The sequence below is a fragment of the Bos javanicus genome, chromosome 18 (genome assembly GCF_032452875.1).
Source record: "Bos javanicus breed banteng chromosome 18, ARS-OSU_banteng_1.0, whole genome shotgun sequence".
Taxonomy (NCBI): Eukaryota; Metazoa; Chordata; class Mammalia; order Artiodactyla; family Bovidae; genus Bos; species Bos javanicus.
This window is the reverse complement of record NC_083885.1, coordinates 25085937-25138436: the sequence shown is the minus strand read 5'-3', so window position 1 is coordinate 25138436 and position 52500 is coordinate 25085937. Positions and strand designations below refer to the sequence as shown.

Genomic DNA, 52500 nt, shown 5'->3' with positions numbered 1-52500 from the left:
GGTAGAGTTCCCTGTGCTATACAGTAGGCTCTTGTTATCTAATATATATATATATGTGTGTGTGTGTATATGTTAATCCCATTCTCCCAATTTACCCTGCCCCTCTTTATCCTCTGGTAACGATGAGTTTGTTTTCTATGTTTGTGACTCTACTTCTGTTTTGGAAGTTCATTTGTACCTTTTTAAAAAAAAATATTCCATTTATGTGATATCATATGCATATAATATTTGTCTTTCTGTGTCTGACTTACTTCACTCAGTGTGACAATCGCTAGGTTGCTGCAAATGGCATTATTTTGTTCCTTTTTTATGACTGAGTAATATTCCTCCACTAATGATCTTTTCTAGGCTGCTTTGTTGGCTGCCTCTTCTTCCTGCCCCTAAATGGAGCCCTTCTGAGGTCCAGCCTCTAGCCCTCTCCATTCCCTTCACACTCTTTCTTGGTGATCTCACTCAAGCTATGACTTTGATTTCCTGTCCATGAGTGTGACTCCCAAATCTACTTATGGTCTCTGCTTTCAGAGTTTCAGGCTGAAACAGTGGACACCATGAGCTCTTCCTGAGCTCCAGGACCACATTTCTGACCCCTGGGGTGTCTTCGAAACCAAACCCACCTACTTGCTCATTTCCTCCAGCAGGAAGCCTGATCCCTTATCCTCCATGTGACACAGTTTGTTCTTACAGCTGCACAGGCTCAACTTCTGGGGCCCTGTTCCGTCTACACGTACATCCAGGCCATTCTCAGTTCTGGAAGATGCCATTTCTTCCTCCTCTTTCCCCTGCCCTTTGTCAATCTGAAGACTGTTGAGGCTTGCTGGCTTGCTTTGGCAGTTCTGCATATCGTCCTCTCTGGGCACCCTGCCTTCTCTCCTCCAGCCTCCTCTATCTCCTGTCTGGCCAAACTTCCTCAGGCTCAGGCTTCCTTTACCCTCAGTGGCTCCCTAGTGCCTTTGAATCAGTTCTGAGCTCCTCAGCCTCCCCATGGGGGCCTTGCACTTGAAGACCTTCTCTATCTTATTTTCTCCCAGTTCACAACTCTCTTAAACCAGGAAGAATGGTTTATTTCTTGTTCTCCAAACATACCTAGTTTGGAGAATTACAAAAGCGAGTCACATAAGAGAGTCACAAAAGAAAATGCTCTAAAGACGCAAAAGAGGGAGCAAAGACTAAAGTGGAAGGGTGGAGGGAATTATTATTTTTTATTATTTATTTATTTGGCTGTACCGGGTCTTAGTTGCAGCATGCGGGACCGTCAGTTTTGTTGTGGCACGTGGGATCTTTAGCTATGCCATGTGAGATCTTTAGTTGCAGCGTGTGAGATTTTTTTTTTTAGTTTCAGCACGGGAGATCTAGTTGCCTGACCAGGGGTCCAACGGGGAGCCGCTGCCTTGGGAGCATGGAGTCTTAATAGTCCCTGGGAAGTTCCCTCCACTCTCCACCTTAGTCTTTACTCTCTCTTTTCCCTCTTTTGCATCCTTAGAACATTTTCTTTTGTAACTCTCCTATAAGCTGGAGCAGAAAACACTTATCTTTTCTTGCTACTGTCTTTTAACCGTATGACATTCTGCTGTTTTGCCTCCCAGCCAGGTGGTTTTTCTTAACACTAGACCACATGGTATTTTTAGAAACTGTGTTTGTTATGGCTCCCTTTCAGGCAGGGGCGCTCATGTCACGCTTGTGCTTTCGGTCATAAGTTTGACCCTCATTTCAAGTGGGCAATTACCAACAAAGCTGGTGGCTGGACTTTCCTGGGCCCTGTTTCTGTGAACACTTCGAAAGTGGCTGGTACTTTTTTTTTTTTTTTTTTCCTGCTCTCCTGAGCTATACACAGCTACAAGCAAAACCTGGCTGCTTTGCATGTACTTGGGGACCTCTCAGCCAGGTGGTGGTTCAGGAACGTTCCAGCTAGTCTCATCTGTGTGAAACCCACCTCGCCCTCCAAGCCACACTATAGGCCAGGTAGGTGTGTAAAAGGGAATTCAGTCCAGACGGGGCTTTCCATGTTCTTGTGAGACCCACAGCTCTCTGCCTGAGAGGGGAGCTCAGAGAGCCTATCTTACATCAGAGCCACAAGTCTGGGCAGGAACTGAAAGAGGACATGAAATCTGGAGGCTGAAATGCCAGGGGGGAAGTCAGGAGCTATCTGAGCAGTGGATCCTGGGGGAGATAAGTGAGGAGTTCCTTCTGCAGTGGCAGGGTGGCTGCTGGCAGTGTTGGGCTCCAGCTCTGATGACCACCTCTCTGTGGTTTCCCGGGCACAGTGCCAGGCTGGACTCCTCACTGACGTGGAGCATCTTATCATCCAGACACAGACACACACACAGCGGACCAAAGTCTCTTCATCTCTTAGTGCTTCACATGCCCAGCGATGACTTGGTGGTGGTGGTGGGTATCTTCACAGCCTCTGAGCACACAGTAGCGCCGGAAGTGGTGTGCCACAGTGGGGGTGGGGGTACTGAGGAATGTGTTCTCCACCCCACCTGGTGCCCCTCACTTCCATAACACTAATCAACCACACTGGGGACTTCCCTGATGGTACGGTGGCTAAGAACCCGCCTGCCAGTGCAGGAGACACAGGTTCCATCCCTGATCCGGGAAGATTGCACATGCCTTGGAGCAACTAAGCCCCTGCGCCCTCTAGAGCCCTCGAGCCACAGCAAGAGGAGCCACCACAAAGAAAAGCCCGAGCACTGCAGCGAAGAGTAGCCCCCGCTCACCACAAGCAGAGAAAGCCGGCACAGCAACGAAGACCCTGCACAGCCCAAAGAAATACACACGTAATTAAAAAAAAAACAACACGTGGGCCAAACCAGTCAGCAGCAGGCCAGTTGGCTGGTGACAGCTGCCTCAGTCCCATTCTCTCATTTCACAGACTGCGGCTCAGAGAGGGTAAGGGGCCATATCTGAGGTCATAGTCAGTTTTGGGGGGAACACAGAAACTCAAGTCCAGGTTCCTTGGTGGCCACGCTCTGGCTCTTTCCACTCAATCTCTCTGCCCGTTGGTTTGAGGCAAGATTGAAATTCCTGGGAGACTTTTTAAAAGATTAAAGAAGACAGGCTCTCTGTGCATCTTCAAGCACATGTAAGAGAAGCAAAGGGAAAAGTAAGTGACCCCTGTAAACATCCATGTGGAAATCCGGCACTGTGACCTATGGGACCAGTGGAAGCACAGAGAAAAGTTTAATCCAGGGTCGAAAAAACAGTACAGTTAATTTTTCCAAAACACTCAGCGGAGTTGAGAAACAGCCTGTTCCAAAACAAATAAATTCTGTTGACTGAGTAAATGTATTTTTTATTCTTTTCATTGTTTTTGACCTCACTGTTAACTCAAGACTTTTTTTTTTAAACAAAGCTATTATCATTGTTCAAAATTTAGATTCCAACATGGTGAAGTGTTTTATTTAAGTTCCCAAAGTCAAAGCATTCTCTGTTCTTGGATCAGAGTCTCCTTGAGGTCAGAAGAGGGAGCAACCATTTGCCAGGAAGTGGTTTTCCATGTGGCTCTAGAAAGGCTTTGCCTAATCTGGAGTGGGAGTTGGTCCCAGTCCACTGCATGGCTCAAAGGCAGCCCCTCTCCCTCCTTCAAGTGCTCGGCCAGGAGCTCTGTCTTTCTCAGCAAAGGATAAAGATTGTTTTGTCACACTTTTGTTTCATTGTATTTGTTCCAAGTTTCAATGTCAAATAGATTTCTTACTGTGGGTTGCCATCTAGAAAAGTTTGAAAGTCTCAGTTTACCAAAGAACCAACCAAAACACTTCAGACACATTATTGAAAGTGAAGGAAGTGAGAGGCAGTTAAATAAATTTGCATTATTATGGAGGCTCAAGGGGCCCTGTATTCCTCCTGCAAGGGTTGCAGGTGCATGTGGGGTGCCCACTCGCCTGACATTGGTATGGGGAGGCGTGTTTAGGGGGTGCTCCCAGGAAAGGTCTGTAGAAACCGCCAAGATACACATCCAGAAGTCTGTCTCAAATTTGTACACAAATCAAAGACTGAAATCTTAATTTGTTGTAATCAAGAGCAAAAGAAAACTTAAAAGGGATATGGACCCGCCAGATAGAGCAGACAACTCTATCTGCTACTTCTTGAGCCCATAAAAACAAAACCCAGAGCACAAGTCCAATGGGAGTGGGGTCCAGCCGATGTTTGAAAATCTACCAACTTCTTCCATCAGATCATCAGATACTACATGTGACAGGGTATGCCTTCTGTGCCCGTGGATAGGTAGGCATCCCCTGCGCTCAGGCTTTGGGCAGGTGCAGCCAAGCCCAAAGTTACTGGCAGTAAAAGGTGAGCACGTTCTCCTGGTTTCCTCGGATCAGGATGACTGGAGGTCTGAGGTCCTGGGACAGCGTCTCCAGCCAGGCCATGTAGAGTGAGCTCGGGCACTTCCCCTTCCTCCCTATGGGCAGGGTGCTGTGGGGCAGGAAGAAGCAGCAGATGGGAAATTAACCAGGGGCCTTCCCCATGAGGCCCAGCTCCCGGTCTGCTTCCTGAACAGCATCTCTGTTTGTTGGCCCCTTCAGTGCTCCTTCTTCCCAGCCACCCTAGGAATGACCTGTGGCTCTTCTTGAAAGCATGACTTGAAATGTAACTTCACCCACAAAGCATTTCTAAACAAAGCCATGGCTTGTGAGGCCCCTGTGATCCTGGCCCCACCAGCCTCCACAACCTCCCCTCCCACTGCCCTCAGGCTCCCTCATACCCACACAGCCACAGAGGCTTCCTTTCCACTCCTGAAATAAACGGCCAGCTTGTTTCTGCCCCGGGGCCTTGGCACATGACATTCTTTCCACCCAGATGGCAGAGCCAGCTCCCAGCTCTTCAGCTTGGCTCCCTCGGGTCTTGGCCCAAGTGCACCTCCTTCTCGGATCAGCCTCTTCAATCCCATCTCCCCCTCTTTATCATGTCACCCTGTTTCATTATCTTTGTAACACTTCACACTTGCAAATCCTCTTTTCATTTATTTGTTGTCTGTCTCCCTCCGCTAGAATGTTTGTTCACGCATGGGCAGGTGGGGTCTGTCTTATTCACCTGTATGGAGAACAGTCTGAGGCTCACGGCGAGGCTCACGGATCCCACTCCTGCAGCCACTCGGATCACGCCAGCCTCGCCTCTCCAGCCACACCCCTGCCTGCAGCCACAGCAAAGTGATACGTTCATGGGTTTCAGCTGAGTGGCCTAGTCCTGGCTCCTGCCACATATGTAAGGCCTTGGGAGCAGGACTCTGCCGTCTCCCTGAACTGCCTTGTCTGAACTGCTATGCTAAGCAAATAACCACATACCCTCGGAAGGCTCTTCAGCCACATTTTCATGGCTATTTCAGGAAGCGACTTTTCCACCATCTTGAGATTCCAAAGACACCTGGTGATGACTGCCACCGCCCTGCTTGCGGCTCTTGCGGGAAGGCGGCATCATACCGATCCCACTGGCGGTGCACAAAGCTGGGGCACCAGCATGTTACATGGGCCTGAACCTTGTTTGTTTTCCCAAAGTACACCCACAGGTACTGTTTCATCTGAACCTCAAAACTACCCAGGGGAAAAGCTGGGGGAACCGGCCAGACAGGAGGATGCTGTGCAATGCTGGGCTTCAGAGGCTGGCTCTGGGTCAGAGAAGCTGCTAGAGTCGTGGCTTGCCGCTTCCTCAGCCATGTGGCTGTGACAAAAGGCTCATTGACCCTAAGCCTCAGTTTTTGTTTCCCCAAAGTGAACACACATGATTCTGTCATAGGCTTATGAGTTCCAAAGAAGCCCCAGGTCGTGAAGGGTACTGCACAAAAGCACTGGCGTAGAGTGAGCACTTTGTGACGTCAGCAGTATTGTCACCACTTATTACCATTTGCCAGCTCAAGATGACCCAGCCGGTGAGTGGCAGAGCTGGGACATGACCCAAGGTCTTGGGATCTTTCCATCCCCATGATCCCAGCTCACTGCAACCCCTCCTCTGCTGAGAATCGACATCCCCAAACAGCTGTCCCTTTGTTTAAAATTCCCTTCTCAAAGCTTCTTTTGGGACAAACAGTATCCTCCCTTATAAAGCAAGGTCCCCAGGATCAGGGAACACCATGGGAACAAGCACATTCCATGAAGCCAGTGTCACCTTAGTTAATAGACTGAGTTTGTGTTTTTCTGCTACCTTTCCCAGGAAAAGGGAAGTGGAAATATTGAAACCAAACTTTCCTGATTTGACAGTCACACTAAAGGCTGGAAATGCCCACTGGTAACTACTCATCGGAAAAGACCCTGATGCTGGGAAAGATTGAAGGTGGGAGGAGAAGGGGACGACAGAGGATGAGATGGCTGGATGGCATCACTGACTCAATGGACATGAGTTTAAGTAGACTCCAGGAGTTGGTGATGGACAGGGAGGCCTGGCGTGCTACAGTCCATGGGGTCACAAAGAGTCGGACATGACTGAGCGACTGAACAGAACTACTGGTATTATACGTTCTTTTCAGGGACTGCAATTAGAAATGTCTAAGGCTTGGGGGCCTAGTAACTGCACTATCCAGGGCAGGGGACCTCCATCACTCCTGCTGTGGCTTTTCAAGCCCCAACATGAAGTTCCCTCTCAGAGCAGAGCCTGTCCATCTGTCTGCCTGTCCAAAGGACAGACTCCCTTGGCACTCTCCCCCAGTGCCAGCGAATGACACGCTCTGTTTCTGCCCACAGGATGTGTGTGGTGTAAGCTACTAATCTTTTGAAATCAAGCTGCTCCAGAACAAAGGAGCTTTTTGCTCAGAAGTGCTTCGCTTAGTCACAAGGAAAGGCAGCCTTGGATCTAACCTAGATGCAGAAAGATAACCGAGCTTCAGAACCGGCATCTGGGGCTTCAAACCCTAGTCACCACCTGGCAGATTCTGAATCTCTCTGAGACTCAGCTTCCTCGTCTCCTAAGGGTGTGTGCTGCGGTGGGGATGGGGGTAAAACAGAGTCACTTCATAGAGTTCTGAAAATTAATAGGCCCAGTGGATTTAGGAGTTTGGGATTAGCAGATGCAGGCCATTATGTGTAGGCTGGATAAACAGCAAGGCCTTACTCTGTAGCACAGGGAACTATATTCAGTTCCCTCAGATAAACCATAACGGAAAAGAATGTGAAACAGAATGTGTATATATGTCTAACTGAATCACTTTGCTATACACCAGAAATTAACATAGCATTATAAATCAACTATACTTTAATAAAATAAATTTTTAAAAAAGTTAGGACTGCCCTTGTGGTCCAGTGGTTAACACTCCATGCTCCCAATGCAAGGGGCACAGATTGAATCCCTGGTGGTAAACTAAGATTTCACATGCTGCTCGGTATAGCCAAAAAATAAATGAAAAAAAAAATTTTTTTTATTAATAAACCCCAATGCCTTGAGTGTCACAGAGGCTCAATCAATAAAATGCACTTTGATTGCTATTATTCTATTACTATTTGTCTTTGGTGACTTCCAGGTGCCACTAGTGGTAAAGAACTTGCCTGCCAAACAGGAGACACAGGAAGCACGGGTTTGATCCCTGGGTCGGGAAGATGCCCTGGAGTAGGAAACGGCAACCCGCTCCAGTATTTTTGCCTGGAACATTTCATGGACAGAGGAGCCAGTGGGCTACAGTTCATACGGTTGCAAAGAGTCGGACACAACTGAAGCAACTTAGCACACACGCATTTAGCTTTGAGGAGGGAGTGTTTATAAGAAAAAAGAGGGGTCTAGACCCAAAAGTTATGCCAGAAATATGTGCTTAGTGTGGTCAAGGTTGTTGGGCTAGTTACAAGGCTGGTTTATTAGTGTGCAGTTTAAGTTGAGCTCAAACAAGGACTGTTAATCAGATAAACCACTGATTAGTAGACAGCAAACAAGCCAGTTCTGCCTCAAAGCTGCTCTAGAAAACAGCCCCATGTGTGCTCTCTGATGTGCTAGAAAATGTGATTTTTGTCATTTCCTGGAGGCTTGGGAGGATTTTCTCATTCTTGGGATTTCTGGGAAATGTGGGCTCCTGGGCTCAACCCCAGACCCTGATCTAGAAGGAATTGAGGAATTTGCTGTTTTCCACACCTCCCCGCCCCCTCAATGGTTGAAGCAGGGGACCCTCAGGGTGAACTTTTAAAGGCATGTCTCCGGGTTGGAGGAGCAGAGCAGCTGCTCCCCGTGGTGCTGGCTGGACAGCCAGGGCCCTTTCAGGCAACTGTGGCAGACGCCCTGGGGTGCACCTGTGTGCCGCTCTCTCCTCTCCCGTTTATTTGTATCAGCTAATCCCGGAAAGGCTGGGGGCGGGGATGGGTTTCCCCTGTGAGATCCAGAAGGTGGGGGAGTGGGAGGGGAGAGGTGACAGCAGGTGGTCCCTCCCCAGATGAAATTCCTCCTCTTATGGCCTGAGTCTGACTCATTTTAGTGGCAAACTTAGGGTCATAGAATGTTAGAGTGAAAGAGAATCTTCGAAATAATTAATTTAACTCTTCTCTATAATCAGGGAGGGACTTCCTTGATGGTCTAGGGGTTAAGAATCCACCCTGCAGTGCAGAGGACATGGGTTCTATCCCTGGTCAGGGAACTAAGAGCCCACATGTCTCTGGGCAACTAAGCCCAAGAGCCACAACTACAAGTCTGGGGGTCTTAACTAGAAGAGAAACTACAGAGCCCACGCGCCCTAGAGCCCGTGCACCACAACTAGAGAGAAGCCCGCACGCCACGATGGAGAACCTGGGTGCTGCAAGTGAGACTCGATGCAGCCCCAAAAATAAACATTCAAAAAAAATGTATAATCAGGGAAGCTGAGGCTCAGAGAAGGAGAGTTACTGGCCCAAGGCCATACAGTGGGCTAATGGCAGAGACAAAATGCAAATCTGCTTCTCTGAACAGAGGTGGCACTCAGGAAGAGGTGCTTTGGCACACCTATGCCCCAGATGGCACATCCCAAGTACCACACCCAGGGAAAGTCGGGGAGCCATCCCAGGATGAAGCCGCTGTCACCGTCTTACTTGCTGACCCGGCCCACAACCAGGCTAACCTGGCCCTAGAAACGTTCTCTGAAAGATATTGACCAGCGGCTTGGAGATCAACTTGCTTCCCTTACACTACGGTCCCCACACCAAAGGAAACATGGAGCACTTTCTTTGTAGAAAAGATTATCTCCCCATGAGCCCCAGAAAGAACGGCTCCAGGCAGAGCCAGCTTTGGGGGCAGCCACCTGTGCGGTCACGAAGCCCCGCACTGAGACGGGTCCCAGGCTGGGTTTCACGCTCTGCTGTTACCATTCTGAAGTTCTTAATCGCCTTTGAACAAAGGGCCCCACATTCTCACTGCGCACAGCCTCACAAATTGTGTGCTCCATCCTGGTCTCAGGGTGTGAACAAACAGGTTCGGCGGCTTTCCCCGCTGTCCTGTGGAGTCTGCGGTAGCTCGCCCCAGGAAATGTCAGGGGCTCCTCTGGGCAGAGGGCTGCATTCCCTCTGAGCCGGCCTGTCCCTGGGAGAGGGGGCTGGGCGCCTGGCTGACCGTGTTCTGCCTCTTGGCCTCCATGAGACTGTCCGCACCACTGTCACCTTCCCCTCTTCTTCCACTTATTCAGCCTGGGTCAACGGCCAGCCGAGGCGGCTCCTAACCAGACAGGGCCAGCAGCGAGAGAGGCTGGAGCAGCCCCGGCCAGGGCAGGGTTCTGATTCCACTGCCCAGACCTGGCACCAGCATCAACTGGGGGTGGCTGGTGACCAAAGAGAGCTGGCCAAACAACTAGGAATCGATTTTCTTCCAGAACAAACTGGGTCCCCTTTGCCAAGCTGAGTTTGGCAGGAAAAAGCAATGGACAGGGGAAAGCAGGGGTGGGGGGAGTCGGTGAGGCTTGGGACACAGGGACCCAAGACCTCGGCCAGCTGGTGCGCTGGCGTGGGGCGTGGGGCGTGGGGCACGGGGTGGATGCAGGCCCGGTCAAGGAGTAAGAAGCCACCCAGATTGTGTTTCTATGGGCCTGGGGCCCTTCATCCTCACAGAGGAAGGCTCGGGTCCTCAGCCAGTGACCAGCCCTCTAAAGCTGACACTCTGGCCTGGGCATCAGGCTTCTCCAGCACACAGGTCACTACTTACATGACAACCAGAGCAGCATCTCGGGAATAATCCAGCAGAATCTCGTTCAGCCTCACCTGCCGCAGGGACTGGGCAAGGAAAAGCCATGTGGTCATTTCCCACGTCCCCTGAGCGATCCCCGCCAAGCCCAAGTCCACATTCTTGAACATCTCAAACTGGGTGTGTGAATTGTCCCCCCTAAATTATGGTAGATTCTCCCACCTCCAAGAAGGTGACTGAAAGCCAAGCTTACCTCCTGGAGGAGCCCCTGGGGTGTTTTCTTCCTGACCTTATTATTGTGGGATTGTGGTGGCAAAGAGCACCTCCCGTGGGGTGGGGAGGGCTGGGTTCACATCTCAGCTCTAAGAGTTTCCGACATCGAGCAGGCACCTTGCCTCCCTGAGCTTCAGTGTCCTCAGCTGTGAAATGGGTGCAACAGTGCCCTCCCCGGGGAGTCTGGGGAAGCCTGAGTGAGATGATGCACACAAAAGCTCCAGGGGAAGCACTTGCTAAGGTGCACTCAGCAATGGTGATGGCTCGATCTCCCCTGTGACAGAGTAGGCAGGAGCCTTCTGTGGACACGACACATTACTCAGCCTTTTCTCAGGACTGGGTGACTCTGGAAGGCTCAGGGGCCGGGTCAGGGAACTCCCCAAAGCTCAGGTGGGGCTGAGCTGAGGGCGGACTCCCTCCTCCTCTCCAAGGCTTGTCTCTGAATTGTTCGGAAGTGGTGGACACTCAGGGTCTGATTGTGGATACCCCATTGGAGAGAAAGGAAAACTGAGGGCAAGTGAGTTCACCCAGATCTCACATGGGCAGCATTTGGGTGGAATCACTCTGTGTTGTGGGTTGCAGGATGTTTAGCAGCATCCCAGGCCGCTACTTGCTAAGTGACAGCGGCCATTCCTGCTGGCAGGTGACAGCCAAAACTGTCCCCAGAAATCAGCAAATGTCTCCTGAGTCCTCAGAACTACTACCACCATGGAACTCACAGGGAGCAGAACTGCTCTCCCCAGCTTAAAATGGGCATGGCAGCCCCCACTCTCCTTTAGGCCTGAGCAGAGTCCTGAAGATGCTGCCTGGGAAGGGCGTGGGGTCCATAGCCTAGGGGAGAAGCTCAGGCAGCTTTATGGGCCCACAAAGGACAAGCTCTACCTTGACCTTCACCATCTGCCTCATGAATTCCTTCCTGCAGGCATGGAAGAACAGGGGAAGAGAGGGAGAAGGGCCCCAGGCAGTCCATTGCCATGGCCAGGAGGACTCAAAATGGACCAAGGGACCAGGTTCCCACACCAAGGATGGCTCTGAGATCAACCCCTGGGTCACTCGTCAGCCTGAGCGTGTGTGGCTTGAGGACACCTCAGAGGCTTGGTGCAGGGAGACTAGAGTTGAGGGTCAGGGGAAGGGGTTCAGAAGCCCAGGACAGATGGGGGCACAGGCCCTGACCCAGGGGAGCACCTCGGTCAGGAGCACCCCCACCCCCACCCCAGCAAGGCCCTTCTTTCTCCCGCACCTTGATTCTATTCTTGTTAATCTCCTCATCCGAGATCTTCCAGGGGCAGTCCCGCCTCATCTCAGTGACCGTGGCCTCGTCCTTGAAGCCGTCATTCAGGCGGAAGGGTGCAATCATGTCCTCAAAGCGCTTGATGCTGGGGGCAGAGAGAGCCAGTGAGACTGGGCAAGGTGCCCATGTCCAGGGGAACTGGGTCCTCAGAGGGAGATGGAGGTGGGGGCCGTGGGGACATACATTTCAGGCTGAAACCCTTTCTGATGCTGCTGTTTACACCAAGCAGCCTCTGTGTTGAATTCAGCCCTGACAGCTGCGTCTGACTTTGAACAGGACTTCCACAAGTGGTCCGTGAAGCCTGACTGGGATCCATCTCCACCCCCTGACCACTCCCGCCCCAGGGTGTTTACCGAGCACTGCTCTGTTCTATACAGCAGTGAACAAACCAGACAACATCCCCAGGCCGCACAGAGCTCGTGGTCTGCTGGGCGACAAATAAGCAGGTGGATACAGATCAGAAGACTTATGAAAGCATATGCTGAGTCCTGGGATGGGAAATACTTGGGCAGAAAGTCCTCTCTGGACCCGAGGATGCCCTTCCTTCCCAAGCTAGCTATGCACAAGGAAGGGGGTGTTGGAGCAAACAGAATGGAAGGTGCAAAGGCCCCGAGGCAGAAGTGTACTTGGGCTGCTTGAGGAGCAACAGAGAAGCCTGTGTGGATGGAGCAAGGTGAGTGCAGGCGTGAATGGGATGCCCTCAGGTAAGTCAGGGAAAGGAGGCAGCACCAGCAAAGGAAGCTGAAAGAAGGATCCCTGAAGTGGGAGGGATCCAGGAGAGGGCAGCATCTTGGATCCAAAGGGGCTGTTTCAAGAAGGACCGCTGTGTCAAATGCGGCTGTGAGGCAGAGAACGAGGAGGACAGCCGCGGGCTCTGCAGACCTGGTGCTGCAGAGGTCACGGCCCAAGCTGGAGAGAAGGATTTCAGCGGAGCTGCAGGAGGGCAGCCAGACTGGAGTGAGCTGGAGAATGAGGGAAGGGTGGGAGGAAGCAGCCACAAAGAGGGTAGCGTCACTTTGGAGAAGGTTGGCTGTGCAAGGGAGGAGAGAAATGGTCCAGGAGGTGAAGGCAGATGCAAGGGGAAAGATGGGGTTTAAAGACAAGATGGGCTGGGGGGTTCTGCATGTGGCTCCCACTGTCCTCTCCATGGGGGAAGGTCTCCCCCTCCCATCTCTGTTCACGGCCGTTCTCAAGGCTCTGCTCCTCCACTAGCAGAGATGGCCCTGTTCTCCTTTGCATCTGCGTCCATCTCTGCACCATTCTGATGCTTCTTGACATCCTCCCTGTACCTCAGCCAAGGTAAACCATGCAGGGCAGGGCTGCAATTTACTCACCTCTGCCCCTGTCGCTCAAGCACAGCCCTGAGAGAATGGGGGAGTCAGTATATCCATCACTGTTAACTAGTTCCTTCCTTCAAAAAAATATTTATTTATTTGGCTACTCTGGGTCTTAGTGGCAGCAGGAGGGATTTTTAGTTATGGCCTGGGGGCTCTTACTTGCAGCATGTGGGATCTAGTGCCCTGACCAGGGATTGATCCCAGACCCCCTGCACTGAGAGCTCGGAGTCTTAGCCACTGGCCCACTAGGGAAGTCCCCTTTCTTTTCTTCTTGATGTCCTTCCTTCTCCAGGTAAACAAGGGCTAAAGAGGTCAGGACAGACCTTACTTTACTGAGAAGACAGAGTGCTGGAAAACCTCATTTCGACAGATTTACATAAGGCAATCCTATCATAAATGTCTTCTTTTAAGAATGTGCAACTGAATCATTAGGAAAGTAACTTATTCCTTCTGGCCCCACAATTGAGCCCTGCTACAAATTCACACAGGAGTTTGCTTCAAGTCTGCCCACTTGCCATTGCATGGGTGAGCAGGGGAGCGGTTGCCCAGACCATTCGACATCTTCTACTCCCCAGGTGCCAGTGAGTTAACATAACATCAGGGGCTGCAGCTGCCACGCTTCTGCCTCAGGGCCCGGGGAACTTCCGTTCTGTTTGCTCCAGTGCCCCTCAGCCCCATGGAGGGGACGTGCCTCTGCCGTGGCCTCTGCAGAAGGAGCATCCTTCCAGTGGTGTATTTCGGGGCATATGATCCTGCCACTCGTGGCCATGGCCAACTGGACTAAAGGTGGCCAAGAAATAGACCTTCCGGTGACCTTTACCTCAGCTTGGCAGGAAGCAATGAGCTGGGATGGTCACAGTCCCTTTTTCAGACACTTAATTTAAGCAATGTCCGGAGAAGGAAGGAAGCAGTCTGTAGCAGAGTTAGGACTATAGGGAAAGGTGGAGATACAGAAAGAGCTCAGAAGCTACAAGCGGGCAGAAGCCACAAATCCAGCCTTGACTGATCATTGACTCTAGGCAGGGCGCCCTGTTAAGCATGTTACATGGATCGCCTGAGACTGTGGTTCTCAAAGTGAGGTGCCTGCATCAGCACAGGAGAGCTTGTTAGAAGTGCACATTTTCAGGCCTCACCCCAGACCTAGAGACTCAGAATCTTGAGGCTGGGCCCCAGAGTCGTGTGTTCACAAACCCTACAGGTGATGCTGATGTTTGAGAACCACTCCTTTATGAAAACGATACAGGGGTTGGAGAAAATTTAGAAAATCAGAGTAGATAAATCAGCCTTTCATGAGTAGCCAGCAGCCTGAGCTTGAGAGGTGTGAAGCTGGAGACTTTCTCAGCCCCAGGGTGTGCGGGGTGGGTGGGAGGCCCCTGGCAGATGAAACACCAGCTCTGCTCTAGGAGCAGAATGGCCATGAAGAGCTTCAAAAACACTGGGTCTGTGAAAAGCATGAGTGGGAACTTTCTTTGACCTTCAGCCCAGGTATTTTTCTGGCAAAGACCACAGTTCTGTTATGCAAAGGACCAGGGGGCAAGGGGAAAAAACTCAAACAAAAATTAATGGCTGCAAACTCTTTCTTTCCAAGAGCCCAGTGTAGGCAGGGGCAGGTGAACCGGGTTGCCCTTGGTTTACCAAAGGGCCAACCCTTCTCCCTGGAACCCCCAACACAGAAAACTCACTGCTCGGCCCGTGGCTTCTGGTTGATGTCGGGAAGGACGTGAACTTCGTGGAATCCCAACCGGAACTTGCTCAGCAGAGAAATGATCCTGGAAGACAGAGGTTTTTTTTTAACGCATTCATTCCTTCAGTGAGTTTTCACTGAGCACCTGTGGAGGATATGTATGTTAGTTGCTCAGTCGTGTTTGACTCTTTGTGACCCCACGGATTGTAGCCCACTAGGCTCCATGGGACTCCCCCAGCAAGCATACTGGAGTGGGCTGCCATTTCCTTCTTTAGGGTATCTTCCCAACCCAGGGATTGAGCCTGGGTCTCCTGCATTGCAGGCGGATGCTTTACCATGTGAGCCACTAGGGAAGATATAGCAGCGAACAAAACAAACTCTGCCCTTGGGGATTTCACATTCTAGCCGACGAGGGAGGCAGACAGTAAGTGAATATTGATAAAGCAGGTCAGATGATGACAAGTGACAGGACAAAGGAACTGTCCTTAAGTCTCAGGTGGCCATCTCTGGGCTAGAGCGCCTCACATTCTAACGTCTGCGCACCTGCTGGGGAGCTTGTTACGACGCAGGTTCTGATCCAGCTGGCCTGGGTTGGGACCTGGGATTCTGCATTTCCTTTTTTTTTAATCTTTATTTTAAGATTTATTTATTTACTTTTGGCTGAGCTGGGTCTTTGTTGCTGCATGTGGGATCTTTCCGGACCAGGGATCGAACCCGTGGCCCCTGCATTGGCAAGTGGATTCCTAACCACTGAACCACCAGGGAAGCCTGGGATTCTGCATTTCTAAGAAGCTCCCAGGTGATGTGGGACTGCTGGTTCACTGGCCACACTTTGAGAAAAGAGGGTGTAAGGAATGGGAGGTGAACGGTAGGAAATTCCTCAGGGTGGCTGAGGGAGCAGGTAACACATATGAGCTGAGTACAGAACCAGGAGTGGCAAGCCAGATAGCCCTGACTTTGTGTCCACAAGGAGGAAATGGCAACTGTGGTCTGAAGCAGTCAGGGGAGGCTTCACAGAGGAGGTGGCAATCTGGCTGGATGGTGAACAGTGGGTAAGACTGTTATAGACTAAAGAGGGTGGATAAGGGTGTTCACACCGGAACCACACAAGGAGGCTTCTAAACGGTACTTGTGCCTCGGCCCTAGCCCGCCCATTCCATCAGAATCCCTGGGCAGGACGCGGTGTTGGTGACCAGGACTAGCCGGTGGGGAGTGAGCACCCCAGGAGGAGAGTCCAAATAAGCAAAGACATGGGGGTGCAGGGGATGGGGTGGGAGCAGCGAGGGGCTGCCTGGGACGGTGTGGAGCATGCCAGGGAACAAAAAGGAGACAAACTGCCATCGCTGGTCCCGGAACTTGGGAGTGAACTTAGGAAAGCACAGCTGGGGGCAGCACAGGGGTGGCCTGGGGTCACAAGGAAGGCAGAGGACTTGGGCTGGTCCAGAGTCAGCTGGGAGGAGAGGAGATTTCACAACCTTTGCTTGCAAGACATCCTGTGACCCCACAGTGCCGTGGCCTCGATCTGAACCAACACCCCCTGAGCCCAGCTTTGAGTGGGAGCTGGAACAGGAAGCCAAGAGGGCAAAGCAGCCTTTGCGGTGTGTTTATCTTCTGGAAAGGAGCACAGAGAAGCAGATGTTGCGTTTCCCAGGCAATGTTCTCCTCCGCATTGAGGAGAAGGGCCCTCCAGTGGAGAAGCTCTCAATGGGGGTGAGGGCAATAAGATGGGGTTGCTAGTCACCCTTAACTCATGCAGCAGGGGTCATGGGGATGTATGAGGTACTGGCATAGGACTAGGGTGGCACAGGCCATGGAGTCCTGTCCCTGGGGTGTCACAGCAGGCACTCAAGGCTGTGCAGGGTTTTCTCTCTGGCTAATTAACTGCACAGTTTGGGGCAAGCCACCCACCCCATCCTCCCCAGCCTGCCCACACCCTCCAGCAGTCCTCGGTCCTATGGCCTTCGACCTCACTTGACCTTGCTCTAAAGCAACAGGGGCCCAAATCTAGCCCACGTGTGCCACCTGCCCGACTCCTGCCACCTCCACACCTGTGTACGTGCCCGACTGTTTACTTCCGTCTCAGCTTAAGTCAACTCACATTCTCACTTAGATATGTCTTGAAAGGAAATGGCTTCACAATTTAATCAGCAAATCAGCAACCCTTGCCAGAAAGATGAGGCCGATAAAACCAGTAAACCAACATCACTCAGTTCTGGCAGATGCCATCACCTGCCCAGCACTTGAACCAGGCCGACTTCCTCTTGTTCAGACAGAGAATCAGCCATGGAGTTGGAGAATGGAGTCTCTTCTCACCAAGAGATTCCAGGGGATTTGCTGCCCTTCATCCCGGCCACTTAAGTCACCTCTGGCCTCACCAGGGGTGGCACCTGAAGCTTGGGAGTTGGGGGGTGCGGGGGCTTGGGTGGGGAGTGGGGGACGTTGCCCCGAAGGATTCTAAGCTCTGCCCTCATTTCTGAGGGGCAGGGCCTTCTCCATCCTTCATTTAACTGCAAATCTCCTGGAGATTTGTGGATTTAAAATTTACCAGCCCTCCCTGCCATGGCCAGGACTAGGACATGTGTATCTTATTAAAGGGGACAGGACACCAAAACCGCTTCTGAAATGGAGAGAAACCTCCTCCTGTCCTAAACTCTCTCACCGCTGCTGTGACCCGAGAGCCCTGAGGGGTGGAATGGGGAGTAGGGGCAGGTGTGGGCAGGCACGGGTAGCCCTGGATGGTCGGCGCTCCCCACTTACGCCTTCCTCTCCTGGTCCATCCTGTTGATCTGGCCCCCCACGAACACGCGGATCCTGCATTTGCTCCATCTCTTCTTGCGGCCGAGGAGATAGGGGATGAGGAGGGTGAGGCCTGGCAAGGAGGGTGCCGTGAGTTAAGAGAAAGATGCTCTCAGGATACAGCCTTGTCTGGGTCCCGCTCCACTCTGCCTCTAGCAACCCCATCCCTTCTCTTGACCTCAGTGTACTCATCTCTATAATGAGTTTGCCAGGTGAAACCAGGGTGAGACATGGGCTCTGTGGGCTGGGGTTTACTTGAATGGCATGATGCTTTTATTTATTTTTTAAAAATCTGGGGGGCTTCCCTGGTGGCTCAGTGGTAAAGGATCTGCCTGCCAATGCAGGAGACACGGGTTTGATCCCTGATCCAGGAAGATCCCACAGGCCTTGGAGCAATAAAGCCCGTGTGCCACAACTATTGAGCCTGTGCTCTACAGCCCGGGAGCTTCACTACTGAGGTTGCATACCCTAGAGCCAGTGCTCCGCAACAAGAGAAGCCACCACGATGAGAAGCCTGCACACCACAAGAGAGTGGCCCCTGCTCGCCACAACTAGAGAAAGACCCACACAGCAACAAAGACCCAGCATAGCCAAAAATAAAAATGCTGCTGCTGCTGCTGCTAAGTCGCTTCAGTCGTGTCCGACTCTTCGAGACCCCATGGACTGCAGCCCACCAGGCTCCTCCATCCATGGGATTTTCCAGGCAAGAGTACTGGAGTGGGGTGCCATTGCCTTCTCCGAAAAATAAAAATAAATTAAAAAAAATTATTTTGGCCTTTCAGGATCTTATTTCCCAGAATCAGGGATCCAACCTGTGCCCCCTGAAGTGAAAGTGCCCACCAGGGAATTCCTGTGCACAAGGCTTTTAAATATGTGAGCCAGCATTTAGGGGGGCGGATTTAAACAAAGATCATGGCATCCGGTCCCACCACTTCATGGGAAATAGATGGGGAAACAGTGGAAACAGTGTTAGACTTTATTTTTCTGGGCTCCAAAATCACTGCAGATGGTGACTGCAGCCATGAAATTAAAAGACGCTTATTCCTTGGAAGGAAAGTTATGACCAACCTAGATAGCATATTCAAAAGCAGAGACATTACTTTGCCAAAAAAGGTTCGTCTAATCAAGGCTATGGTTTTTCCTGTGGTTATGTATGGATGTGAGAGTTGGACTGTGAAGAAGGCTGAGTGCCGAAGAATTGGTGCTTTTGAAGTGTGGTGTTGGAGAAGACTCTTGAGAGTCCCTTGGACTGCAAGGAGATCCAACCAGTCCATTCTGAAGGAGATCAGCCCTGGGATTTCTTTGGAAGGAATGATGCTAAAGCTGAAACTCCAGTACTTTGGCCACCTCATGCGAAGAATTGACTCATTGGAAAAGACTCTGATGCTGGGAGGGATTGGGGGCAGGAGGAGAAGGGGACGACAGAGGATGAGATGGCTGGATGGCATCACTGACTCGATGGATGTGAGTCTCAGTGAACTCTGGGAGTTGGTGATGGACAGGGAGGCCTGGCGTGCTGCGATTCATGGGGTCGCAAAGAGTCGGACACGACTGAGCAACTGATCTGATCTGATTTCACATGCAAATCTAGATCGCTGTCATTTATCACTGTATGATCCACACATGACTTCTCCACTCTGTGCCTCAGTTTCCTTATTTGTAAAGGGAGTTAATAATCATTTTCACCTGGGGACTGCATTAGGTTAACCTATGTAAACCCTTGGTATCAAGCATATAGTAAATGCTCAGAATATCTTCTCTGTATCTAGGACTCTATCAAGGGTGGGAACAATAAAACTGAGAGTCACAAGAAAATCAAGAGAGCGTGTTTTTCTTTGGTAAGTGATGAATATGCCTACAGCTTTGCTGCGCTCCAGCTCATGTCTCCCACTTACATCACGTGCCCGTGACCCCAACGGCCTGTCCAGTCTGAAGTCCCTCCTCACGCTGACCTCACCTGCTCCTTTAAGTCCCTCATTTTACAGCTGAACACAGAGGGCCACAGGAGGGACCTGGCCAGGCTCCCGTGAGCCCAGTGGTGGGCCCAGGGGCCCCATTCCTTTTAGCTGGGCCCCGAGGTCCCACCAGTGGCCTTGTCAGCGGCCAGCGAGGGAGGCCGAGAGTGGAGGTCATGGAAGGGAGGCAGCCAGGGGAGAGCCGGCATCCTGGGGCACTGACCTCCATCGTCGAACAGCCAGTAGATGTCGATGGTCTTCTTGCCCTGCTCCGACTGGAAGACTGTGCTGGCCTGCTCCTCCTGCACCAAGGCCTCGGGGTCCACTGCAGGAGCAGAGGGGCAGGTCAGGTGGGTGCGGAGCACAGGGAAAGGCCTGAGGCTGTCTGGGAACACAGCATGGGCTTGTGCACACGGTGGCCGGAAGCCCTTGCTGTGCGCATGCGCTGGGGACGCCCTCCTATGGGAGACTCCCCGGGGCAGGGACCCCGGAAGAGCAGTGCTGGGATGTGCCCCTCCTCTGCTCCCAGCTTCTCTCTCCCTGGATTCTGGTTGGCTCCGGGGGTGGGACCATTCTCTTAAAAACTCCCCTGTGCCCCTCACAAATGCCCACAGGACACTCCCAGCCCCTGCACTGTTTCCCTGCTTCCCAGAGTGTTGTTGCCCCTCTGCATTGGAGCATGGCCAGGGGGCCCTTGGAGGGGCAGGACTTGGGCCCCAGAGCCTACTGGATGGTGTCCCACGATGCCTGGACTCTGAATTCTCCAGCAGGGCTGGAAATCTTTACCTTGCCCCTAGCCCCACTGCCCTACCAACTCCCTGTGACCCAATCCTAGGGGTTTCAGGTCACTGCCAAAAACAAAAATCTCCTGCCCTTGGCCGAGTTCCCCCGTGGCCCATCACTCAGTGCTCCCCAGGGTGAGAGCTCCCTGTGCCTCTGAGTTGGGGTGGGGGGACTGACCTGTGCCGGAGACAGACAGGTGGGCCCCGCCGGCCCTGGCTTCCTTGCTATCCTCTGCTGGATCAAACATAGGGTTAACTGAAAAAGAGGGGGAGCTTTGTACCCAGGCTTCTCTGGGGGCCCTCTTACCCTGGGGGAAGGTCCTGACTCTGCAGCTTCCACTGATCTGGTCTCTACCTCCCTGCACACTCCATGCACCCCCCACCAGCTTCCTGTCTGCTCAAACAAGGCATGCTCCTCCCCACCAGGTCTCAGCAGTGGGTGGGTGGCCTCAGAGCCAAGCGCCCTCTTTCCCCAGCCCTCTCCTTCTAGAAATAAGCGCCCTCCTCAGAGAGGCCCTCCTGCCCACATTCCCCTCCGTGTGGGCTTCCTCAGGACACCTCATGAGCTATCACTGCCTGCAATGAGTCCTGGGTCCACTGCGTTTCCCCCAGAATGTCAGCTCCTCCAGGGCAGACTTGGTTTTGTTCCCTGCTGCACGCCCAGCACCTAAAGCCACCTTGGTCAGGAGTGTGGCTGCTGCTCTGCAAATTCTGGTTGTGTAAATATTCTTTGAACTACCAGCTGCCAGGCACACCCTCAGCCCATCGGTGACCTGGGTGAACAAGACCCAGGCTGGCCTGCAGCATCCGCTCCTCTCAGCATCACACCCCCCACCCCCATTGTCTTTATATGTGTTATTTCTATCACGCTTCTAAAAATAACGAGTTCAGATCTATTTACATGTGGCCTTAAATGTAGCACATCTCCCTACTCTATCCCCAGCTTTCATGGCCTCTCTGTGTGTGTTTTCATGCTCTGGGGTCTTCACGTGGCTCTTCTCCCCATCTTTTTCTCTCTCCTGTCTTAGTTCCTCTTTATCCCATCTGGTTACAAATGCTCCCACGGTGATTCGGGGAGCTGTGGTCCAGTCAAGCAAGGCCTTGAACTAGTCACATCCCCTTTCAGGACCTCAGTTTCTCCTTTTAGAAATCTGATGATTTCCATCAAAAACTGACTTCCTAGGAGTCTGTGACCTTTTATTCCTTACTAATTTCCCCCTGTCCTCCCTGAACCACTTGGAAAAAAAAATGGGTTCTAGAGCTTCCTGGGATCCTGTTGTCTTTGACAGGGGTGTCAAGAAGGGGGGTACTCACTGTGCGCCTGCATCACCTCTGAGATGTTGAGGCCCTCACGCATCCTCATGACACAGACACCGTAGTTGAGATCAAAAGCGTCGCTGGAGAGAGAGGTCATGGGGTCAACCTGCTCTCGGCCCCGCCCCAAGCCCCCAGCCCCCAGGAGGCCTGTCTAGAGCTGACCCTGCCTCCCACCATACCCTTCTCCTCTCTGGGCCTCAGTCTCCCATCTGTATAACGTGCAGGCAGGACCGGAGAGGTGGCCAGGACCCCTCTAGCTCTACTGTCTGAGGCACTGTGGATCCTGCAGACCCTCTTGGGGGAAACTGAGTCAGGCCAGTCTCGGAACCAGCCCTGTCCCCCTGATTGTTGCTGTTGCTCAGTTGCTAAGTAGTGTCCGACTGTCGACCCCATGGACTAGACTGTAGCATGCCAGGCCTCCCTGTCCTTCACTATCTCCCAGAGTTTACTCAAACTCGTGTCCATTGAGTCGGTGATGCCATCCAGCCATCTCATCCTCTGTCACCCCCTTCTCTTCCTGCCTTCAATCTTTCCCAGCATCAGGGTCTTTTCCAATGAGTCAGTTCTTCACATCAGGTGGCCATAGTATTAGAGTTTCAGCTTCAGCATCAGTCCTTCCAGTGAATATTCGGGGTTGATTTCCTTTAGGATTAACTGGTTTGATCTCCTTGCAGTCCAAGGGACTCTCAAGAGTCTTCTCCAGCACCACAGTTTGAAAGCATCACACGTGGCTCATCTTCACATCTCTACCAACAGAGGTGGGGATGGGAATTGCTACTCCCATTTGACAGATGCAAAATCTAAGTTTTAGGGAGTAACTTGTCTATGACCACACGCTAAGGAAGTGGCCAGTTCAGATCGGCCTCACTCATGAAGACAGCAGTGGGCTGTCTGTATGGTATGTCTGGAAGACTCCCACCTCACAAGTATATTAACTGCCTGGTTGACAGGGTGCCCAAGAGCCCACCATCAGGGCTAATCTACTAGGCTAAGCACTGCCCTCTCTGAACTCTAATCACAAGTCTCTGGGACTTTAGGCTTCAGCAGTTTGGAGTTTTGGCATATTGAAGCCACTATGTAGGGGTTCCTACAGAGCGGGTATGTACTGCCTCCTGTTGTGATTTTGCTAGAGACGGTGAGATGCACTGCTCAGTCATACAGCTGGTTCCCAGCAGACCTGGAAGCCAGGCCCAGGTCCCCAACACTCAGCCTCATGCTTGTTAAATGCCCCAGCACACTGCCTCTCCATACCCCATCAAGGCAGAAAAGCAGCTCAGGCAGGCATTTTCTGGACTTTGCACAGCAAGAAATGAAAGAGAATGGGTTTGGAGTTAACCCTGAAATCCCAGGGAGTTTATCCCCTGGTCCCATTCCCCAGCTTGTCGCCTCCTCGGAGGCCTGGTTTCAGTGGTACCACCTCACAGCTTGAGAGCTGGGTATTTGCAGGTCTTCTGCAGCCCCCAGGTAAGCACACGATTTTCACCTAAAAACTCACATTTTTGACTTTCTGAAAAACTAGAAGACCTGGCAACACTGGGTCCTCATTTCTGCCTGGCACAATTAGCTGGAGCCAGGGAACACCTGTTCCTTTCCGTTTGCCACAGTCCCCACCGTTCCCTGATGGCCCACACCTGGCCCACTTCACTGTTACTTGCCTGTTCTCTGCCAATCTGGGTGCCTATGACCCACGGGACAGAGTGGGGGACCCTCCGTCTGTCTTTTCTTCCTCAGCTTTGAACCAGTGGACTCAGCTTCTTACAGCGCCCACTGCTTCCCCTCTCCTTCCCAAGGCCCAGGAAACGTCAAAGGCCCAAGTCAAGAGGCCTCAGGCCCTGCCCCGCCTGGTGACCTCACTCACTGCAGGATGCCAATGTAGTCTTCCACCGTGGCTGGGTGAGCCGACTGCCAGTTCTTCTTGAATCCGATCACCAGAATGTTGGGCTTCATCCTCCCGAGACCTGCGGCCTGCCACAGGGTGGGGATGTGGTGACGGGTCAGGCCTCTGTTCTGTGACTAGGGTGGAGCTTGGTCTCAGCCCAGTTTCCCTCTCCGCCATGGGGTGGGGGCTCAGGAGAAATATCTCCCAGTTCAAGGTCCTCGTTGCCTGGATACACCCATGAGAAAGGTGAAGCTATAGCCAGAGTTATTCCCTGAGGCATCTGCAAGCAGGGCTAACAGCTGGACTGTCCCATTAGTTCTGGATTATCCCAGCTACTGTTTATTTATGGAATTATTTCCTGTAACAGGGCACTTGAATTTGGACGTCAAGCTTAGAGTACTCCTGGGTCACCTAATCCATACATCTTTTATATTTCTCTTTTTTTAATGTTAAATTTTTTTTTTAATTTTTGAGGTAAAGTTTACATAACATAAAATCAACCATTTAAAAGTGTATAATTCAGTGGCATTTAATACATTTAAAATATCACACAATCATAACTTCTACCTCTGCTCCAAGTAGTTTTATAATCCCAATAGGAGACCTTGTCTGCTCTTTTTTAATCTTGAGAAATACTGGAAACTATTGAAAAGGAGTCCCCTATGTTGACTCAGAATTAACAACTGTTATTTTATCCATGCATCCCACTTTACAAATAAGAACACTGAGCAATAAAAGGAATTGCCTGAATGGAATGTTCTAGAACTTGACCCGAGTGGTGGTTTCATAGCACTGAGTGGTGTCTGCATTTGTAAACATATATCAAACTCTACACTATTTCACTTTGCTGTCTGTAGATTATATCATTAAAAAGTCCCCAAACCACAAAATGTGTCAGCAGCTCCCACCGGTCTCCAAGGCAGTGTCCCCGGGGTCCTGGGCACTTGGAGAAGGTGCCCTGAATCAGCACATCCAGAGAGGGGGAGGAAGGTGAGACTCCCATTGCAGCAAAAGGGGCTTAAACTAGCCCACCGGGGCATCCCACTTCCAGGTTGCCAAGCAAGTAGTAAGGCCTCTGGGGAAGCCCCAGGCCCACCCACCTGCATGAGAACCTGGACACCGCTGCGGAGGTCCTCGGCGAGCACGTCGGAGTAGAAGGCTTTGATCTTCCTCTTGTTCAGCCACTTGGTGTGCCCGTTGGCGATGAGCCGGAGCTCAGGCATCCTCTGTTTGCGGGGGCCCTGTGGGTGGCAGGGACACATGACCTCAGGGGTGGCCTTTACCCTCTGACCTGAGACACAGTTCCTCTCTTGCCCTGGAGGTTGTCCCCTGGGCTCACTGCTGGTTTCCTTTACAGAATTAGGGGAAAAAAAGAGGAGGAGGAGGGCTTCCCTGTGGCTCAGCTGGTAAAGAATCTGCCTGCAATGAGGGAGACCTGGGTTCGATTCCTGGGTTGGGGAGATTCCCTGGAGAAGAGGAAGGCTACCCACTCCAGTATTCTGGCCTGAAGAATATAGTCCATAGGGTCGCAAAGAGTCAGACACACGAGGACTGAGCGGGAAGGCCAGGAGGAAGATGGAGGGAGCAGGTGAGGGGCTGGGCAGTGGGGAGAAGCCAGTGACAGGGACAGGGAAGGGGAGAGAGCCTGTCCAGGCTCCACAGCCCCTCCTTCAGCCCCTACCTCACCCTACCCCACGCCCACCCTTGGGGGTGGACCCGGTGCCCAAAGGCTCCTCCAGGAACACAGCCCCACCCTCCCTGCAGGGGACACTCACCATGAGCACATGGCCACAGATCATCAGGCTGAGGTTCCGGGTGAAGGTGCCCACGAAGTCCACCAGGGCCGGGCGGAAGTTGGGGGGCCCCGTGAGCACCAGGCACTGGGGGCTGAGGAGGGGAAGGGAAAGAGCAATTAGGACAGAGTTGGGGGTGTGGATGCCAAATAGAGTTGCTCCAGGCATTGTCCCATCTCCAGGACTCCTTTCCTAAGCAGAGGAACCAGCCCATGGTCCTCCCATCCATGACTCCTTTCCAGCTCTCTCTGTGGCCAGCCACCACACTGGGTGTTCCTTGTCCCTCCTGTTCAGGCCACCACAAGCTCCCCTGGGGCGAACCTCCCTCCTGCTGCTCCACCTAGTGTCCCTGCTCCGCCCAGCACAGCATGGTGTGAGCAGAATCAAGACTGCGAGTAGGGAGGCCCCTCACTCATGAGATCACTGTGTTACTGGGTAGAAGAGGCAGCCAAGGCTCACAGTCAAGGGTCACTACCAGACTCAGTTGGAACCAGACAAAACTGGCCATTCACCAGCTGTGTGAGTTGGGGCCCATTACTTAACCTCTCCTTGCCTCAGTGTTCTCATCTGTGAATGGGGTTAGCAGTTTCATATACCTCAGAGGGTTGTGCCGACGCTGTGTAGGTCACCTAGCATAGGATTGACACCTAGATACGTCCGATCATTAACATTGTGATCTGTTGGGAAAGGGATTCTGGAGGTACAATTTCCTTCACTTAGGAGGGGAATCAGCTTTGAAGAGTACTTGGGAGAGGCTCAGCACAGTCAGCCTCACAAATTATAACATCAGAGCACCCTTACGAACACAGGTGGCACTTAGAATCTGTAGGTTCTACATCTGCAGGTTCAACCAAGTGTGGCGGGGACTTCCCTGGCGGCCCAGTGGCTAAGACTCTGCACTCCTAATGCAGGGGGCCCGGGTCCACCCCTGGTTGAAGAACTAGATACCACATGCTGCAACTAAAGATTCTGCACACTGAAACAAAGATCAAAGATCCCACGTGCTGCAAATAAGACCCAGCGTGGCCAGAAAATATTTTTTAAAAAATCAAGCATGGAGATTGAATCTGGATGTGGGACAGTGGACAGCAAGGGCCAAAGGTTCTAGGCTTTCTACGTAAGGGACCTTAGCACCTGAGGATGTTGGTATCTGGGCAGGGGATGGGAGGTGGGGCTGGATCCAGGCCCCGGTGGACACGGAGGGATGTCCGTGTTGTTTGTTTGTATCGCGCAGAGCATATTCCACTGTGGAACTTAGGTACAGAGAGGCCACTAGACTTGCTTGGGCCCCACTGGGCAGCATCTACTCTGGTCTCCTGACTGCTGGGCGATGCTTCCCGACCCTGCTCCCTCTCCGAGAAGGGGCCGTGCCCATCCTGGGTCTGCTGGTCAGGTGTCAGGTCTTGGCTGGGGATCTCCAGAGCAGGGTCAGAGCCAGCCCTGCACCCCAGGCACCCCGAGCCCGTGCTCACCGGTAGTTCTTGATGTGGTCCTCCACCTCATTGAGACCCACAGAGTAGCTCAGGGCCAGGTTGTAGGAGCCCGCCTGTACCGAGGAGCCCCAGTTCACCTCTGAGGTTAGAAGTCACGGGAGAAACCAGACATTAAGTACAAGGGAGGGAATGTTGACCTTTAGGAAGCAAACACTCATGGGAGCAGTTGACAGCCTGTAGTTCTGTTCCTAACCTTTGCACTTACAATATGGCTACACGCTCAAACATTATACATTACATCAAGCTATTGAACTCTACAAACTAGTCTCCTCCTTTGACAAACAGACCTTCACAATGACCTGGAAGGCCAAGTTCAACTTGAAAGTTCTAGGCTTTCCTGGAGTTCTTTATCTCACTCTGAGAGTGCTGTCTCCTGGGATCCTTGCCTGCCTGCGTGTAGACACCCCTGCCCCTGTGTCCAGGCTCTGACTGCCTGCCTTTCTATCAGGCAGCCCCTGGTCTGGTACGCACACCAGCAGGCCAGCCACTCTCCGGAGGTTGGACCTGAGCAGGCAATTCCAGGTCCTGGGTGTCCAGCAGGAGGTGGTGTGGGCTCTGAGTGGGCACACTCCCTGGGGGCTCCTCACCCCATGGGGAGGGATGAGGCTGGAGGACCAGAGGGAGCCCTTGGGAGCACAGACTCTGAGACAGGCCCTCTGGCTGAGCTGATGGGCAGGCTGGCTCAGCAGCCTCAGGGCGAGAAGGGGACGCCTGACCCCCAGGGCCGCCTGAGACACACACCTGGCTTCTTGTAGATCACATAGAGCAGGAGGAAGAGGACCACGCCGATGGCGATGAGGGCCGCCCACCAGGTGAGGAGGAACATGATGACCACGGAGATGATCGCCCCAAACAGCGCTGCCCACTTGCTGTAGTATCGGAACGAGGGTCTCCACCCTGGTGGGGGGCACAGGGCATGGGAGTACACTCAACACTCTGGAGTCTCCCTCTGAGCCAGCACAGCTGGGCAGGGTCGGGGTGGCAATGCCCATAGTGCCTAGAGCCGGGGTCCCAGCCTTTGCCCACCCATCTTGCTTCCTGGGATTGGGCTTAGAAGCACTGATAGAGCCACACGCCTGCCTTGGTTGGCACCCTCCCACGTGAACAGGCTGTACCAAAGGACAGGCATCCGGCTCTGGCCAAATACGGCCACAGGACACCCAGCGTCAGCAACACTGCTGGCTTCCGGGGCTCGCACAGAGCCAAGGGGGTGAATGGAGGGGAAGGAGTTGATTCTGCAAGGCCCATATCTGCAGCTGTGCCAGGGCCACCACTAGTGAAAGCCACCCCACGGCACAACTCCAGGGCACCGTGGTCCACGGCCTAGGGAAAAGGTGGCTCGGGGACCAGCTTATCAGCAGTTTCAGGCCAATTGGAAAAAGTCTTCCTGGAAGACTCTTTGCTGCCATCTGCCAGAAAGTATTCATAATAAACATATAAATCTATGATGTCGTGAGTGGCGCCCCCTGGAGTTGGGCAAGTGCAACCTGCAGCCTCTCTGGTGATTTTCTTCTCTCTCTTGGGAACCAGGTTCCTGACTCCCTTAAATCTGGGGGAGGAAGGCAAGAGAAAAGTCTCTGCACACTGTAAACAGTGTATGAATCCATGCAGAATGTATGTACATTGTAAGTGCCTGATAAAGGATAGCTGTTATTATTATTATTGGAAAGTTACCTTTAATTGACTTCAGTTTGACAGATGGATGACCTTGGTCTTCCCACCTGCATCCATGTCTTCCACGTCCCCTCTCCATACCCCAGCCCCAAGTGTCACTTCCCGTGGAGAGAAGAGGGCCTTGCTTACCAGGAGAGTTGGTGATGGAGGCATGGAAGCAGCTGAAGTTGATGAGGGCGTAGGAGCACAGGAAGAAGTTGGAGATGATGGGGGCGATGGTGTTGAGCTCAGCTTCAGGGACCCAAGGGAGAGAGGAGACAGTCTGTTGGGCAGCTCCATCACAGAGTCCCCAGAATCCTCCCTCTCAGGGTAAGGGAATGCCAGACGGGCCACCAAGGCTCAGTCTCAGCTTTCTCATCTGTGAAAGGGGCCCATCATTTTGTGAATCTCAAAGCCCATTGTTTCGTAACAATGGAGGATGGAGAGGAATGCAAGGGTGGATCCTGTCAGGCTACAGGATGACCCAGGACAGTGACTGTCACTTCTTTTGTGACCACAAATTGTAATAAGAAATACATCTTACAATGCAACCCAAGACACATGCCATCTGTTATCTGAAACCTTGGGGCCATATCACAGTTCCATCTGCAGTGGAAGCCTGCTCAAGACCTGACTCCTGCCCTTCCCTGTCTGGCGAGCCCCCTGCCCTGGCACCCCGGCACACTTCTGCACATGAATCCTTGTCTCAGGGCCTGCTTCTGCCCGATCCCCGAACAAGACAAGCGCCTCTGTGTGCCGGGTCTTCTGTACACAAGTCCATTGAATCAGCACAAGAACCTGACCAGGAACATCTGAGATCACTGTCCTCCGTCTGAGGTCCAGTCAGAACCACCCAGATGAAAGGACATCAAATTGGAGGAGGGGGTGGACCGCAGGGTGAGCAGGAAACAAGCAACAACATCCAGGACCCCGGGCCTGACCAGGTGTTTCCAGCCCTGGGTGTGGCCCTCCTGCCTCTTCATCTGGTGTAAGACCCAGTCTGGAACGTTTCCCTCGAGTGGAAGTGGGGCTAGACCATGAGGCTACGTCTCCTGGGTTGGCGGTGCTGGCCTAAGTCGCAGGGATTCAGCTGTGGCAGGAAAGCACCCCCCAGCCAGGGGAGGTTCACCAGTCACTGACCCTGGCCCCATTCCTGCATTGGGAGGAGGGCCAGGGGTCTTCATGGCCACTGCTTTTGCTCGGTCGGGTCACCTCTCTCCTGGCAAGTTCTGCCTTGTTGACTAAACTTCAATAAGTACTGGGGAGTGGGCACACACGAGCGTGTGCATATATGAATGCGTGTGTGTGTGTGTACATACGTGGTCTATTCCTGCCCATCAGCGACACATCCTCTACGCATTGTTGCTCCCATTTTGCAGACAAAGAAACCGAGGCTCTGGGAGGTGAAGTACCTTCTCCAAAGTCACTCACCTGGCACATGGCAAAGCCAGGATAGAGGTCAATCTAGCTAGCTGATTAACTGGGCTCTTCCTCCAAGGGCATCCCCTGTTTCGGACCCCAAGGGACCCAAGTAGCTCAAGGTCTGAGAAATGAGGCTGGTGTAGCTTCTGCACCTACAGAGATAGTGACCCAGCTGCTTGTATCAGCTCCCGAGGAGCAATCAGTCGCTTGCCCTGTGCTCCCAGTGTTTCCTGGGGGCTGGTTCAGACCTGGGGAGGGAGGGCCCAGATGCTAGCACACAGGAGGGCAGAACCAGGGAAAGCAGGTCGGGCCCTGCCCTGTGGCTGGCCAGACAGGTGGCGGCCCTGCGTGCCCTCGGCCACTCACCGATGATGATGAAGGCCACGGCGATGGCATAGGCCAGCAGGTAGCCGCGCACTGGCTCGTTGTTCTTGCCATAGCCTTTGCCGAAGAAGCCGATGAGCGGGTACAGCTGGTCCAGGCACAGGCACTGTGGGCACAGGGCGACGCGCTCACCCCCGGCTGGGACCTGCCCGTCCCCTCCCCTGCGGCCACCTGGACTCCAGCCCCTGCTTGCTCTCTCTGTGACCTCAGCAGGGCACTTCCTGGCTTCTGTCTCTGTGAAAGCGGGGGATATCCCACCTGCCTTCTGTCTCTGTGAAAGTGGGGGATCTCCCGCCCTCTCCACTTCACCACGAAGACTGAAAGGGCGCTGATCACATCGGAGAGAGACTGGGAGGGTGGGCTGCAGACGGGGTGCCAGACTGTGCAGGGAGGGTGCAGGATGGGAAAGGTGGGTGCTCTTCAAAGCTCAGCGCAGCAAGAGGGCTGCTTCCTGCAAGCCTTTGGTTTCTCAGCTCCTTTCCCTCCCATCTAGACACCAGGTCACATGACTCCTCCGGCCTCTGGAGGTCACCTGGCCTCTCAGACTCTCCCGCCCCCTCCTGAGGCCTCACCTGGAAGACTTTGGCGGCAGAGACGAGACAGGCCAGGGCAGAGGAAAGGGTGGCTCCAAAGATGCCAGCTGTGATCAGGGGTGCGAAGCCTGACACCATGCTCATAGTCTGCGGGGACATGGGGTTCAGACCTCCGAGGTGAGGGGTGGGCCCAGAGCCCCCACCCGGGTCACCCCAGTCCCCATGGCAAGCAGAGGCTCTGTCTGGAAGCTTCCACCCGAGCCTGCAAACCTCACTGGGGACCCAGTGCCTGCGGGGGCAGGAACTGGGCCCGGAGCCCCTATCTGAAGCTCTTTCCCCAACCTTGAGCCATCCTCCCAAGCCTTGTCTTCTCCAGCCCGTTCCAGCCTCCACCCGGCCCTCCTGGGGTCCGGCGGGGCTGCACGTGCCTGGTAGTAGTTGATGAGGCCGTAGCGGCAGCTGCGCTGCTGGGCGCACTCGGTGAAGTTCCAGCCGTAGCCACAGGCCAGCCCCTCGCAGGCGCCTGAGCCGGGGGTCACCGTGTCATTCAGCCCCCCAGAGGCATCTCGAACCACACAGGAGCCTGGGGAGGAAGGAGGGTGTGGGGAGGTCTCCCTCCCTTCCTCCCTCCTCCCCTGCCACCCGGAAAATGCTGGTCACTTCTGCAGAGGGCGAGATGCTGCTGCTGGGCCAGCTCTTCCTTTACTTTGTAATAATGATAATCATTTTAGCTCTATGTGGGAGCACTTTCGACATGCCAGGCCCTGTGTTAAGCATATTAAACACTCCTGGGAAGCAGGTATTTCTATTATTTTTGTTGTTGTTGCTATTCTATAGAGGCACAAGGAGCCTAAGTGACCCAAGGTCACAGTGTCCTCCTTATGAGGGAGACCTGACTCTAAGGCCCCGAGTGGCTATGACTGGGCCACGTCCCTTGGCCATCTGTGAGCAGCTCACCTCGCAGGGTGGTTACTGAGAGCAAGAGCGTGTGTGAGGGTCTCAGTGAGAGGCGAGTGTCAACAGCCCAGGCCTGGGTCCAAAGCCCACCTCTACCACTCAGGCTGTGTGACCTTCGGCAGGTCACTTGACCTCTCTGAGCCCTTGCTTTCTCCTCCATCAAAAGGCAGAAATGACCAGTGCCTGGATTAAATGTAATAAGGCATGTAAAGGACTGAGCACATGATAATAAGTCAGTTGCTAGAATCATCTTCCTCATCCTCAGCATCACTATTTTTATTATTATTCCTAGGGTTGGAGCTTGATTTTTCCTACAGGATTTTACACTCTTGAATCTGTAACCTGAGGTTTGAAGGGATCAGAGGAGCCTCGTCTGACCCCACATCTCCACCACAAACTACCTCCCACCATAAAGATGTTCTGGTTGCCACCATGGTGCCCCCCACAAAATAAAATCCACGGCTCCACTTCCTGGTGTTGCCACGCCTTCCCGGCTTGGCCCTTCCTGTTAGAGAGCCGACTGCACCCTGTGGCCCCTCCCTCTAGCGCTCTGGGCTGTCAGCTTACCGATGGTGGCCGAGATGGCCAGGTAGGAGACAGTGGTCCAGAAAATGGCCATGAGTGTTCCCTTGGGGATGGCTACTGCAGGGTCCTGGAGGAGAGAGGGAGGGAGAGGGGGGTCAGGCAGCCCCACCCAGGCCCTGCCCTTGTCAGGCTGAGGGTGGGGCCACCACCCCTGGCCCCTCAGAGCCCTTTCCCAAGGGGCATCTAGAGATTGAGCACCCACAGAGGAGGACGGGAAAGAAAGAGGGTGGCGGCTGAGACCACACCCAGGGCCCTGGGAGCCAGAGGCAGGGAGAGGAACTCCTAGCAGTTCCTCTGGTCCCTGAGGACACCTGGCCAGTGCTTGCCCTGGGGGCGGCGAGGGGGAGGGCTCCGGAATCAGCTTGTGTGCGTGCATGAGCGCTCAGCTCTGTTTGACTCTGTGCGACCCCATGGAATTCTCCAGGCAAGAATACTGGAGTGGGTTGCCATTTCCTTCTCCAGGGGATCTTTCTGAGCCAGGGATCGAGCTCATGGCTCCCTCGTCTCCTCACTGCCAGGCAGATTTCTTATGACTGAGCCACCTGGGAAGCCCCCTGAGCCATCCTGCCTGCGGTCAGATTCAGATGATCACTGGGCAGCCTGCCTGTCCTCCCAGGCCTCGGCCCCTCCAGCCTCACAGGGATGCTGGCAAAACAAACCCATCCTTGTCAAGCTCCTAGACCAGGACCCAGCTCATCAGTTGGGTTTGCTGCGTGTAATCCCCATTATGTGTCAAGTGATTTGTTTGATTACATAGCCAGGAATATATAGACCAGGCCCCAGCTTCCTCCTTCCTCTCAGAAGAAGAACTCTGCTGGTGCTTTCCTGGCAGCAACAGCAGACGTTCACAGCCACATCACGTGCTTCTCTCTTCCAGGCGCTTCTTCAAGCACAACTTCCTGAGAGGCGGCTGGTGGGGAAACTGAGGCCAGGGAGCCAGGAGGAGGGCCCAGTTTGCAGAGCCTTAAGCAGCTCAGCCCTGACATGTCGAGGTCCATAGCCTCAGGCCCACCCCCAGGCGGCACTGGTCCTGGGTGGAAGGATATAGGCTGGGGGTTTTACAGCAGGTTTCTGGTCTAGGTATGGACCCCAGCCTGGAGGGGAAGGCCACGTCAGCCATGGGAAGTCAACCTGCCCGCCTTCCCTGGGCCATTCTGCTCGCCACTCAGCTGGCAGATGCAGAAAGCATCAGAGGTGACATAACTTGGAGGGACCGTGACACTGTTCAAGTTCATGGACAAGTCAAAACAAAGCTGGCCATGGTCTAGCTCTCTGCCTCAAACACCGGGGGCCTGAGGTGGAACCCGTGGTCACTCTGTGATGATGAGGCCCTGAGGCCTGGCCCAAGGGAGGAGGTACAGTGGGATCTTGCCCACACAGGGCAGATGGTGTGCCCACCACAGGGAGGACCACAGTGCACTGGGGAGCAAGGTGAGGAGACGCTGCCAGAACCCCAGAAGGCCTCATGGTGGAGGGTCGACTGAGGGCACTCTGAAGGCGCTGGGTGGGGAGGAAGGGGGTGGCAGGCCAGAGAGAAGTGGGAGCAGAGGTGCCGAGCTGAGGGAGGCTGGAGTCTCTGGAGCATCCTAGCTCTGAGGTCTCTGCTCTGCAGCTGTGGTCCAGCCAGCCCTGCCCTGAGAACCAGGAGGGCTCGCTAGGTCAAGCACACAGGGTCCCTGGGCCCAAGGCCAACAGACCAGGTCAACGTCCCATCTCACCTATGATGGGATGAATAGTGTCTCCAAAAATTCACATTTATCTAGAACCTTAGAATAGGGCCTTATGTGGAAATAGCATCTTTGCAAATGCAATTAGTTAAGATGAGGTCATACGGGATGAGGTGGGTCCTCCGTCCAATGACCTGGTCCTTGTAAGAGGAGGAGAGACCACAGAGACATGCAGAGGAAAGAAGGCCACTTGAGGACAGAGGCTGAGACTGGAGGGAGGCAGCTACAAGCTGAGGAGCCCTGGGATTGTTGGAAGCCTCTAGAAGCTGGGAAAGATTAAAGGCAGGAGGAGAAGTGGTCAAAGGACGAGATGGTTGGATGGCATCCCCGACTCAATGGACATGAGTTTGAGCAAAGTCCAGGAGATGGTGAAGAACAGGGAAGCCTGGTGTGCTGCCGTCCTTGGGGTCGCAAAGAGTCGGACATGACTGAACGACTGAACAACAAAAGAAGTTGGAAGAGGCAGGGAAGGATTCTTCCCTAGAGCCTTCAGAGGAGCACAGACTCTACAGACACCTTTGTTTGGACTTCTGGCTCCTAGAACTGTGTGAGAATAAATTTTCCCTGTCGTCAGTCACCAAGTGGGTGGTAATGCATTATAGCACCCATGGGAAGTGAATACACGAGGCCTCCATCCCGCCCTCACATCTTGGTCTGAAGTCTCAGAGCCCAGCTCACAGGTCAGGAGTATCTGGATCCACATCCTGCCTAGCTCTCGCTGGCTGCGCACCTTAAGACCAGTCCCTTACCCTCTCTGGGCCTCAGCACCCTCCCTACTCACCTGTGAAATGAGAGTAGGCTGGCACATAGCAAGTGCACAAGCAAGCTCACCAATGTGAGCGGTGAGGTGTGAGCTGTGTGGTCACACAGCCTAGCACAGATCCCACGGCAGTCACTAGGAAGTCCCTCGTCTCAGTCCCCATCTCCCCATCAGAAAATCGACTTCATAATAACGCTTTCCTTGGCTTTAGCACAGGGTGGTTGTGAAAAGGAGACCTCCCTGATACTGTGGTCATGAGACTGCTCTGTAAGTGCTAAAGGGTTGGGGGATGCACGGGGTGAATGGAGACAATGACATCTTTGTCATCACCCCTTTAGGGCTCGGCTCCCATGTCACCTTCTCAGGGCTCTCTGGCCACTTTAGCCCCACCGCCGCCCCAGGGATTCCCTCCATGCTTCTCTGCTTGCTTTCTCTCCCCATCACTCAGCCACCATCAGGCAAACTACACATTTCACTTATTTATTTGCCGATTGTCTCCCCACGAGGCATGTGAGCTCCGTGAGGGTGGGAGTCTGTGTGTTTTGTTTACTGCTGTTTACTTCCTGTCCACAAGACACTGGCATCAAACCAGGGGCTCAAAAAATACTGGGTGAGTGATGAAGTTGTGATGAAGTTGAGCCTTCGGTATTCTAGAAACTTGGCATTCCAGATCCTCTGCCCTCTGTGTGCAGGGCCCTGGGCAAGCCCCTGAGCCTCTCAGAGCTGGGTCTGCTCCTCTGTAACGTGGGGACAGTGAAGCTAGAAGACTATGGTGGCACCAAGGGTATTATTTGTAAAGAAGGAGGCACCCGGACTTCCCTGGTGGTCCAGTGGCTAAGACTCCGAGCTCCTAATGCAGGGGGCCTGGAATTGATCCCTGGTCAGGGATCTAAATCCCACGTGCCTCAGCTAAGGCCTGGAACAGCCAAATAAATAAATTAATTTAAAAAAAAAAAAAAAGGAAGGAGGCATTGTGCTGGCCACAAAATGACACTGACCTTGACAACTGGCCCTTGGCACTTCCTCTGGGCTGGGCACCGTGCTAGCAGATTATGTAAATTAGCACGCTGAACCCTTCCTGCCCTCTGAAGACATGGCTGTGTGAGTCCCATTTTACAGCTGGGGAAGCTGAGGCCCAGAGAGGTTTTTAAGGGACTTGCATGAAGTCCCCACGAACAGGACTACTCTTTGCTGAGGACGTGCTGTCCCAAGGAATGGGCAAGGGGCCAGAGCCAGGAGGAAAGGGCCCCTTTAGGGCGTGAAGGCATTTAAGACAGAAGAAGGTACCCCTACCACCCCTAGCTCCGAAACAGCTGCTGGGCCCTGATGACTGCACACTGGGCTGGTCAGTAATCTAAGAAGCTTGATGAAACATCTAGATAAATCCCCAGGCTGCGATTTCTACGACAGGGCTGGGAGAGGGAACCAGGCCACTGAGCACATGCCTGCTCTCTGCCTGGAGCTCAGGACAGGCAGACCAAGCCCCTGCTGGCCGCTGCCCAGAGAAGCGAGGGAAACGGCAAACACAGCCTCCCTCTGAATTCCAGAGCCAGGCTGCATTCGAGAATGCCTCCAACGCACGATTCTTAATTCATTCAAGAACGTGATCAGGGAGCACTTTCAAGTAGACCTGGAGGTGGAGGGTGAGGGTTCCCAGCACAGAGCCAGGCTCCTCTCTCTTCATCCCCATGTGTGTGCCAGCTCCTTGGTTAACCCCTGCTGGAGAGGGCTCCGCCGGCACCAGCTTCACCTCCACCCAGAAGTGTTGCTGGAGCTCCTGCCACCTCAGCCCGCACGTCTCCCCCACTTTATTACATACTCAACTTCTGCTCTTACACTTCCCGTTTGCCATATCCCACCACTATCCACTCGACAAACAGGTCAACGGAGGAGACCAGCCCATTTTGGGGGTGGCATTCAAGGCCTAGAGCGTTGTGGTGCCAGTAAACATCCTTGGAATTGAATGGCCTGAATGGGATGGATTTGGGCTGGTCTGGATTGAGTTGAGCTGAAGTTTAAAAGCTCTGGCCCTGGGGGCTCAGTGCCCAGCCCAGTAGGACATCCTGGGAGGAAGGAGCAGGAAGTGGGAGAGATGGACATCCTGCTCACCTTGAGGTCCCCAGAGATGTTGGCTCCTGCCAGGATACCTGTGGCCGAGGGGAAGAAGATGGAAAACATCCCGAAGAAGCTGCCGTCCATGCCTCTCCATTCAGGCACCAAGTTTTGGACAAAAATGTCCGCTGGAAAAATGAGGCCTGAGTCAGGGCCTCCTGGAAGGTCCGGCACCCCTTGCTGGGCCCAGCCAGGCAGGCAGGGGGCTCCCATGGCAGCTCGTGCCTCCCCGTGTAACTGAGCAGGATCCTACGAGGCCTTCCCAGAATAGACCCCTGCCCATGTCCTCTGCCTGCCTTTTGTCTGGTAGGGAGAAAACTTTAGTCAAAGACGAAATTTAATCAGAGAACTGAGAAGATGTAGAGAGAACGGAAAACAGTCAAGTAAGACAAAATAATAATAATTTAGCCATTAAACAAAGTACCTCCTCTTTTGCCACAAGGGCTGTAGATAATATTCTGAGCCAAATCCTTTCCAACTGTTCTGCAGCCACTGACACCCCCACCAGGTGGGAGAAGTTAACTGCGTGCTGCCCACAAGTACGTAGACCCCAGACCAGCTGGAACCAGAAGGTTGATGATGCTGACTCCCGACCCACCTCACCACCAGCCAATCAGGAGAAGGTCCTCGAGCTGGTTACACCCCCACAGCCCCCTCCCTCTCCCTGTCTTTATAAACCTTTCCCTGAACGCCTTCAGGGAGTTTGGGTCTTTTAAGCATTAGCTGTCTTGAACTCTGCTTGGTGCCCTGCAGTGAACATTGCACTTTCCATCACCACAACCAGTAGATGGGGTTTACTGCACACAGGCAAGTGGACACAAATTTGGCAAGGTAACAGAGCCCTCAGAATGGGCCAGATAGGTGGGGCAGACTGTCTCTATCTCCAGAGCCACAGGCGGGGCTCCAACCCACACGTACCTCGGTAGCTGAAGAAGCCTTTGGAGGCCTTCTCCTCGGATGGGGGGATCAGTGTCCCCACCAGATAGTTGGCGAACGAGACCATGATGACGAGGAAGAAGAGCACCTGGGCCTGGGGGGAGAGGAGCCTGGAGGTCAGACAGTCTGGCCCTGCCTGTTCAGGGAGTCCCAGCAGGGAAGAGCTTGCCCAGGTCCTTCACTCTCTCATTCATTCAACACCTATTATGCTGCAGCCAAGCTCCTGTCTTGCAGACAAATAAGGAAGGTGAATCTAGTGAATGAACGGGGGTGTTACGGGGACTGGGTTGGGGCTCCTTTAGCAGGGTGGCCTGGGAAGATGTCTTCAGGTTCCTAGAGGAGGAGGGTAAGGGAGCAGCAGCATGACAGGGGCATTAGCTTGCTGCGTTCAAGGAACTGGGAGAAGATGTGGAGTTGGAGGTCAGAGGGTGAAGGTGAGGAGGGGATACAGGGCCATGCTCGCCAAGCTTGCCGCTGAGGCCTGACTTCTCTCCCCTTGTTTCATGCTGAACCTCTGATCTGGGGCTGGGCCCAGGTTCAGAGGATGCTCACATTTCCCTAGGCCCTGTTACAGTAAGGTGTGGCCATGGACTGCGTTCCGGCCAATGGGATATGAGCAGAAGGAATATGTATAACTGCCAGGCTGGGCCGGAAAAGTAAAGGGAGGGAGGACAGGGATTTTCTCCTTTTCACCCCCTTTCCCCTTCCTGGGGCTTCCCTGGTGGCGCAGTGGGAAAAAATCTGCCTGCCAATGCAGGAGACAGAAGATTTCATCCCTGGGCTGGGAAGATCCCCTGGAGGAGGAAATGGCTGCTGGCTGGGCTGTGGCCATGGAAGTGGGGGCCGTCACGGGCCAGGCAGATGAAGGCCGCACCCCAGGGGTGGAGAGGCCACAGGATGGAAGGAGCCTGGGTACCCACCATACACCCTGCGGCCACACACCTGAGAGAGAAACAAACAACTCTGGCTTGAGGCTCCCTTCCTTGGGGTCTCTGTCACCCGGCAGAGCTCAGGACCCGGCTGATACACACAAGAGACGGAAGCAGGAGCAGGCCCCAGGACTCCGGCTTCTGCACTTGACCTTGCCCAGCCCCCTCTCCAACCTCCTGCCCTCACCTTGGACTCCCACTCCATGCCAGCAAGGGAGATGGCCAGCAGAACAGTGACGGTGACCACGCCGATGATGCGGATGTCATTGGTGGGGTCCACGATGGGCGAGCCATACTCCTGGGGGAGGGGACAGGCCAGGCTGCGTGCTGTCTCCACACACCCCACCCCTCCAGGCTCCTCCACCTTGATTTACCTCATTTATGGGTGTCTGCTCACAGGAACACACACACTCAACCCCCTTCCCTGCCAACAGGCCCTCCATAGCAACTGCTGCATGGGCCTGGCAACTTGGCCCTAAAGGCAACACGCACCCTGGAAGGTGGTTTCTGGGAATAGTCTTTATTTGCTGAGATCATCATAGTCACCTGCAGTTGTCAGACTGTGGCTTTGGTCCCTGATGGGAAAGCTGGGCAGAGAGAGGCAGGAAGGCCTGGCACAGATGGGGTGGGGGAGGATGCGGCAGGCCACCTGAGCTCCCTCTGCCCAGGCTCCCGCCCCTGCCTCACCTGGAGCAGGTCCCGCACAGTCTCTGCAAAGCCCACGGTGTGCATGGCCACGCCCACGGCATTAGCAAAAGCAAAAATGAGGCCAATGGAGCCGCCTAGCTCTGGGCCAAGACTCCGGGAGATGAGGAAGTAGGTGCCACCTGTAGGGGACAGAGTCAGGAGCCATGACACAAGAGGAATTGTCTGGCTGGGATGGACTTGGGGTAGGCAGAGCTGAGGCTGGGAGGAGGTGAGCATGGGACCCAGCGGTCCATGGGGGAGGAAAGACCCAAGGCCACCCCGTGGGTGTGGAGAGACTGCCCAAAGCCTACATCTGCAACCAGAAGAAGCATTCCCCGTTTGGGCCGGGGTGGAGGGTAGGGAGTGGTTCAGAGATCTGCCCCCGGGGTGAAGACTCAGGGTCCTACCAGAGGAGGATCTGGGGGCTGGGGTGGGGCCTACCTGACTTGACCTTGCCGTTGGTGGAGATGGCGGAGATGGAGAGGCCCGTGATGGAGGTCACGGTGACCGAGAGCAGGATGATGATCCAGGTCAGGACTGTGGGGGCGGGGGTGTGATTGCCCCAAAACTCAGTCAGAGCATTTCCAGAATGAGAAGCCTGAGTCAGCCAACCGATTCACAACGGGACTTAAGTTACTTTCCTTCTCTGAGTTTCAGTGTTCTCATCTGAAAAACGGGTCTCTGTCTACCTCATGGTATATTCTGAAGAGCCAGGGAGTTGATAAGCCAACGTGTAAAGGATCTTAAGATATGGATGGGGAAGTATTTTTTTTTTAATAATAAATAATAGTTACCTCTTGCTGAGCACCTCTGGGTGCCAAACCCTCTGCCGTTTTACGCACATCAGAGGAACAGTTATTGCCACAATTTGCTAATGAGGAAACTAAGGCTCAGAGAGGTTAAATGCTTGTCCAAGGTCACACAGCATGCTACAGAACCAGCAGCTGCTCTGTCCTTAGTGAGAGGTCCTAACCCAGAAGCTCTGTGGGAGAAATTTGGCTCCAAGAGGTTGACTTCCTGAGGGCAAACTGAGCCAGGGAGAGCCCCCAGGCCTGCCGACCCACATGCAGTGCTCCTCGACCGCACTGCCCTGACCTCAGCCACTGCAGGGCCCCGGGGGCTCCATAACCCGAGTTCAAGCCTGGGAGGACCAGACCCCTTCCCCCGCATGCCAGAGGCAGCACTTACCAATGCCCGCCTGGGCGGTAATCCAGGGGAGCCGCAGATACAGAATCACACCCCAGATATTGAGCATGCAGCGGATCTGGGAGGAGAGGGGCGTCAGAGGCCACCTGGGGGCCGGGTACCCCAAGATCAAACACATACATCCCTGTCCCCAGTCATGGCCCGGCATCAAGCACCTAGGGGACACCTGGGCTCTTTCTTTGCTTCACCCACTTGAGCGGGTACCCACTTCAGTGCCTCTCTGGTTCTATGGGGCAGGGAGGGGAGGGGTACCCAGAGACCCACCTGTCCCTCCCACCACTCTCCTGCCCTCCTTCCATCGAGGCCTGAGGATGGGCGGCAAGTCTAACACCCGTCACCCCGCCCCAAGCCCAGGGTCCTGTGTCTGCCAGCCCCAGTCATGGCCCAGTGGCCAGCTGTTGGCCCACAGCCTGGCATTTAGGGAGAACTAGGCAAATGCCAGCTGAGCTGATGCCCCACATACAAGCAGAAGTCATGGCTCAGGTTGCTGTGATGTCAGCTTCCAAATTTAAAGCCAAGCTGGAGACCACAGCTGAGGCTGGAATTCCCACATGGGAGGGAGGTGGTGGTCTTTGGAGTGGGACAGGTGGCAATTACAAGTTCTGGAGATTTCTTTTTTCTTTTAGTCTTTAAAATTTTTTAATTTAATTAAAAAAAATTGAGGTATAGTTGATTTACAATATTGTATTACTTTCACATGTACAACAGAGTGATCCAAAATTTTAGGCCAGGAGATGGCGAAGGCCTGCATATGTGCTGAGGTACTGAATGGGGCCCACACAAGGCTCTGAGCACCAAGGGAGGGAAGGAGGCCAGACGCTGGATCTAGGGGGAGGGGTGACCATTCAGATGGAGAAAGGCACAGCCTGCAGAGAGTTGAAAGAGTTAAGGTCAGAACCCAGGCCTCCTGCCTCCCAGAGTGGGACTAAAGCTTTCTCCTAGACCTCATGTGACCCCCTCTGTAAAGTCCCATAAAGTCTTTCAAAGCCAAATTCATTAGATTGTTTGCTGTCTCAGTGGGACCTAACACGGCAAACCATCTCCTCATCGTGGAGAATGAGAGAACAGTTGTGGAATTGTGTGTTAGGTGCTGCCCTCTCGTGGCTCTTAGGGGGAAAAAGTTTCTCCCAATAACTCCAAGGCAGGCATTGATTCATGCACTTTATATCTATTAATTTGTTTAATGCTGATCATTTCATAGATGAAGAAAGAGAGGCATGGACAGGTCACACGATGAGTGGAGCAGTCAAACAGAGATCCACCCCAGGGCCAGGCCTCAGTCTCGGGGGGTAAATGGAGGTCAGGAAACAAAAAGGGAGAGAAAATCTGAGATTGCTTTGCAGATGGGGAAACTGGGTCGTGGGTCTGCCTTGACCACTGCCTAATGAGAGTCAGAGCTGAGTTTGAATGGAGCTCTGTCTCCCCAACCCCCATCCCTGGACGTTCCATCCACTCACCATCACCCCTTTGACCCAGCCAAAGCGCACGGGCTCCTCAGGGTTCTTCTCGCCATTGATACCTGCCTCATCCTCCACCAGCCCATCAGTCATCTCATGGCTGGGCCGGCTGTCAAAGGCAAGGGCATGCAGGTGGCTGCCTTCCTGCTGGGAGCCCAGAGACCACGGGTCAGGCAGGCCGGGGTCAGGACAATCCAGCTCCCTAGCTCCTCCACCATTCAGCCTCCGAGGAAGCACACCTAGTAAGCCCCCTCTCTGCTGCAGACCCTCCCTACCCCTCTTTCCTCATCTCCTTTAGGTGTGTTAAACCTCTCTAAACTACTGGGAATTCATTACTTCTCTGGGAAACCCTAGATTGCTTGCCTGGGTTGCCAAAGACTGGGCAATAAACATTACAACATGTGCCCAGAGGCTTACAGCTCCCATGCCCACATTTCACATGGGCCTCTCAGCCCACGAGGAAGACCGTTCTTGTCTTCCATGGAGACCCCTCTGTGTCCCTATGACACAGATGACAGAGCTGAGGCTTAGAGAGGTTAGGTAACCGGTCGAGGTCACACAGCAGGAAGGTCTGCTCCTCTGGGATGGTGTTTACCTTAAGGAAGGAGTGCAGGTCGGCCAGCGTGGGCCGGACCTTTCGGGGCTCACCAGGCAGGGCGCTGTTGGCATAGTGCTCGTAGGCGGGCACCACATCGATAGTGTTGTAGCCAAAGGTGCGATTGTAGAAGGTATTGCCGTGGGTCAGGTGGCTGGGGTGGCTGCTGTCATAGGCGGCCGGTGGGGGGGGTTCTTCGCCCCCCAGCAATGTGCTGATGGTGAAGCGCCCACTGCACAGAGCAGGGTCCCTGGGCGCCTCCGACACTGGCAGCTCTGCCATCGTGGGCTCTGGGCGTCAGGGGAGGGGTCCAGGGTCGACGGGGACACACAGGGTGGCTTTATAGGCTGGGTCCACAGCAGGGAGGAGACGGGGAGGTTGGCCCAAACCGCCCACAGCTGGTCAGCAAGGTCCCTGGACAGGGTGGGAGGCAGAGCACGTGCCCATTGCTGTCCTGCCCACCATTTGATCACAGAGATAGCAACTGGCCTTGGACTGGGAGCCGGGGCTGGCGCAGTCCCTGGGTCCTAGGGAGGCTCTCCTGAGTCTGGGGGCAGCAGACATCTGCAGCTGAATCCCAGGAAGGAGTGGACCCATAGGGACACTATGAGGGACCCCAGAGACAGCCTGATGACCCTCAGAAACTTGTGTCAGTTTTATTTACTTAGCATTTTGAATAGCTGAGTGGTGTGACATTTAAAACTGTGTGTGTGTGCTCACTCAGTCGTGTCCAACTCTTTGCGACCCCTTGGCCTATAGCCCACTAGGCTCCTCTCTTTATGGGATTTTCCAGGCAAGAATACTAGAATGGGTTGCCATTTCCTACTTGAGGGGATCTTCCCAACCCAGGGATCAAACCTCCATCTCTTGAATCTGCATTGGCAGGCAGAGTCCTTACTGCTGTGCCACCTGCAAAGCCCCATTTAAAACAATACACACACACATATATAAAAGGTTAGTCTCTCTTACTCAGACCCGAGTCTAATACGTCCTCCCAGAGGTATCTCAGAATGTTTACGCCCTTAGGTACCAGCAGCCCTAAGCAGAGTTCAGCAGGTCCCAGGTGTTATCTGCAGTTACCAGGGGACCAATGAGCCCCTGGGGCTTGTGGCTGCAAGACTCGTGGACACCGACCCCACGCACACTGCTTATAGGGCCACTGGGGTATGGAGCCCAAGGAGCCAGCCCTCACCCCCTACCCTGGGCCAGCCCATGAGCAACCAGCTCCCACGGCAGGCAGCGGGCCAGGCAGGCTTGTTTTGCCAGCATTCCTGAGGTCAACCTTTGAATGCACAGTGGCCATGAGGGCATCAGTCTGGTCACCAGAGACACAGAAGCCAAGGCAGGGTGGGGAGCTGAACTTTGAGTCATAGAGGATGAAACAGAAGTAGCTCAGGGTTTGAAGAGATGAGTTAGTGTGGTGGATGATGCTCTGCCAGAAAAGGACATCCCCCAGCTGCTGGGAGGAGTCTCGGCATCTGCCCCTATGGGAATAGCCTTGCCTATGGCTAAACTCCCCCGTGGAGCTCTCCTCCAATGATGGGTGTGGGATGCAGAGGCCTGGTGCCCTGCCCCCGGCTGCAAAGGCCCACCCCAGCTCCAGAGGTCCCTGGGGTCAGCTGAGGCTTTGTCTCCACAGCAGCCCGTGGCCCACTTTGCTTCTGTCCTGCTGCCTGTCTCCTCCCCACGCCAGCTGCCAGCGGGGTGAAGGCTCCGTGGTGAGGACTCCAGGGCCAGGACTCCGGGTCAGTTTTCCACCTTCCCTGCAGCCCCCACCCGACCCGCTAATTCCTCCTTCCCTCCCATAGGGCCTCAGGGCAGCGCTTACAGATCTTATCGGCCTCTCCATCAAGAGAGGCTGATTAAACTGCCACTTGACTGGTGAAAATCACAGCTGTCCAACACCCCCTCACACTGTCCCCGGAGCAGCTGTGGAAAATTCCTGATTAAGATCTCAGGAGAGGAAGTGGCCGGATTCCAGCAGCACCGGGGGCCCATGCCGAGTGAGGGGCCACCGCTTTGCTGGGTGACCTTGAGAAAACCACTTCCTCTCCCCTTTGCCATTCCCAGGCCTGGGTCAGCTGCGAGGTTCCTCCCAGCACTGGAAGCATTTGCTGTTTCAAGAAGCCTTCCCCATTGCCCTCCCCCATCCCTACATCTCTCTAGGGTGGGGTGGGGTGGGATTTAAGCAGGACCCCTCGAAAGGCGTATCAGTCGGAGAATTGAAGGGACTGTCGGAACTCTGTGCCCCAAGTCACAGACCCCCCGACCCACCCACCAAGAAGGGGGCTTCCTACCCTTGAGTGGGCATCTATCACTTTGAGAAATGTTCACAGGGGCACTCTTCTTGATGGGGGCACAGCATGGTCACACACGACTCCTGCCTTCCAGGGGTCTGAGACCTGGGAGAGGGAGTCACAGGACCCCTGAGCAAAGCCCTGGGATGTGGCCGCGGGGGCCGTCAGGCTCCCTTCTCAGTCGTCAGTTGATCCGGGGCTCTGAGCAGGTTGCCTGGTCTTGTTGAACCTTTGCCATCAGTAGCCACGTGGAAGCGACACCAACGCCAGTGCGGCTCTCACTCACCCAGGGGCCCCTGTCCTCTCCTGCTTCTCGGAGGAGGCAGAATGGGCCAACAAAGGAACAGGAAAGACCCACTGCTGGGAAACTCCCTGGGCACAGGGGGCTGAGACAGGGAGGCAGGAGGGCCTGTGTCTTCACGGCCTCAGAGGCGCCTCAGTCTTTATGCACCAGAACCTGCATTCACAGCCTAGCCTGGCAGACGAACCAGCAAGGAGATGCAGCAACCGGCTGGTAGAACAGGGAGGCTGCCCCGGAAGAGAGGGGAGCTGGGAGGGGAGATGTAGGCAGGGATGGAGGGGGTTCAGGGACGTGGGACCCAGGAAAGCGTGATCGGTGGAAGGGACCAGCCCGTGGGATTAGAGCTCGTGGAACTGGGGGGAGGCGGAGGGGATAAGGGGTGGTAAATGAGGCTGAAAGGGGTCCGATTATTTCTCCAGTCACACACATTTATTGAGTGCCTACTGCATACCATGCCATGTGCTAGGCAAAGGAGGTACCACAGGGAACAAGACAAAGGCCCTGCCCTCCTGGAGCTCACATTCTAGTGGGAGAGACAGACAAGCAGTACACAAGCAATCATTACAGTACATTCAGTGGTAAGTGTTATGAAGAGAACATTTTTTTTGTTGTTGTTTTTCTAAAGGAGGGGCATTTAGGCTTCTCTGAGAATGAGAAATTTGAGCTGAGCTCCAACAGTAACGGGGAGCCACCCGTAAGTGAGCAGATGTGAGCACAGGGGTTCCAGACAGAGGAGAGATCATGTGCAAAGGCCCTGGGAGGAGTGTGGTTGGGGCTTCCAGATGGCGAGGAGCCTAGGATGGCAGGAGCCAAGGAACCGAGGAGATGGGTTTGAGACATGGAAGCGGGGACACCAGGCCTTAAAAGCTGGGGTTAGAAGCTTCATGTTCTGTGATGAGCAGATTTATACTTCTCAAACGTCACTTTGGCCATTGTGTGGAGACTGGATGTAGGGAAGCAGAGTTAGCCCAGTGGGGCCACTGTGGGTACAGGAAAGTGGCTGGGCAGTAGCTGTGGATGACAAGGTCATGAGAAGCACTGGGAGTCGAGACACACGCTCAAGGCAAAGCCGACAGAACCAGCACACGGATTCATGTAGGAACAGGGAGGACTCCGTGTGGGAAAGGTGGTGTCATTTCTGAGTAGGGAAACCCGGTAAGGAGGACTTGAACGCCAGGGTAGGAGCCTGGCCTTCGTCCTTGGGAAATCAATGTTCACCTGCTTCTGGAAAGCTGGTGGGGGGCATAATGAATGGTGTGTGAGCAGTGCCAGGAAGAAAAACAGGGCCAGGGAGAGCCAGGAGGGGTTATGGCAACAGTTAGGCAAGAACAGACAGCTGCCCAGCTCCGAACCCTTGACTGCACACACACTTCAGTCTCACTGAGCCTCTGACCAGATGCTGACTCTGTGGCCCCCACTGGGGATTCTATGGGCCTGGGGCCCAAAGTGGGTGAGGGGTTGGCATCAGTATTCTCGGAAAGCTCTCCAGGTGGTCCTGAGGGGCAGTCAGACTGAGACCCAGTGAGTTAAAGAGAACAATCTTTCACACACAGCCTGTCCGCCCCCACCCCACCCCCATGTCCCCGTCCGCCCAGGTCCCACGAGGCTCGCCTGGAGAGGATGGGTATGATGCAACCCTGGTGTCGTGAAATAGCCGGGTAAGAGGATGCGCTGCTCGTCGGCCTGATTCACAACACCAGCTGCAGCAACGATACCAGAACTCGGGCGCGCTTCCTCCTCTGGCTGGTGCTCCGAGGCTTCAAGGCAGCGATGACGGGCCTGTGCAAACGCCCTCCCTGAGCCATGGCTGCCCTGGACCAGTGCCATGCAGATGCCTAGGGCTGCCAACAAAGGAGGCTGGGTCCCTGCCCCCCAGGGGGTGCACAGACTTGAGGTGAGGAAGTGGGGACAAACAGGAGGCAGAGCAACAGCAGAGGTGTCAGGCACCAGAAAGGTCTGGAAGCCACAGGCTGACTGCAACCTCTCCAGCAACCAGAACCACGAAAACTGGGGTTTCTCTTGAGCCTTGCAAATAACTTAAGTGTGTCTACTGTAATTCTGGTCCTTCTATCCAGACAGCGTAATAGCAGTTGAACACTGAATTATCTTGAAGCTACTGGCAGCTAAAGCAAAAGGGAAACATGTTTGATGATTAAGATAGTTTCAGTATTAAAGGAACAACTCCTGGTTCCTTTTTCTTCATGGTTAGACTTACTTAAAAAAAAAAAAAATCTATTTAGCCAACATTCACTCCACAAGTAATGGCAGGTATTAATGATGTATTAGACTCAGGCCAGCTATTTTGGAGGGTACACAGAGATACTGCTCTCGAGTATCACACAGTTCATCAGAGGAGGAAACAGCCACAAACAGAGGCATAAAGGCATAAACCCCTGGATAGCACACTACAAGGCTTCATAGAAGGGATGCCTTTCTCTGGCTGGGGTGATGATGGAGTGGGACGTATGAAATACCAGTTAGAGAAAAGCAATCATTTAAGGAGGGAGAGTGCCATGTTAGCCTGGAGCTTCCTGGCAGCCAAGGCAAAAACTAGAACTATAATCAGTAGTCACTATCTGATAAAGAGTGAGATGTCATTTTCTCCCCCCTCTCTTTCCTCATAAAGAAAATAAATCTCCCTCAACCCATTATCCCCCCCAACCCAAGCTTGGAAAAGCTGCCCAAACGAGAATGGCTTGAGCGCATTCCTGCTGCATCAACACAAACTGAAGCAGTGATTCGAATAGAAACTTGGTCCTGTAGTCACAGGCATGTGACCACTCGGTCTTCAACCAATGACTCTGCCAATGTGCTCTCCAAGAGACAAATCCCATTGTTTTTCCTACCCCTAGCCTTTCACTTTTAAACACAACTTCAGTTTTTCTAACTTTCCTATAAACCTTTGTACCTTTCTTAAAAGCAATAGATGAGACACGTGGTCATTGTGCTCCATCTTGAATTCCACGGGTGCATTTCTCATTGGAATCCTCTTCAGTGGCGTCTTTTGACGCTTAGGAGTCTCTCAGAGGACCTGATCCTGGAGCTGGGACCAGGGGCCCTAGAATCATGGAACCGCTGCACAAGCTCAGGTTCCCTCCCACCACCTCCCCCAAGCTGGGCCCAGCCATAGACCCATGGGGAGAGGGGGAAGGATAGGAGGCAAAGGAGGCTGGGGCTGCCTGGCTCTGCACTACCTACCTCACGGCCTCAGACACATGGGGAGAGGGGGAAGGAGTCAAAGGAGGCCGGGGCTGCCTGGCTCTGCACCACCTACCTCACGGCCTCAGGCCTGCGTGCCTTAGTTTCATCATCTGTCAAGTGGGTAACTCTTCTCAGTCAATGAGTGTTTTGATGATCAAGAGAGGGAACTTGTGAAAGAAGCATTTCAGAAGACATTAATAAAGTTCTGCAAATATATATATATATATGTATTTTGCCCCCCACCCCTCCTCCAGCTCTTTAGCTACCAGAAAAGAAAGGTGGGGGGAAACCAACTCACCCTTGACTATTTAAGGGAATGCTTTTTAGTAAGGGCAGGTGCTAAAATTTATTAACAAACAAAACAGGGCATTAGGAGGAGTTGAGGGGAAGAGGTGCTCAGGATCAGAAGGTGGAAACCCAAAGAGAGTTGGCTTTGGTGGTTTGCATTCATCAGAACTCAAGCTTCAGCAGAGCAAACAGAGGATCCTAGAAGCCCAGGGAGACTCCTGTCATCTCTTTGCGCCTTTACCAGAGACTAGAAATAAGCTACTGACCTCCTTAATATGTATCCCAAAGGCTCTTCTGCGGGTGGTTACCCAGGGTTCAGAGGCAAGATGACACTTGCTTTGAGGCTGGGTGCAAGGGGAGTCTGTTCTCCAGATGGGGTCCCTCAGGCCTGGTGCAGGTCCCCCGGGTATGGAGCCCCCCAGCAGGAAGTTTGAGGGCTGCATGTGGAGCGGACCTCGGGCCCTCACTCCCTGGAAGCTTAGTCAGCAGCAGCACTGAGCACACTGGAGAGGCTCCTAGTGAGCCTGGTAAGACCAGTGCCCGCCACAGGTGGGCACGGGAGGCTTGGGGCAGGGGGCACTGGGAAATAGAACCCTGGATGAGGGCCCAGGGATTCAACCAGAGCTGTCAAACACTTGTGATTTACTGGGAAATGGGACACTGCCGTCCCCTCTGATCCTTTCACCCCCCTGCCACCCACCCCAACAATAACGCACTTCAACTGGTGCCATTTTTAACTGATGAACCACCACCATCAAGAACCATCCTGGACAACTGGCTTTGACACTGGTGGGTACACAGTGGGCTAGCTGACTCAAGGGGCCGTAGGTATGGCACGTGTTTTTCCTAACTAGTTAGAATTTTCATCTTCCTGTTTAGTGCATCTCTGACACTCTATGATTTATTGATAGCCTTCCTTGAGGAGTGGGGAGGGGGGAGTCCACATTTAGAGGGGCCCAGAGGCCTCCTTCACCCCCTGCTTCCAGTCAGAGCAAAGGTCTTGACCCTGTTCTTGACTCAGGACATGAAAATCACCTGGGGAGCTTTAACAACCCAATCAGTACCTGGGCCCCTCCAGAGACCAATTATGTCAGAAACTCAGTGGGTAGGGGCTTGGAAATCAGTGTTTTTGAAAGCTCCCCAGGTGATTCTATGTAGCCAGGGTTGCGAATGGCAGTGCTGGGGCCGAAAGCCACAGAAAGATGTGTTGACTAAGGCTGTGCACAGCACAAAATCTGGCTTTTCTTGATAAAGATAATGCTGAATTAGGGTTTCTTAAAAATAATCTTTCACGTTGTAAACGGATTTTAAAATGTTTTCTTTTCCTGGGTAGATTCATGAATACATAAGTAGGCTATCAGCCCTTTGCTTGGGTTCCCTGCCTAAGACCAACAGACAGCTGTAGTTACTGATTTGTACAGGTGAGTGTGTCCCCCTACCAGACCGTCCCTCATTGCTCTGCCTGAGGGACCACACACCCCAGGTGCAAACCCCACATACTCACCTGTTGGACAAGGTGGATGCCCCACAATCAGGTTTCTGCTCTGCCAGGAAGGGCTGAACATAAGGCCTGCGACCTCTGGCAGGTCTCCCCACCTGGCTTCAGAAGCCCTCAACTCCCCTGAGTCCTGCTGTCTCCCCAGCTTCAAGGTCACAAGAGAGATTAACAGTAGCAGGAGATGCTGGGGCCCCAGGGGGAGCTGGAGTGGAGCTCATTGTTACCATTCTGGGCTGGCAGGATGGCCACCCCGAACAGTGCCGTCCCCCGCCCCCACACAGCCCCCCCAAGTCTGTGGGTTTGGATCCTGGTCATGCAGATGGCTCCTGCATCCCCCGGCCACAGGAAACCCTGCCTCTGATCTTTGGCCCTTTCTTGTGGCATTTCCAAAAGGCTTCCTGTTCTATTATGATGTCTGTGGGTGCACACAACTACCTCTCTTTCCCTAACCACACCATGCAGTTATGCAAGAGGGGCTGCAAATCAGTCTCAAAAATCACCACAAAGCTCTTAGCCCCAGGTCCCTGGTAGGTGCTGAAGGGCTTTAAGCTCGAGTTAGCATAGGGTGGGGGTAGGGAGTGGGGGCAGAAGAGGCCCTTTCCTGTAGGTCTCACCTCAATAAAAGGTAAGCTCCTTGAGGGCAGGCATGTCGATTCATCTCAGCTCTGTGTCTCCAGCACCTAGAATAATGCCTGAAACAGCACAGATGCTCAAACATTCGTTGAATTGTGTTATCCATTTAGCAGTCACTGAATCAACAGAAATCACAAGTTGAACTTGACATGCCAATGTCTGTCCCCTAGTAGCAAATTTTTGGCTTACTAATTTTAAGCCTGTCTTCTTGCAAAAAAAAAAAAAAGCTATCACCGGCTTGGGGATAACTGATTCCACCCTGCACCCATGTGAAAAACCTGTTGTGAAGGGCAGAAGCCAAATGGTAGAGGAGCCCCTAGCTTCAGAGCCCCAACTAAAGGTTAGTAGCAGAGTGGCCAAAATTAACCTTGAGGCCCAGAGTGTGTCAGGCAATAGGTCAGTGATTTCTAGAAATTAACTTCACCTTCTCATTAGCCTGATGGAATAGCAATTGGACCCCTGCTTTATACCTGAGCAATCTAGTTTGCAGCAGTCAATAATCTGACCTCAGTCACATGATTACCAGATTGTGAAAGGAGGATTTTAGCCCAGCTTTCTGGCCACCTCCAAGATATATGTTTCTTGAAAATGCTGGGTCTTGAGGCCTGGTGGGCTTGTTTCATCTAGGGCTCTGTGCTTGGAGAGCCTTCAAGCTCTGAACATCAGGCTGGCCCTGTAGGAGAGCGAGGCATCTGCAGCAGCCGAGGAAACTTGCCAGCCGACCTCCCCAAGGAAAAGGTCTTCCCAGCCAAGGCAGCGCCGCCGCGTGCAGCCCCAGCTCCGGGCCTCGCGGCCCACCGTCAGTCCTCCTGCTTCCCTGCGCTCCCCGGGGCTTCTATGGAGACCTGGGGCCCCGCCCCGGGGGGGACCAGTGGCCCTAACCTGGTCCTCTTTCCTTGCCACCTGGGTGGCTTTTAGAAATATTTTAACTGAGGACTCCACTGAAAAGCCTCCAGTTCCGAGACTTGGATGAACAGGGCTATACTTCACAGCAGCGGCCAGCTCTTCACCTGGCCCTGCTCCTCGCCAGCACCCCCTCCAGGAGGTGCTGCAGAGCCCAGAAGAGAGCACGGAACCCTACACAGGGTCAGGGGCACTTGTATGAGGCCCAGATTTCCAGGTGACTCATCACGAAGTGGGCTCCCCTAGGACGCGGGGACCAGAACAAGCTGAGGGCCCCCAGGCAAAGGGAGTGGGCTGCAGCTCTTCCTGTGGCCCCTTCAAGGAGAGAACATTCCGGCCACAAGGCAGCTGGAGCCCGTCTCTCCAGGGCTTCTCGTTAGGGCCAGGTATAGAGATGAAGACCCCGACCTCCTTAGCCATTTGCACATCCCCAGACAGAAGCCCAGCCTCCAGACCCTGAAAACCCCTCCAGGTCAGAAACACAGCCAGATATTGCTCGAGAAAGTAGGAGACACCTGTCCCATGACCAGGCCCAAGTCTCTCCCCTCACCAGACCCATCTTGTATCCCCTCCCCCAAGGCCAATAACTGGCTCTCAACCCCCATTTAAAATTCTTTCCACTGAGCACCCAACACCAATGGTCACAGACTTTCAACAGCTCCCAGCCCCAGAATGCATGCCACACGTGGGTCACCACCCATATGCTCTGGATGGTCTAGGTCCCCACCACACTTCCAGCTTGACCCTCCTCAGACCCCTAGCCAGGGGACTTAACTCCAAAGCTGG

General features: G+C 53.7%; 1 protein-coding gene across 2 annotated transcripts; it reads right to left on the bottom strand.

Annotated features, from left to right (window-relative positions):
• Window positions 1–3266: 3266 nt before the first annotated feature.
• On the bottom strand, window positions 3267–43090 carry SLC12A3 (solute carrier family 12 member 3). Of its 2 annotated transcripts, none has more exons than XM_061387273.1 (26): window positions 42594–43090; window positions 41999–42142; window positions 40524–40599; window positions 39777–39872; window positions 39336–39475; window positions 38836–38946; window positions 37702–37813; window positions 36781–36911; window positions 32167–32251; window positions 31071–31225; window positions 30682–30789; window positions 30092–30215; window positions 28454–28555; window positions 27392–27547; window positions 26630–26729; window positions 25140–25251; window positions 24465–24605; window positions 23344–23450; window positions 21483–21565; window positions 20347–20424; window positions 19610–19711; window positions 17393–17504; window positions 14634–14720; window positions 11564–11699; window positions 10072–10139; window positions 3267–4416 (listed from the first exon to the last, which is right to left on the bottom strand). In XM_061387273.1, the coding sequence occupies exons 1-26, from the start codon at window positions 42873–42875 to the stop codon at window positions 4275–4277; spliced, it is 3090 nt and encodes a 1029-aa protein (XP_061243257.1). In that variant the 5' UTR covers window positions 42876–43090; the 3' UTR covers window positions 3267–4274. The 2 variants fall into 2 exon arrangements, with proteins under 2 accessions (XP_061243257.1, XP_061243256.1); XM_061387272.1 differs by having other exon boundaries at window positions 41999–42145; window positions 42594–43089.
• Window positions 43091–52500: the final 9410 nt, after the last annotated feature.

Coding starts and splice junctions, on each gene's coding strand:
- SLC12A3 (XM_061387272.1), bottom strand. CDS start 42,875: ATGGCAGAGCTGCCAGTGTCGGAGGCGCCCAGGGACCCTGCTCTGTGC. Junction 30,216..30,681: donor CTGCCGCCAAAGTCTTCCAG/GTGAGGCCTCAG, acceptor CTGTGCCCACAG/TGCCTGTGCCTGGACCAGCT. Junction 10,140..11,563: donor TTAACAAGAATAGAATCAAG/GTGCGGGAGAAA, acceptor TTCCTTGCCCAG/TCCCTGCGGCAGGTGAGGCT.